Source organism: Megascapheus bottae, chromosome X, assembly GCF_031878675.1.
Source record: "Megascapheus bottae isolate mThoBot1 chromosome X, mThoBot2.hap1, whole genome shotgun sequence".
In the NCBI taxonomy this organism is placed as follows: Eukaryota; Metazoa; Chordata; class Mammalia; order Rodentia; family Geomyidae; genus Megascapheus; species Megascapheus bottae.
The window spans coordinates 50607964-50680052 of NC_143547.1; the positions used below are offsets into that span (position 1 = coordinate 50607964).

Sequence of the window (72089 nt, forward strand, 5' to 3'; positions counted from 1 at the left end):
CTCCCAATCATCTTTATTCCCCCTTCCCTTCTCTATTTCAAATAAACAAATAAGTATATGTACAATATACCTGGTACCACGTTCAGATACAGTAACAACATGACATAAATCATAAGAGGAAAAAAGAGAAAAGAAATAGCTTCACATAATACCTTAAGAACAACCATCACCAAGATAAACTTTTTATTTCCATATCCTGGGGTTCATTTCACTTAGCCTCATCCTTTATGGTCATATGTACATAGCTTTTGAGCTATTATGATCCTCTGCTGGGAGAATCCTAGCCATATACTAATTATTACAAATGAAGGAAACCATGGAGCCTATGATTCTTTGGTTTCCCACAATTTTTTGTGTGCTGAATTCGGCCTTGTAGGGGAGGGAGGGCATTGTCACTGAGATTTTTCTTTTGCTCTAGCACTTTACTATTTCAGCCCTAGCTCCAGTTCTGTTTTTTTTTTTTTTGCTAGTTAATTGGAGATAAGAGTCTCATGGAGTTTCCTGCCAGGGGTTGGCTTTCAACCATGATACTCAGATGTCAGCCTCCTAAGTAGGTAGAATTACAGTGTGAATCACTGTTGCCTGGCATCCACATTTTTCTTTTTGCTCTGAATTCATCTGTTTATTAAATTCTTTTGCCAGTCTTGAGACTTGATCTCAGGGCTGTCTAAGCACTTGATCTAAGCACTGTCCTTGGGCTTTCTTAAGGCTAGAGCTCTACCACTTGAGCCTCAGCACCCACTTCCAGCTTTTTTCTATGTATGTGGTACCGAGGAATCAAACCCGGGTCTTCGTGCATGCTAGGCAAGCACTCTACCATTAGGCCAAACTCCCGGTCCCTGTTTATTGAATGTTTACTGAACTCTTGAACCATTCCTCATGGCAGGAGATGGAGAAGGGAGCCATAGGCTTCACATCTGACAAAACAGGGCAGGGAGGAAGTACGGGGAGTGGAAGAGGGGGAAGGGGGTAGTGTGGTAAATGGGGGCAGGAGGGGGCCTGTGGGCAGAGGTGACCAGGAGTCCTAACAGTCCCACGCCGAGGCAGAGCCCAGGGCCATCGATCTCTGCCCCAACGCAGAGGCCACAAGAACATCAAGGAAGGACCTGGGGTAGTCTGACATTTCAGTCCTTCCTGTCATGAAGCGTGTGGGGAGGGGCAGGCCTGAGGGCCCTGGGCTCTGCCTTCAGGACACTCTAGTCCTGGGCCAGGGCAGCTTTGATGGCGGCCACCAACCTCAGAAATGTCAGCTCAGAGTCCACGTAGCCATCACCTCTCTTTGAATGAACCAACTTCCCGGCTAGCATGATTTCAAATCAGCCAGTGACCTGTGGCGTGCCCTCGCCACAGATGTCCAGGAAAGAAGGGAACTCATCTTCCAGTTCCTTCTTGAGCTGGAGATCCTAGGGCTTGTAGCGCCAAGCGCCACAGTGCGCCACAGTACACGATTCGTACGGCGAGGACCATTGGTGGGGACGGCCGTGACCGGCAGCGACCATGCCCTGGAAGCACGATGCCCACTTTTTTATAGTATTAATTAGTTGTGCAATGACGTTTCATTGTGACATGCTCATTTCTCCACACAATGTAACTCACTCTGACTCCCTTCCTCCTTCACTATCCTTCACTTCCCCTGCTTCCTTTCCCAACCAATCTCAACAAGCTTCATTATTTCCTTTACCTTGAAGGATTTTTAACCGATCTCAAACTTTCAGGGCTGTGCAATTCACACCAAAGCTCTTTTCTTTAAAAGTTTATTTTCTGCAACGACCAAGGCTTGCTTGGAAGTAATGGGGATTTGTTATTATCTGAGCCTGTTTAGTTGTTGAGAAGGCAAGTCCAGTTGTTTGAGAAACAGCTTGGAAGGAAGGTGTTCCATTGAGAAGGATGAAGTAAAAATCTTTCAGCTATTCTGCTTCAAAAATGCTTTTCCAGGGCCGGGAGTTTGTCCTAGTGGTAGAATGTTTGCCTAGCATGCAGGAAGACCCGGGTTCGAGTCCTTGGTACCACATGCATAGAAAAAAAGCCAGAAGTGGTGCTGAGGCTCAACTGGTCGAGCGTTAGGCGCTAGTCTTGAGACAGTCCAAGGACAGTGCTCAGGTCCTGAGATCAAGCCCAGGACTGGCCAAAAAAAAAAAGAAAAAGAAAAATGGTTTTTCGTTCTTTCAGATGTAACGTCCTAAATGAACTGATCAGGAACATAACGTTTTGATCTCTTCTGCTCCTTGAAGCAAAAGAAGACAGAGAAAGAGAAAGAGAAAGAGAGAGAGAGAGAGAGAGAGAGAGAGAGAGAGAGAGAGAGAGAGAGAGAGGCAGACAGAGAGAGAGAGAGGCAGACAGAGAGAGAGAGAGGCAGACAGAGAGAGAGGCAGAGAGAGAGAGGCAGAGAGAGAGAGAGGGGCAGAGAGAGAGAGAGGCAGAGGCTTATAAGATTCTTTGTTTTCTATAAAGCTTCAAGGGATCCTCCAATTAATGCAAACAGTAAATTAGTTGGCTCTCCTTCCCTCCAACAGTGCTCTGGTTTTATATAGGCACTGTGTTTCTTCAGACACTGAAAGTTACCAAAAACTGTTAACTGGATTCTAATCCATAGGCATAGTTAAAATCCTTTGGTTACATTTGTACTGTTTCTAGGGAAACTAGCATAGTGTTGAGCTTCTGGCACTGGGATGAATTCACCCAGTCCTTTGATATTGTTGGCAGAAAGAAAAATTGATTTGGGTTTGGAGTGTGAAGGACGCAAGCATCTGGCTGTTCTTGTTCAAGTGTGTAAATTCCCAGTTGGAAGTTAGTCATATTTCAGTTACTTTCTTTGCAAACAGATAAAAATGAAATGTATACTCCCCCAGATCGTTTTGGATGTGCTTTTGCTAGTTACATATTCCGTCTCCACTCCCAGTGGCACAAACACCAGCAGCTTAATGAAGGCCTTTTTAAAAGGATGTTTTGGATAAGCTGTGTGGCTATAAACTGACTGCTTGGAGAACATCCTGGAAAAGCCTTCATTTTCCTTCTTCCACCTTACAAATATTAGAGCAAGCAGAACTAGAAGGTTTGCAGCAGGCAGGGGAGTGAAAGGAAAAGAGTTGGTAGTGAATAAATTTTAGTGCCCTCTTGTCAATAGGGCTTTTTTTTATTCATTATATGTGTGTACTTGTTGGCTTAAAATAGCACCTTGATGTGGATGTTATTTAACTAGACAAAACAGCACATGATTTTAGCTGAAAAGTACAAGAAAGAAAGAGAAATAAAAGAAAGCCTCTGAACTGCATTGGCTGGGAAGGAGAAAAGGTCAGGAAGAAATTTCTGTTTTGTTTTGTTTTTGTTTTGTTTTGTCAGTTGTGGGGCTTAAATTCTGGGACTGGGTGCTGTGTCTGAACTCTTCAGCTCAAGACTATTACTCACCACTTGAGCCATAACACCACTTCTGGTTTTCTGGTTGTTAATTGAAGATAAGAGTCTCAGTGACTTTTGTGCCCAGGCTGACTTTGAACCCCGATCCTCAGATCTAAGCCTCCTGAGTAGCTAGGATTACAGGTATGAGCCACCAGCACCTGACAGAAGAATTTTTTATGAACACTACTAATATCAAGTTATAATTAAGTAGATAATAGACCCTATCCTCATTGCATTTGTGGATAAGTAGATCAATAGGCAAAGTGTAATCCAAACAAATTACACAATGGCATATAAAATTATGCCTGTGATAAATGCAGTCAAGGAAAGGTCTGCAAGCATTGGCGTGCCTATTATGCTAGCTGCTCTGGAAGCTGAGATCTGAAGATCTATGTTTGAAGCCAGCCTGGGCACAAAAGTCCATGAAACGCTTATTTTCAGTGAACCAGTAAAAAGCCAGAAGTTGAGCTGTGGCTCAATGGTAGACTGAATAAGCTAAGGGACGGGACCCACGCTCTGAGTTAAAAAAGTCTATTTTGTTATAAGTCCTGTTAGTGGATATGCTCTAAATTAAGTGGTTAAGAAGTGTTACTTACCTGGAGACATGATTACTCAGATAGGATCTGAAAGAGTAAGAATTAAATTGCCATAAGGAATATTATGAAGAAGAAGAATATTCCAGGTAGGGGGAAAGAACTGAAATGTCCATATTGTGTGTAAGGAATCGGGTCGAATTCTAGATAAAGAAGGGTGAATGAAGCTGTATTTAGGTACCGAAAGAGTGAGAGTAGAATGACATATGACCCAATGGCATGCTGCTAAATAATTCGTTTAGGAGATTGATTAGAAATAGTTTTATATTCCTTTGTGACAAATGGAGTCAGATGAATTAGGAGGTTGATGGATATCAATCCCAAAAGGGGAAGGATAGTGAGCTTTTCATATGGACTGGCAGTATGGATAGCTATATATGAACTCTTCGGTCACTCAGTGTGCAGAGTTCCAACAACAGAACACCCCCACAAAGGCACCTTCTTACCTTTTCCATTCTCTTCACAACCCAGACACTTTTATCTTTCTTTTCCTTTCCATTTCTTCTTTTCTTTCCCTTCCTTCCTTCCTTCTCTTCTTTTCTTTCTTTTTCTCTTGTTTTTCCATCCTTCTATCTTTCTCTCTCTTTCCTATGGCCAGTCCTGAGTCAGGACCTGGACACTGTCCCTGAGCTTCTTTTTGCTCAAAGCTAGCACTCTACCCCTTGAGCGACAGCACCACTTCTGGCTCTTTCTGTTTATGTGGTACTGAGGAATCAAACCCAGGACTTCATGCATACTAGGCAAACAATCTACCACTAGGCCACATTTCTAGCTTTCTTTCTTCTCTCTCTCCATCCAGCCTCCCTCTTTCTTTTATTCTCTCTCCTTTTCTTCCTTTTTTCTTTCTCTCTGATTCTCTTTCCTTTCCTTCCTTCTTTCTCTATTTCCTTTCTTTTATCTCTTTCTCTTTCCTTCTTTTTTTGCCAGTCTCAAGACTTGAACTCAGGGCCTGAGCACTGTCCTTAGGCTTTCTCAAAACTAGAGCTCTACTACCACTTGAGCCACAGCACCAATTCTAGCTTTTTTGAAGCTTTTAGAAAGTGTATTTTTGATAGTGTAAATATGAACCATTCTTATGTAAGTGTCTTCTGACTTTTTCTATGCAGGTGGTACCGAGAAATTGAACCCAGGTCTTTGTACATGCTAGGCAAGTACTCTACCACTAGTCCAAACTCCTGGCCCCTCTATTTCCTTCCTTCCTTCCTTCCTTCCTTCCTTCCTTCCTTCCTTCCTTCCTTCCTTCCTTCCTTCCTTCCTTCCTTCCCTCCTTTCTTCCTTCTTTCCATGTGATCAGTTATTTCTAGCCTCTGTACATCTGAAAAGCTATCCACTTTCATTCTTGGGTTATTATTTATTTATTTATTTATTTAGTGCTGCTACTGAAGCTTGAACTCAGGACCTGAGCTCTTAAGATTTTTTCATTCAAGGCTGACACTCTACTACTTGAACCACAACCCCACTTCTGGCTTTTTGATGGCTAAATGGGGATAAGAGTCTTAGAGGCTTTTCTGTCTGGGCTATCTTTGAACTGTGATAATTAGATCTCAGCTTCCTGAGTAGCCACTCATGTCCAGCTTATTCTTGGGTTACTTAAAATCTTATTTATGATCCAGAAGATCCACCTCAAGTCCCCTTTCTTTGAGAAGCTCTCCTAGCCTCAACCATGGGGCTTCCTTTCCATCTTCCAATTCATTACAGAATTCACTCTTCATATAACTGCTAAAGTGTGTCTTTTTGTCTCTAGTTTGAATAGGAAATTCTGTAGCACAGGGAACTGTATCTTTTTCTTTGTGGACCAATGAGTGCATCAGGGACTGGTCAAGTCCCAGAGTAGGTGAAAAGATCACTTGGGAAAACATAGCCAATGCAATGTGACTGACAGAAGTAGACATACCTGAGATAAGCAGAGAGGGGAAAAAGGGCAGAGAAGCAGGGAGGGGTAGCAAAGTGATGTTTTACTTAGTGACAAGTAATAAGGCTAGTAGTGTTAGCTTCACACTGACTTCTTCACTGCTTTAGTCTGTTAGTGAGAAACAGCCGCAATGGAGCTGAAGAGAGAGGAGAATAAATAAACATGCAATATATTTGATTTGGGAGGCCGCTTAATTACATGGACTAAAGTTGTGAAGCAGACAGAGGCTCCCCTGGTTCTCTAGGGACATGGCTTTGCCCAGGAAAAGCAAGCACCTTATCCTTGCCCAGAGGTTTCATTGGCAGGAGGGTGGTAGTGCTACCAATGTGTGGAAATAAAGAAAAGGATGGGAGGGGGTTTCTGGTGTGTAGGGAAAAAAAATGAGTGTTTAAGCGAATTCAGTTGAGGGAGAGGGAGGGAAAGAGGAAGAAAACCTGGAAGCAAAAATAGCCATGTGGGCAACTATGGCAGGCAGTCATCTTATGGCAAACAAACTTGCCCAGGGTAGAGTAGGCATATAGCTGAAGATAACTGATCACTAGAAACAGATTGCATCCCTACTATTTATTTTACTCTTTAGTAAATCTCTGAAAATTTCATGGTAATTAGACTTCCTGCCAGGCATTTATTTAAGAGAAGTGTAGACTCTCCTTCTTTCACTGAACACTCCTTGGTCCTCAGAAGGTGGGGGTTACAGCTGTGGGACCCTAATACATCTCCATCTGAGGGCATTTGAGTGACTTAAGTGAGTATGCTACTGATTTTCTTTTCTTATTCTTTTGTGGTAGTGGGAGGTTTGATTTTGCAGTGTGTGGTAAGAATGAATTACTTCTCACTTTTGCCTTCCCCCACCCCTATTGGTTTTGTTTTGTTTTGCTTTGTTTTTTTGTTTTTGAACCAACATTGTGGGTCAAATTGTTTTACCCAAGTAGGAGAAATAGGGGCTGCTTACAGTTAAAACATGCCTCTCAGGAATTCTGTCTCCTTCCTTGTTAGAATTATAAGGGAGTAGTGGTCTTGTAGCAAAGACAGGCACACAGGCTTTCTCCGTGAATTAATTGGTCAGGCAGGACACTTTTTATATTGTCAAGTGGCACTTAAGCCACTAATTCTTGACTGTGAAACTGCTTTTCCTGGGCAATGCTCTTTAAGGAAAAACTTCTTCAGTCCAGTGATTGGTGACTAAGGGAACGATGGAGCACAGGGGATTGGGCGGGATCTCGGCTCCTAATAATGCCTCCTTATCCAATGAAAAGCATTTCCTATTGAGACCCCCAAGAGTTTCCCCGGCCCTCGGCTCCAGAACGGACTTTGGGCCTTTTCTTGTGTCCTGTTTGTTAAAGGCATGCCGGTTACAGCCTTCAAGAGAGCCAATTCTTAACAAAGGGAAAGAGATCAATGTAAATAAGCTCACATTTTCAGAATGAGCGGTTTGCTGTAAGAAGCTGCGGCAGCCCGGAGTCTGCTCCTTTGGGCTTGGCTAACCTTTCCCTGTTTTTTTTTTTTAAGTAGATAGAAATATGCACTACCAAAGTGCGAGTTGCCCGTTTACATGTTTATTAGCTAATTGTCTGCAGGCATGCGCACACTCTCTCATCTAACACATTCTTACTTGGGGTAAGTCTCTTTTGAGAAAGATTTGATTTGGGTATTTGGGGGTGGGGGGATGGCGTAACAAACTTCACGGGGAAACACTGATGCTTTGAATGTTTGGGAAAGAAGCTAGATTTCAGCTCTGAAGTGATGAACAAGGATCATTGTGTTGAATGGTAAAAAGAAAAAAGAAAACAAAAAGAAAAGAAAAAGAAGGAAGAGGATAAAGTAACCAAAACAAGAATTTCTATTGTGTTAGCGATAATATTGTTTCTTTGAAAGAGCTACAGGATTCTTAGGTTGTTGTTTCATGTAAACACAGTTATTCTAACGAGCTGGTTTTAAAATTACAGAGTAGAACAATTTAGAAATTCTTTTGGCTAGCTAAATTTATTATTCTTTTGGTTTACAATTGATTGTGAGCTAATGTGGCTTCTATTATGTTGTGGTTTCTTGTAGTAAAACTGTACACAACATGACTTTGATTGTTAATTGATTTATGGAAAATGTGACATTTGCTATATTGAATAATTCATAAACTTACCTATAAAGGAAGGATCAAGTTTGAACGAAAAATGAATTCTGGTATAAATAGAATTTGCTGTTATATGTGAAATTAATTGCTATTTGTCATACTGATGTCAACTATGTGACATGCTTAAGATTTTCTTCCTCATATCCGGAATATTTTTAAGATTTTTCAGAATATGTTAAAGATTTCAGTAATTGATATGTGTGAATTAAAAACAAAGTGTCTTTTAGGGAGTTGAAAAATATCAGTGTATTTATTATGATTTCTGTGTGGTAAAAGACCAGACAAATCCTAAGTTTCAAGAATTTCAAAGCTTGTTGGTATTCATTTTGTCACTTTACCAAAATATACAATGTTTCTTTTTCTTTGAATAACATGAAGATAAAAGTAATGATTTACAATCCAAATTATCTCCGTAGCTTTGCAACATGTTTATTTCACAGAACAAAATTCCAAACATATACCCCATCTAAACAGATTGTAAATCCCTTTGCCTTGTAGTAGATAAAAGTTGCACTCTTTCAAAGAATGATGAGTTCAGCTGAGAAACTTGATGGCATCTACATTGTAAAGCACCTCCTGCCAATCAAAGACAGAAATGAAAGCCCCATTGGAACAATCAGGCCAGCCTTTTATAATGCATACTCTCTTTAACATAAAAAGCTTGAGGAAGATGCCTCCCAGTATCACTTAGGCAAAGATTAGCCAAAGCTGATGTATTCAATTTTCATTGAATTAAATAGGGTGAAGGCATTGAGACTATTTGCCTTTGCTATGATTTGATCTGGGCCTAATTGTGTTGTCATTGTCTTTTTTGCTGTGTGACATCATATACAGTATGTTATTGGCTTCCTGAAGCAGGAGAGAAAAAAAAACCTATAATATATTTGTGAGTATTACTATTGAAAATTGGCTTCATAGAAGGTTGCATCACTAGTAAGCTAGACTCCCATTTTAGTAGATAAGCAGTTGGTTTGTTATTAGCGTATTGATTCCGTAGACTGATGATCTGATGTATGCTGTTAACTTCTTATTTTGAGGTTCCAGGTTATTGATCGTGGAAGAGGGCTGAAGAGTTGAGAAACAGACAATTATATTTGATATGACTGCTGAATTGACAGAACAGAGGGTGGAGAAAATGAGGGCATTGCGAAGATTTCTTGACATAAATTACATCTTGCTTTAGGATGTTTTAACCTCTGGCTTCAGTTAATTTGTGATAGCCAATCATTTCTTTGAGTCCAATAAAAATGAATGACTCTCATTATTGACTTTGAGCAATTGAAATGATTTTTGTAGTGACAGATGGAAGCAGTTAAAAATAACTGATGGGAGGCAACAGCCAGTGAGGAGAGTACTGTGTCAAGTTGAAGAATGTCTTGTCAATTAAGGCCAAAGATGGAAGAAGGGAAACTGAGACCCAGAAAGGGGCTGTGATTTTCTTTTGCACAGTTTAGTGATAGGAATAGGTGTGGCTACATTGAATTTTTATCAGATATAAAAATTTCTGAATATTTGAAATTCCTACTTTTCTTAGACTCTAATCATTTTGGGGTTTGTACTCTTTGATATTATTAATTATTATTATTATTATTATTATTTTATAAGTAATATAATTGGACCTGAAGGCCTCATGCTTGCTAGCAGGCACTGTACCAAAGCCACACCTCCAGTTCAAAGAGGACAGAGGGAAAGATATTAATGGAGGATGAAAAATATCAAAATACTTTATATATGAGACAAAAATTTCTTTGCAAGGTTCAAAATTTTTCTGTATAATCAATATCAATTATGAAAGCCATAGGAGAAATGTATTTTCCTTTAACAAACCAATGAAATAAGATTCCTTTCATTACAGAAATATTGCTTTCTGGAGGAGTGTGAAAATCAATTCTCTTTAATATTAAGGTGAGACCAATGTATTTTATATGGATGGTTTTGTTTAATTTCTTATTACATGATAGATCAGTTCAGAAGAATTAAAGTACTATTTAGCAATCTGCTCAGTTTTAGGCTACCTTTGCTCAAAAGAAGGGTGAGCTGGGTACCAGCACTAAATGAACAAGGTGGAATTAGTAAGACTTTTGTTGCAGTGTCTTTCTCACCTTATATGAGTATTTGGTGCAGAATTGTGATTTGAAGATATTTCAGACATGCTATATTGGGTTGCTTAGCATACATTGCTAAAGGCACAATGGTTGTCAATAAATATAGGAATATCCACTAATAGAGGGCTCTCTCATGTCACTGTAGTTGAGGGGAGGGGAAATAGGGTGGGAGTGCAGGCTAGAAACAAGGCAATGGCATTCCCACCTGTTGTCCCAATCTTCTGTTTCCTCTGCCCAATCATAGCAGTTGTTGCCAAGGAAAAAGAAAAGAAGCACTGTAATTCAAGGCCCCCAAAGAGATCCTTGTTCATTGATTTTTTAATGTATGGAAGCATTTTTGTGCCTTTTGTTACTGGGGGGGGGCGCGCGCGCGCGTGTGTGTGTGTGTGTGTGTGTGTATGTGTGTGTGTGTGTGTGTGTGTGTGTGTGTGTGTGTGTGTGTGTGTGTGTGTGTGTGTGTCTACTGGTTCTGGGGCCAGAAATCAGGGCCTGAGTACTGTCTCTGAGCTTTTTTGCTCAAGGTTGATGTTGTACCATTTGAGCTACAGCTTTGCTTCTGGTTTGTGGGTGGTTAATGGGAGATAAGAGTCTCATGGACTTCTTACCCTGGCTGGCTTTCAACTACAACACTCAGATCTCAGCCTCCTGAGTAACTACTATTTCTAGAATTGAGCCATTGACACCTGACTGTTAATAGTTATTTAAAATAATTAGAAGTTACAGAGACTCATGGATTTTATGCTTCAGTTAATACTTCTTGTATAGGTTGGGAATATAATTGCTACCTATAATTTTGTTTCAATGAAATCCAAAATATTTAAATTCAATTTATTCTTTCATTTATTCTGAATCATATCATGAAGTAATTTGTTTTTTTTTCATATAATCTATATATCCATTTTAGTGAAAAGGACTCTTTATGGAACACTACTATAACCGATTCCATTAATTAATTAATTTATTTATTTATTTATTTCGAGTCCTGGGCTTGAGCTCAGGGCCTGAGCACTGTCCTTGGACTTTCTCAAGGTTAGAGCTCCACCACTTGAGCTTCAGCATCACTTCTAGCTTTTTTTCTATGTATGTGGTACCAAAGAATCGAACCCAGGTCTTTGTGCATGCTAGGCAACACTCTACCACTAGGCCAAACTCCCGACCCCCTCGATTCCTTAAAAAAACATTACAATTGGAGATAATCTGTAATCTGTAATGACAGTTCCTCCAAAAAGTTCATTGATTACTTAACCTCAGCTAAAATCTGTTCCAAAATTGGGCTTGAACTAATGTGGTGAACACCACTATCCTTATAATAACTTCTCCCCGAAATTCTTGTTTTCTTATTCTCCAATATTTTTTCTAACTGTTACTTCAAAATTACTACTGATCATGTGATCCAAAGATTCAGAATCAATCAAGGAGGTGTTGTTTGTTTTTATTCAGACAAAGTTGCTGTAGATGAATATGAACTCTTTGGCCCACTCACCTTTTCACACACACACACACACACACACACACACACACACATTTATATGTATTTACTCACAGACATACATATTTAAGGATACAAGACATGCTTTTGTTCATGTTACCAAGTTCAGTGCCTAAGTACATAGATGAGTTGGTTTCCTGATTGCTGAAATGTTTATGTGTTTAGATAAATGGAATAAGGCCGAATCCTAGTTGGCATGTAGGAGCCTTGCAGAATTTGGAAATGAGCTGTTTTAGGAACACCCAAAAAATATTCCCCAAAGGGCTGAAGCTTCTGCTGAGATGTGATATTGAGTCTCAAGATTCTAGACAATTTCATAATATTAGATTGAGCAATTTCTTTGCAGTTGTCTTACTCTGTAACTAGGTATTAGGGAAAAATTCTACTTTAGTAATCTGATGCAATCATTGGCTCCATCATATTGAGGACTAGATAATATTATTCCCTAAAGTTTGGATTGCATCATCAGGTAAAGGGTTAGTAGCACATTGGAGTACTTTTTGGTGAAAATAAAAATTCAAATTAGATACTAATGATAGAATCTGGCCTAATCTGATTGAGATCTCTGACAATTTCTTGCTTTCCTCAAATAAAAATGAAGGAGGAGAAAACAGCTATAAGAAAGATTCAATACAGAAATGATATCTTAAAAAATGATGTTTCAAGCCGAGTGTGGTGGCTCATGCTATAATCCTAGATACTCACGAGAATGAGCTCTGAGGATTGCGGTTCAAAGCCAGCCCTGGCATTAAGTCTGTGAGACTCTTATCTCCAATTAACCACTAGAAAACTGGAAGTGGGGCTGTGCCTCAAGGGCTAGGGCAGTAACCTTGAACTGAAGAGCTTAGGGACAGCAACCAGGCCCAGAGTTCAAGCCCCATGATTGACCACCCCTAAAATAAAGGATGTTTCTAGCACCCAAGTGGAGAGGTGGCATATGTCTGTAATCCTAGCTACTCAGGAGGTTGAAAGCCAACCCAGGCAGGCAAATCCATGAGACAATTAGCTACAATTAACAAGCCAAAAGCCAGAAGGAAAGAAGAGGTAGAGTCCTGAGTTCAAGCCCCAGTAATGGCAACACACACACACACACACACACACACACACACACACACACAGCCAATGAATACCAATTTCCTAGTGCCATTCTGCCGTGAAAGTTTTACTTATCTTTCCCTTCATATAGATTAGATTGTGTTTCAAAAATCCTTTGGAAACATCAACTACACTTCACAGGCTCATCAATTGGAACTACAAGCATAAGTGTGACCTGTGCCTATGACTTGGCCTACATTTCCTTTAGGGAACTTATCTGTGAGCAACTCCTCATTCAAAGAGCATAATTCTGGACTTACTTCCCTTGGCTGTGTTTGTTACATTAGTGTACTTCTTAAGTTTATTTTACTGCTAGGTATCTATAGCCAAGGACAAGTTCTTGCTAAGTAACCCAGGCTGGCATGGAACTGGTGATCTTGCCCCTTCCTCCTGAGAGAAGGCTGTGTCACCTTTCCTAATTTTCAATCTTAAGTTCTGAAGTACTCTGACTTGTTGCAACTTCTTTAATAATGGAGCAAAGCAGGAAAACTTGAGTATATTCTGTTTTCATGGCTTTGTCTTCCATGAATTCTGGAGTGCTTTCTGTGAAGACCAAAAGTAATCTAGTCTTCTGGAGTATTGTACACATGCCAGGAGTCATATCTTGTTTTCATTGTGTCATTTGAAATTTTACCATTGTGTGTAGTGAAATCAATATTTGTTCATCATTATTGGGCCAAAAGGTGAACTCCATTTCCTTCAGGAGCCCCAAAGACACCAAACATGGTGTATTTCATTATCATGAAAAATCAGCAAAAGGGCAGGGTGTCGATGGCTCACTTGTGTAATCCTACTCACTCAGAAAGCTGAGATTTAAGGATTGGTGTTTGAAGCCAGCCTGGGCAGGAAATTCTCTGAGACTCTTATCTGCAATTAAACACTTAAAAAAAACTGGAAGTGGGGCTTGGAAGCATGTCATAGTGGTAGAGTTGTTGCCTTGCATGCACACCTCCCCCCACACAAAACCAAACCGAGTTTGGCCTAGTAATAGAGTGCTTGTCTAGCATGCACGAAGACTCAAGTTCGATTCCTCGGTACCACACACAGAGAAAAAGCCAGAAATGGTGCTGTGGCTCAAGTGGTAGCACTCTAGCTTTGGGAAAGCCCAAGGACAGTGCTCGGGCCCTGAGTTCAAGCCATGGACTGGCAAAACAAAAGCCCCCCCAAAACTGGAAGTGGAGTTGTAGCTCAAGTGTGTGACACTATGCTTAAGCAAAAATGCTCAGGTACAGCACCTAGGCTCCGTGTTCAAGCCTAAGTTCTGGCACCAAAAAATCAGCAAAAAAGTGGACACCATTGTAAAACTTTCTGAATTAGTTCCATATATGTTGCTCAGTTAAAAAAATCAGAGGGTCATATTCCTTTTTCTGTCATTTTGATTTTTCTTGTAAAATATTTTATTAGTATATACAAATTGTACACACATTTGATTTTTATTGTTTCACAGCGTGGTGGTGTATGCTTATACTTCCATTATTCAGGAGGCTGAGGCAGGAAAATGTTTAATTCATGGCCAATCTTAAGGAGACTACTTAAAAAAGAACAGCTTAGATTTCACTGTGACATTTTCATTCATGTATATAATATACTTAGGGTCTAATCGTCAGCTTCTTACCTTCTCTCATTTTTTCATCTCTTTCCCTCCAACCCCTTTCTTGGTTTCCTTTATAAATCCACCTCTAAGTGACCTGCTTTCTTGTCCTAGTCAATGAGCATACTCAGCCCAACTCTGAAACCCCTTCCCTCATGATTAATTAAATAATGGCTGCAGATTTCTTCACAAATTTCTTCACTTTCTTCATCTCATTGGAAGTTCATGTGTTGGCCTTTTGCCTCCATATTCTGCATAACCACGATCTAGTGGTGTTTCTAACCATGTCTCAGTCTAAAGAAACAATCTGAAAAAAGTTTGTTTTTTTCAATAGCTTTGGTTCTCTTTCAGAATTAGCTTAACAGTTAAATACTGGTCTGCTTTTTTAAAATTAGAACTATGTGGGAAATACCCCATTGGGCCCCCCCTCCTATAGTGTTCTGTTCTCAGTAAATTGTGTTTGTAAGATTGAAATGAAAGACATGTTGAGGTAGAAAGCATTAACAGAAGAAAAAATCGCGAATATGAATTTCAGAGTATCCAGAAAGATAGATATGAATTTCTAGTTGTGTCAGACTTGAGAGAAAGAAAAACTTCTATAATGTTTCTCTGTGGTTAGGAAGGGTCGAATATTGGCAAACTCATAAAACTACTCAGAAGCCTGTTGAATCTTCCTAGCCTCAGTTGTGAGGCTCAGAGGTAATGTTTATACAGGGAAGAGAAGCAATATAGCCAAGTTACAGAGTGCACCAGTGTCTGAGTCAGAAATAGAACTCCTTGCTTGCAATGCCGTGTTAAGTCCTAGCACCACACCCTCCCTGCTAGACAGCAAAGGTGGTTTGTGTTCAAGCAAGGGAGAGCTATGAATAGGGCCTTAGTGGCCATTTCCCATGCCCTCTCTTGAGGAGGGAGACAGTACTGCTTTCTTGTCTGTGATACTTTTTCTCCCACAGGATTTGATTACTCAAAGCAGCCAGAATAGAGGTACTGGGGCATATTATACCGACTGCCTGCCTGTGGTCCAGAGGATATAAAATGGAAGTGAGGTGAAGATTACATCCATCAACTTATTCAATCACTCTGCATTGTGTGTATTTCTAATATACTAGATATGAAATGTATGACATATTTAGTATAACATATAATGTACTAGGTAGGAAATATATAGAATATATATAGAAATACATAGCATATAATATATTACATAGAGTACCTTATGAAGTACATTAAGTGTATGACATATATTATGAAAGGCATTAAAATGTACTATATATTTCATAAATGTAGTTAGCTTATGCACTGTCAATTTCCAATAATATAAATTAAGAAACAATAGCACTGTGATCATGGAAATAAACTCAATGGAAAATGGGAGACAACTCACCTATTTGGAATGCATCAACTGAGCTAGCTGTATGCGTGGATGGTGGACTGAAGGGATTCTGGGCAAAGGTAGAGTATCCTTTATTATGAAAGTGTTCTCTTAACTAATTGTTAGTACATATTATATAAGGCAGATATGAGCAGTGCTGTACCACTTGACTGATGTCTTCAGTCTAATATTTCGCTGATGAATTGGAGGCTGAATCTTGTAGATTTTTCTACCTGTGCTGAATCTAGGTCTTCTAGATCTTGGCCTGGTGAGACACTGGTGCTGAATAGTGACATTCTCCTTGAATGTGAATGGTAGTCTTAGTGTAAAATTGGCATCCATGATAATGAATAGCTAATAGGGTGTTCAAAATAGTTAAATGACAATTGAGAAGTCTGGCATTAATTTTTTTGTTTACCACTCCATTGATGATAAGAAAAAAGAAAACAATAACAACAACAACAAAAAACCCTTTGGTCTACAGTTCCCAAAATGAAGAATGAATATCATTAACTGAGATTTTCCAAGCTCTTCTTGTTTTTGCTGATGGGTTTCAGTGCCCCTAAATAAACAGTGATTGCAAACTATGTTTGATATAGGAAACTTGGACTTTATAGTGAGAAATATGGAGGGAATAGGATAAAGCAAGTTAGTGAGGCTGGGATTGGAGGAACTGTGAGCTGGGATTCTCTCCAAATGCCTGGATGCAAATCAGATGATGCATCGTGTCTTTAGGTCCTCTTCCCTTATTTTTCTTCATTCTCCTGTTCTTAATCTCTTTACTGCTTTCCCTTTGCTATTTTTATCTTTCTTAACTCTTCTTCGACTTACTTGGTCAGGGATTCTACTATGGTTTGCTGGACAAGTCAGAGTTGTTTCAGCTAAAACTAAGCTGGTCCTAGAGATGAAATAACCAGGAAGAAATGTGATACCCACCCCCCTATTCTCTCGCTCTCTTATGCTGGCATTGGGATGTGAACTCTGAACCACTAGAGCCATACCTCTGTTTCTGGCCTTTTGCTAGTTAATTAGAAGAGTCTAATCAACTCTAGTTAATTAACAAGACTCTCTAGGATCTGTTTTCCCAGGCTAGCTGTGAACCAAGATCCACAGATCTCAGCCTCCTGAGTAGCTAGAATTATAGGCATGGGCTATCAGCATCAAGGAGTACCAAATTTTCTTTATCCAATAATCGATTTTAGGCAACTTTTTTATTGCAAGTAGTGTGGCTATAAACTTGGCTATGCAGGTGTCTCTTATATATTGATTTATATGTCCAAGAGTCATATAGCAGGATCATATGGCGATTTTGTGTATAGTTTTTTTTTTGCCAGTCCTGGGCTTGGGCTCAGGGCTTGAGCACTGTCCTTGGACGACTTTCTCAAGGCCAGCACTCTACCACTTGAGCCTCAGCACCACTTCCAGCTTTTTGCTATGTATGTGGGGTACCGAGGAATCGAACCCAGGCCTTCGTGCATGCTAGGCAAGCACTCTACCACTAGGCCAAACTCCCGGCCCTGTGTATAGTTTCTTAAGGAATCTCCATACCATTCTGGTTTTTACAATAGTTGTACTAATTTACATTCCTATTGTTGCCTTTATCCTCATCATATTTGTTGTCGTTTTCTTGATGATTGTCATTGTGATTGGGATAAGATGGAATTGCTGTGTTCTTTTGATTTGCATTTCTTTTTATGACTAAGGATGTTGAACATTCCTTCATGTACTTATTTGCCATTTGTACTTCTTTTGAGAATCATCTGTACAATCTATTTAGGTCATTTGTTAATTGGACTTTTTGGTGTTCAACTTGTGAACTCTTAATACAATGTGATTATTAATTCTTTGGAGTGAAGGTATATTTCTCAAACCAAGTAGCTTTTGTTTCTAACCAGAGGTTGAGGTGATTTCAGGCCTTTATATCTCTTGCAGTTTTCCTTAACTCCCTTCTCTATTATCTATAGTATCCCATTGACCTGTTTCCTAGGGGTTTTGAAGGAAAGGAATGAAGAAAGAATCACTTCAGAAAACTGCCTTTCACATATTACAATATAATCATACAAAACTCTGCATATGTTAGGGAACAAAGACCACTTTGATTCCATATCCTCCTCATTGAAAAGAATCATTCAGCAACACTTGCCCATAATGTATTGCAGAACATATCTGAAAGGCAGTCACTGTCCTATAGCAGCCAGTGACCTAGAAAAAAGTTTGGAAGACTTCTACATGTGCCTTCACACCATGTTGGCCTAGATACTCAGTTAAGCAGTAGTAGGCAGAGGACGTGCAAATGACTAGATCAGGTGTGCACAACAGGGCAGGGTCATTCATGTCACATAAATTTCTCATGTCTCATTGGTGTCTAATGAGAAATACTTTCGTGATCAGGACCATGCTGGAGGCATAGAAATATATGATGGGATAAGCAGTAGGAAAGGAAAAATGAAACCATCAAATCCTATGCTTAGAGTCCAGCATGAGAAAGTTAGCAAGAGAACCATAATCTATAGGAGGGAAATACTTGCTATAAATATAAAAGTTGGTTGTTTGAGTTGTTTCTCAAGAAAATACTGTGATATACTGTGAGTTAAGAACCAAACAATCTGAATTCTAGCTTTTTTGTGTGTAGTGGGGCTTGAACTCAACATGGGCACTGTCCCTGAGCTCTTCAGCTCAAGGCTATCACCCTACCCCAGGGCCTAGGTGTTGTCCCTGAGCTCTTCAGTTCAAGGCTACCACGCTACCCTTGAGCCAATCCCCACTTCTGTTTTCTAGAGGTTATCTGGAGATAAGAGTCTCAGATCCTCTTGTGCCTGGGCTGGCTTTGAACATTGATCCTCAGATCTCAGCATCCTGAGTAGAGAGGATTACAGGCAGGAGCCACTGCACCTGGCTTGAATTCTAGTTTTGACTATACTATTTATAATCTTTTCCAATTCTGATATTCTTTAACTCTGTAACTTTAGCTTAGCTTCTCCTGCCATAAAATGGTCATAATTTTGTCCTGCTGACTTTGTAATATTTTTGTGGGAATCAAATAAATCCTGACTTTTGAAAGAATTTTAATTTATGAATGTGACATACAAATTCGAAAGCATTAACATTATGCTACTTGTCAGGTGCACTTTTATTTAATCCTAGACTCTTAAGTAACCTACATCTTGTTCCTGTGCATTGCTATGCTACAATCTCTTTGATTCTTAATGCATGTCTGGCGGAAGTGTATTTTTTAAAGCCTATAGCACCTAGTAGTCCCAGACAAACTCCCATCTAAGTACTAATCAGGCCCAGCCCTGTTTAACTTCAGAGATCAAACGAGATTAAGTGTTAAAAGGAACTGTCTGCTACTCAGGAGGTTGAGAGCTGAGGATTGCAGTTCAAAACCACCTCTGGCAGGAAAAGTCCATGAGACTTTTATCCCCAACTAACCAGTAAAAAGCCAGAAGTAGAGCTGTGGCTCAAGTAGGACAGCACTAGAAGAAGAAGAAGAAGAAGAAAAAAAAAGCTCAAGGGTAATGCCCTGGTCCCGAAGTTCAAGCCCCAGGTCCAGCACATATACACACACAGGAACTGCCTGAAGTACCTAGTTTCAGATCTTGATTTGAGGCCAAGTCCAGTAGGAACCTCTGAGATTCTTTTCTTCAATTAGCCAGCAAAAAGCCAGAAAGGGGCTCTGGCTTAAGTGGTAGATTGCTAGTCTTGAGCAAGAAAGCTCAGGGACAGCACCCAGGTTTTGAGTTCAAGCCCTAATATCAACAGGTAAAAGAAAAAGACATTGGAAAACAGTTCTGGGTCTGGGAATGTGGCTTATTGGTAGAGTGCTTGCCTAGCATGTATGAAGCCCTGGGTCACAGAACTCATAGATGGAAAATAAATTTGACTCATTCCATCTTATCTTCTACAGGAGGAAAATATTTCTTGTCAGTCCCTAATCTGAGAGTGGCCTGCCCCTGCAGCTAGCAGGCCTTCTGAAAACAAAATCCATGGGTGACAGAAGATTCATTGACTTCCAGTTCCAAGATTTAAATTCAAGTCTCAGACCCAGGTTGGGCAATGCGACTGCCAATAATACTTGTATTGTTGATGATTCCTTCAAGTATAATCTGAATGGTGCTGTCTACAGTGTTGTATTCATCCTGGGTCTAATCACCAACAGTGCGTCTCTGTTTGTCTTCTGCTTCCGCATGAAAATGAGAAGCGAGACGGCTATTTTCATTACCAATCTGGCCCTCTCTGATTTGCTTTTTGTGTGTACCCTACCTTTCAAAATATTTTACAATTTCAATCGCCACTGGCCTTTCGGTGACACCCTCTGCAAGATCTCGGGGACTGCATTCCTTACCAACATCTATGGGAGTATGCTTTTCCTAACCTGTATCAGTGTGGACCGTTTCCTGGCTATTGTTTATCCCTTTAGATCTCGTACCATTAGGACCCGGAGGAACTCTGCCATTGTGTGTGCTGGAGTCTGGATTCTAGTCCTCAGTGGTGGGATCTCAGCCTCTTTGTTCTCCACTACTAATGTCAACAATGCAACCACCACCTGCTTTGAGGGCTTCTCCAAACGTGTCTGGAAGACCTATCTGTCCAAGATCACGATATTTATTGAAGTTGTTGGGTTCATTATCCCTCTCATATTGAATGTTTCCTGCTCCTCCGTAGTGCTGAGGACCCTTCGCAAGCCGGCGACCCTGTCACAAATTGGGACCAATAAGAAAAAAGTGCTGAAGATGATCACAGTACATATGGCAGTGTTTGTGGTATGCTTTGTACCCTACAACTCTGTTCTCTTCCTCTATGCCTTAGTGCGCTCCCAAGCCATTACTAATTGCTTGTTGGAAAGATTTGCAAAGATTATGTACCCAATTACCTTGTGCCTTGCAACTCTGAATTGTTGCTTTGACCCTTTCATCTATTACTTTACCCTTGAGTCTTTTCAGAAGTCCTTCTACATTAACACCCATATCAGAATGGAGTCTCTGTTTAAGACTGAAACACCTCTCACCACAAAACCTTCCCTTCCAGCTATTCAAGAAGAAGTTAGTGATCAAACAACAAATAATGGTGGTGAATTAATGCTAGAATCCACTTTCTAGGTACGAGAATTGTCTTCGGGTCCACATATAGTTTCTCCTATGATTTTTCTTATGCTACAAATAAGAAAAAAATGATTGAAGCTAATGATGCTGAGAACACATTAATGTACCAAATACAGCCAGATCCATTTGTTTGGACATTTATTGTACATATGCTGTTTTGTTCAGTAATTATAGGTCAAGTCTAATTACAGCAACCCACATAGAGAACCAGACTCATTTTCTGAGTTGGCATTTCATTGTATCACACTATATATAAGTGTTGTAGAGATTACTGTAAAACTTTTTGAAATATATTCCCATTCCTGTGATTTTGGTAATTGGATTTGGCCTATAAGTATAGAACAAATTCAGGGATTTATTTAAAAAAATATTTGTGTTACTACTGATACATGATAGCTTTCATGAATTACCATGGAATTTATTTTAGGATATGAGCATATTTTAATCTAGCATTATTCATAAGGAATGTGTCAGATTTAAAAAAATTGCCAAAACGTGAATTTTGACAACAGAAAAATGTTGCATAAATGTGGGTTAGAAGAAATGAAAAGTTAACAGGATTTATGGATTCATCACCACCAATGTTGGTGGTTTTTAATATTTTTCTTTTTTAAACTACAATGTTTTTCATTCTAAACTTCTAAGCTAAAAAGCTGCTACCTGTGTGCTTGGGGGTATGAAATGAAAAATCATGTAAAAATACAAGATGTCAATTAACAAATGGTAAACAATACCACATTCTTTAAAATAAAAAAAAACTCCAATTTTCTTTTTTGGGGGAGGGACTGGATTGTATAAAATATTTATCTCCATATTAAATTTTGGGGTACAATGCAGCCAAAACGCTGCAACATTTGTGCCTAGGTCAGGAGCGAATTGAAAAAAAACATGTAAATAAAGTAATTATAGCAAAACACTTAAAATTAATAATGCAAAAAGTTAAACTTGCATTAATAATTGTGTGTATGTATAGAATACTTATATTTCCTATCTTCTATTACACTTTGGAACACAATGTAGCTAACAGCTGCTGAATTAGTGTCCAGGTCGGGAGTAAATTGAAAAAAATATATATATATACATAATTCAAAACAAAGAAAATAAAAAAAACTACAAAATGGAAAAGACCAAAAAAAGAGAAACAAAACTAGTTCCTAAGACTTGCATTACTATTTTATGTTTTATAGCTCTGTGAATTAAAAAACATACCATGTCATAGGAAAATTTCAATCACAGTTCAACTAGAAATCTGCTAAAATTGTACCTAGGTTGAACAAGAATTACAACCCTCCCACCAAACCCATAACCTCCCAAACAAAACCTTATTAAAAAACACTCCTAATATTTAGAGCTTACACTTTGAAACATCTGTAAAATTTTAGTAGACACTATTATTTTCATATGATAACTTAGATCAAAATGCATAAAAGCTACTAAACTGGCACCCAGTTCAGTAGATATAAAAGCAGTGTTAAAATACTACAAAAGAATAACTCACTTGAAAAATGAAACCCAAAACAAATTCTTATAATTTGGGAATGAAAAGAAGGTCTAAAAATATTGAGGCTTGTAAGTAAAACTTTTGAATATGCTGCACCTGAAAAGATAGCTATGTTTGTCCTTATGTTAAAGATAACATATAAAATTTCCTCACATACATACCCATGCACACATATGCACACACACACACATACACACACAAGAATAACAATAGTAAGAAACAAAACAATTTCTAAGTCCTGTAAATCAACTAAATATTTTTAATATGCATTAATCGCTTTTCAAAAATGTAGATGATGATATAGCAATTGAAAAATGTTAAGAATTTTTAAGTAAAACTTTCAGAAACAATGCATCTTGTATGCTGAACTTGTGCCAAGGAGCAGTAAAAAAAATTAAAGCCATAAAACAATGATGAAAAAGTAAAGATTCTAAAACAATAAGCAAATTCTTGAAATTCCTTCAGCTTTGTTTTCCTTTCTGATGATATGTTGCTTCAAAAATTCTGAGGTTTTAAAGCTAAAATCTGTGAGTATAATGCGACTTTAAACACTGCTGTGTGTCTGTGCTTGTGTTAGGAACTAACTTTAAAAAAACTTAAAACAATAGAACAATAGTAAGAATGGATTCATGATCTAAAGTCCTAAAAATAATCATGCATTACATTATTTTGTGAAGAAAGGTTATAGTTGGAATATGTAATGTATTAGGTTAAGTTAGATTAGGTTCACTTGTTAGGTCATTCTTACAGAACAGTTTTGTAATCAAAGTATGAATAATCTTTTAATTTCCTTCATTATTCTTCATTTTCTGTTTTATTGTAAGCTTAAACTATATAAGAACTCTTAATTTTTGTCTGTAACATTTAAAATTAAGTAATTTTAGGATGATGACATTAAACTATTTAATTGGAGATATTAACAAAATTGATATAAATATAAATCAGTTTTCTTTGATATAGTTTTCAAGTTTTTATATAATGTTCATATTTCATTTCCTTTTAATTTCCATTTTGTAAGTTACTATTACTTGTTAATATTAGACAATGTCTTATGAACAATATAACCAAAATGATGTATAACTAAATGTAAGATCAATTTTATTTTACATTTTTAAAAGCAAAGGTAATCTCTTAGATGTTATTCAACTTTTAAATATCTATTACATATAATAAAAAATATATTTGGATTATCTAGCTATTATGCCTTTGTCAGTTATTTATTCACTCAAATTCTGCATTTTTGAACATTTGAAAATATCTCTGTTATTTATTTTACCTCCATTCTTTGAGGAAGGACTTGAAGTATATTTTCTCTCAAATGATTTCCAATACTTCATTTTGTGAGGCTCTCTGAAGTCTAGTGCACCATTAGCAAACAACACAATCACTGAGTGACATTTTTGGAATCATAGGAAAAATTTTACTACCTGCTTCCCTGAGTTTTCCAATGTGGCTTTGACTGACAATTGAACTGCTATCCATGATTTCTATACCCGTGGATGCAACCAATTTCAAATAAAAATACTTGTAAACAATTGTATCCATACTGATACTCACACATTTTTCTTTCTTTGCCAGTCCAGGGCTTGAGCTCAGGGCCTGAGCACTGTCCTTGGGCTTTCTCAAGGATACAGCTCTACCACTTGAGCCTCAGCACCACTCTGGCTTTTTTTTGTATGTGTGTGGTACCAAGGAATCAAACCTGGGCCTTTGTGCATGCTAGGCAAGTACTCTACCACTAGGCCAAACTCTTGGCCCTCACACATTTTTCTTATTCCCTAAACAATACAGCATAACTATGTAGCATTTACTAAGTAATGTAGAGGTGATTTATTAAAGACTTTGAGATGTCCATGCATCATATGCAAATATTAAGCTGCGTCATATAAAAGACTTGAAAGAGACTTGAGCATCGGGCCAGGAGTTTGGCCTGGTGGTTGAGTGCTTGCCTAGCATGCACAAAGGCCTAGGTTTGATTACTCGGTACCACATACATACACAAAAAAAAAAAGGCGAAGTGGTGCTGAGGCTCAAGTGGTAGAGCTCTAGCCTTGAGAAAGTCCAAGGACAGTGCTCAGGCCCTGAGCTCAAGCCCAGGACTGGCAAAAAAAAAGACTTGAGCATCTAGATTTTGGAATCCATATATTTTTCCGTAGCCAACCCTCAATTCATAACAAGGGATTGTACTTGGGATTTGTAGTCATGCTAAATTTGAGTGTGATTTTCTTAGGATTTGGTAGAATATCTCAACACATCCTCTGTCAGCATGGAGCAGGTGGAGATAAACAACAATATGTGAGTAGTAATTAGGAGGCTGATACATCAGTAAATACAGTAACTAAAGTAAAACTAAGGTAACAGCAACCCAGGGAATTCCTGGGTGATTGTGCACAGGCATCTAATTCTTCAGGAAAGCAACAGCAAGATCTCAACTTTATATGCATTGATTCTCCATGAGATGACAGCAAACAGTACCTTTTCTGACATAGCCATCAAGGTCAGCCCTAAGTACAACTAATATTAGAGGAACCTTTCTGTTAATGACCTTCCAAGCCAGGTCCTCAGAAACTATGTGGCAAGTGGCATTACGGTCTGTTTTCTATAACCTTTTGCTCTGCACTGCAAACTCCTGCAATTTTGTATGGTTTTGCAAGATTCATGTCCCTTACCTGATTTTTTTCCCTTGGGATGTCTATTACCATCCCCCCCAGCCTCATGGCATCGACCCTACACAAAGACTGCTTCCACCTGGCAAAACATAATACATAAGCCTTTGTCAATACAGTGACAAGTTGAATAGACACACACTAAGTGGTAAATGATCAATCCCTCCCCTCTTCTCATCACTTTTATTCCTTCTGTTGGCGTTGCATCCTAGAAACCTATGAATTCAAATGTCTATATGAAGAAAGGAGACCTGACTATCCCAAGAAATAGTCGATCATCTTTTGAGCCTCCCTAGCCTCATCATATGGCAGGGACTCCGCACTGTAAACTTCCTTATTTCTCCATCTCTCCATCTCTCTGTCTCTGCTTCTGTCTGTCTTTCTTATGAACCAAGATGCTTTATGAATATAAACATAAACTATACAACACTGGGAAATTTAATTATGTTGTAACAAATGGGGGAGTGGCGGGCAATTCAATATCCGGGATCAACAAAATGTTTGGTGATTGCAACGTATTATATCCCCATTGGTGGACAAGGTATCTTCATGGGCAAAGGGAGACTCAACTGGAGCAAGCTTTTCAAGTTTTTTTCTCCTCACTGAGGATCATGAGAGGCACTGCATTCAAGAAAATGTGTGCAATCTGGTGTAAATTCTTAGCTGTTTCCCGCCCCCCCCATCTTTTCTCTGCACTCCAAACTCTTCGCTTTCTTGTATGGTTTCACAAAACTCATGCTCTCTACCTGATTTCCCCCACCCCTGGGACCTTTATACCTTCCAACATCTCCTGTACACAAACACTGTTTCTGCCTGCAAAACGTAATACATAAACCGTTGTAATATATAATACATAAATATATAATACCTAGAACTTCAGGGAGGTCAAAACAAAACAAATCTAGGGGACTGAATTTATGCACTACTTCATAGATATTATTAGAGCTTTTTATTTTTACATATGGTGCTCTTGTTCATCTTTGTGACAAAGAAGTGTGGTTAAACCTCACACACCAGGAAATCCAAACCATGCATTGTCTTTTTCTAGACATACTTCTTTATGAAAACTCTCCTCAGTGACTAGGCAGAGGTATTCTCATTTCATAGATGTTTGGATTTTTTTTTTAGCCAAATGTCCTGAGTCTGATGGTTGGTCTTGGGGAAATGATTGCTAAAATGTCAAGCAGTTTGTTTCAATAAGGAAGTTAAAGTATAGGTGAGTGAGACGAAAACTCAGCAGTCTTCAGATTTGATTAACTCTCTGAAGGTGGGTAAAGGAAGCTCTTCTGCTCAAGTATCTACTATACTAGTGAGATCAGGAACTGATAGAAGTGGGTCCAGTAGGATGTAGAAAGTGTGGCAGTGAGAGGAGGTCGGTCGGCTCTCAGATTGGAGAGATTTCTGTGACTCTGGGAACCGGCTTTCTGTCCGATTTATAATGTAGTAATTCTACCCTTATACATTGAAAGCTGATTGCAAAGAGCCCTCAAATAATCCAATGCAAGCCCAGCATAAGCTTTCTTCTCTTCACGTTCTCTGTATCTCAAAAAACAATTCAAATGATAATACTTTCTTTGTAGAAGTTGATGTTCATAAGGCTTAATCTATAGAGTATTTTTCTCAATTGAGATTCTGAGAGGTTCCACAGAGACAGGTTGGCTATGGAAATTTTGGGACACATGCAATTCATTTACTTATTTAGTTTCTTAAATAATAACCATGTGCTACATACTTTTCTAGGTATTGAAGATACAGTTGTGACATCAGATTAAAAAAAAAACTTTGGTGTTTTAAGTATATATTTTGAGGTAAACAAAAAAAGTTCAACAATGAATTTTTAAAATAAGGTGACTAGGGGCTGGGTGTTTGGCCTAGTGGTTAAAGTGCTTGCCTAGCATGCATAAAGACCTGGGTTTGATTCCTCAGTACCACACACATAGAAAAAAGCTGGAAGTGGTGCTGAGGCTCAAGTGGTAGAGCTCTAGCCTTGAGAAAGTCCAAGGACAGTGCTCAGGCCCTGAGCTCAAGTCCAGGACTGACACCAAAAAAAAAAAAAAGAAAGAAAAGAAAAAAAGAAAAGAAAAAAGGTGGCTAGAAACTGGGCGCGGTGGCTCTAGCCTGTAATCCTAGCTACCTACTCAGGAGGCTGAGATCTGAGGACTGAGGTTCAAAGCCAGCCCCTGCACAAAAGGACCTGAGACTCCAATTAACCTCTAGAAAACCGGAAGTGGTGCTGTAGCTCAAGGGGTAGGGTGGTAGCCTTGAGCTGAAGAGCTCAGGGACAGTACCCAGACTCAGAATTCAAGTCCCATGACCGACAGAAAAAAAAAAAAGGTGATAAGAAATATTCCAGAATAAAACCAGAAACATGAATGAAAATATGTGTGAAACCAAATTTCACAGCTACAACAAGAGTGGGTTAAGGTTAAAATGTCATAAATAGCTAGAGGGGCACTGGTGGCTCTTGCCTGCAATCTTGACTACTGAGGAGGCTGAGATCTGAGGATTGTAGTGGAAAGCCAGCCTGGTCAGACAAACCTAGGAGAGACTATTATCACCAATTAATCAGCAAAGAACTGGAAGTATAGCCGTGCCTCAAGTGACAGAGCATCAGTCTTGAGCTAAAAAACTAAGAGACAGCACCCAGGCCTTGAGTTTATGTCCTAGTACTGGTGCACCTGTGTGTGCGTGCCCGAACATGTGCACACAGTTGTGCCTGCACACACACACACACACACACACACAACAGAGTAATAAACATTGAAAAGAGAAACTCTCATGCCTTAATAATTATTGAAAATGATAATGAAGGCTAACTTTATTCATGCATGTAACAAAGTACAAGAAAGTTCTTATTTTTCAATATTATATAATCTAAAGCTTGTTTTACAATATGTCCCAAAGCCCTGATTTTCTATTGCCCAAAAATCCATGCTTAGTCTCTACCATTGTCTATAATCCATTTGTGTTTAAGCCACAGAGACCTCAAAGGATAATGAAAACCCAGGCTAGCTGAACAGATCCTTTCCCCGGCTTCCTCTTTCTTCAGCTTCCTCTTTCTCACAGCATAGCACAGCACAGCACAGCATTTTCTCTTGAAACAGGCATCTCCTTTCTTCATGCCACCTCTCTCAATCTCCATATCTGTTTGCCTCTTTTATCTCTCTCCCATCCCTTGTCCTTCTCCCTCCCTCTCTTTCTCTTTCTTTTTACCTGTTCCTTCTCCCTTCTTCCTACCTCTGCCTTTCTCTTCTCACTCTCCTTTTCCCAACACTTTTTCTTTCAGTATTATATGCTCCCAGAGGAAGACCTGAATGCTAACTCTGCTGTATAGAGGTGTAGGCTGTCCAATTTTTTTGTATTTTTCCTCTTCTTTCCTTCCTTCCTTCCTTTTCTCTCTCTCTCTCTCTCTTTCTCCTTTTCCCCCCCTCTCTCTTTTGCCTCCCTTCATTCTTCCCATGTCCTTACTGGGGCTTGAATTCAGGGCCTAGGCTTTCTCTAGCTTTCTCTGTTCTAGGCTGGTACTGTACCACCTGAATCATATCTCCACTTCTGACTTTTTGGTAATTAAATTGAGATAAGACTCTCATGGACTATCTTGTCCAGGTTGGATTTATTTTATTTTATTTGTATTTTTCTAGTTGAATTTAGACTGCAATTCTCAGCTATCAGCCTCCTTCCATAGCTTGGATTACCATGTGTGAACCATCAGCACCTATCTCAAATCTGGTTTTCACAGTCACTTCTCCTACTCACTGTATTAGCTGTGATAAATCCTCCCATTCTACTTTTTTGTGGTACTTGTTAGGCAGACACTTGACCACTTTCATCATTTCACTAGCTGTTATTCTGTTGATTATTTACAGGATCCAGTTTTCTTTATGCCCTGGCCATCCTGTACTATGATCCACCTATTTATTTTTTCCCACATAACTGGTATGACAGGTATTCTCTATCAACACCCAGTCCCCTCTACATTTTGTGCCTGAGTTCCTGTAGTAGTGAAATGAACAATTTGTATTCAGTGATATCTAAGAGCCTGCTAGCTCTGACACTGGCACTACAACTTCATTCCTACTGAGAACAGTATTTTTTCTTATATGTACCTTTCCTGGAGCCTGAACTCAAAGCCTGGATCCTGTTCCTGAGCTTTTGCTGCTTACAGCAGATGCTGTACTACTCTAGCTACATCTTCAGTTCTGGCATTTTGATGGTTAAGTAGAAATAAGAGTCTCATAGTTTTGTCCATCAGATCTCACCCTCCAGAGTATCTAGGATCACAGGCATTAGCTACCAGTGCCAAGCTATAACAGTACTTTTGGGGCAGGGCATGTAACTCAAGGCCTAGGAATTATCGATGAAATTTTTTGCTCTAGGTCAGTTCTGTACCACTTGAGTCATAACTCCACTTTTGCCCACTTTTGGTGGTTAACTGGAGGTAACAGTCTCATGGATTTCCCTGCCTGGGAATGCTTTGAACTGTGATTCTTTGATCTCAGCCTCCTGAAAACAGAACTATGGGTATGAGCCACTGGCACCAGGGTAACAGTAATTTTAAATACTGGTGTTTACAGATGGAGTACTCACTGTCAGCTATTATAGAAATCATTTCATTGCTTTCCAACAAAGAAAAAGAAAGATTTATTACTGGCTACTGTCTATACATGAGAAAATTGAGGCTCACATGCTGAAATATTTCAGAATAGTCTTAGGTTAGTAAGGGGTAGTCTGTAACAAATGCTATGTTTATTATTATTATTATTATTATTATTATTAGTAGTAGTAGTAGTAGTAGTAGTATTTTGGTGCAGGTATTGGGCTTGAACTCAGGGCCTGAATGCTAGCTCTGAGCTTTTTTGCTCCGGGCTACTCTGCGACTTAAGTCAGAAATCCATTTCTGGCATTTTGGTGGTTAATTGGAGATGAGGGTCTCACAGGCTCCTGCCCAGGATAAATTTGAACTACAATCCTCAAATCTCAGCACCTGAGTAACTAGGATTATAAGTGTGAGACATCAAAAATATGTTTTTTTGCTGTTATCTTTAAGTAGTTTTATAAAGGAGTTAATATTCAACATAGCAATTGAGCTTACGTTCTCAAGTAGTTCCACTGTATCTTTCCCTGACTATTAAGTCTTAAGAAACTGATGTTTTTGAGACAAGGTGTTACTCTGTAAGCCAGGCTGAACTTTAGGTTGTGGTCCTACTGCCTCCATTTCTTTAGTCATGGGATTACATGGGAGAAACACCACATCCAGAAGGAACACATTTTAGTGGTGGGCTGTAAGTCATCGGTGTGAAAAAGAGGACTATAGGAGCCTTTCAATTTCCTTCTGAAAATGTTTTCCAAAATGGTTACCTACTAGCTCTTCTATATGAGGACAGGAAGAGTTTCAATAATAATAATAATAATAATAATAATAATATACCTTTTCAAATAATCAATATGAGTTAATAGTGAGGTATGTGTGTGTGTGTGTGTGTTGTGTGGGTGTGTGTGCACGTGCGCGTGCATGTGCTGCTAGTGAGGGGCTGAGTGCTGTCTTCGAGCATTTCTTTTCATTTTTGCTGTTTTGCACAAAGCTAGTCCTTTACTACCTGGTCCACAGTTCCACTTTTGGCTCTGTGCTGATTTCCTGTAGGTAAGTGTCTTACAGATTTTTTCCCCCCGGACTAGAACTTAACCATAATCCTCAGATCTCAGCCTCCTGAATAGCTAGGATGAAGACAGTTATAGGCACCCAGTGAACATCGTGCTGTATACGCTACTGTTATCTCTCAGTACACCTCTGATCCTTCTCTTTCCTTCAAGGTGAAACATATTTTCTCCTTGTTCTATGCTGATGATTTTCATGCAAACCTAAATTAAAAGAGGAATTATACGTTTTCATTTTAGAATAAAGTTGGCAAAATAATTTCTTAGAAAGCCCATTTTGCTTATATTATCTTAGTTTTCCCATGTTTTTCTTTTTCTAAAAAGCTTTATTAGTATATATTCCTAGTACAAAGGCATTTCACTGAGATGCTGAAAACAGAGAGGGTAAGGCTAACAAGGAAAGGCAGAGCAATAGTGAGGGCTAAGCTGATTAAACTGTAATATGTGTATTGCTATGTGCGTGTGTGTGTGTGTGTGTGTGTGTTTGAGTGTGTGTGTGTGTGTGTGTGTGTATAAAATATCCTACCTTTTTTGGAATAAAAAGGTTCCTATGTAGTCAAACATTGCAAGAAGAACTCAAAGTAAGAATATAAATGCTGAGTATACTTAAAACTTTTCGAGAATGCCTAGTTCGCAAAGAAATAACTTCACTTTTCCATTTGCAGTTTCCCCTCGCTTAATTTGTCCTCTCAGGCACTTGCTGGCACTTTGAGTCACACAGTACACTGGAGCTTTCAGTCCATAAGGCATGTCACATAACACATAAAGTTCACTACAAAGAACTATCTTGTTACTAGTGATTCTGAAAGCCCTCCCATTCGTTTCAGCATACATTCCCTTGGTTGATTTGCAGGCTATTTCTTTACTAGAAACCACTGTCTAGCCATTGAGAGAACATGTTTTTACTAAAGAAGAAGGAAGAAAAAAGTCCAAGTGAGCAAGAAGGGAGGGAAAAGCGCTATGTGATTGGAGGCCATCCAGGAGGTGCATACATAGCTTGAACTGTAATGGAGCATAATGGTAGCCTTTTTCTAGGAGGATCTGGGGCCAATGTTCACAGTGTTCTGTTTGCAGTTTTACTGGGAGAAGTCTGTGCTGGCTTCTCAAATAAAATGTACTGCTATCATCATCTGCCAAGATGCTAACTGAAAAGATCCATTATTTTTGATATTTAATACCTTATAAATTATATGGAGATTGTGTTGACCGACATGGACATCTGGGATGATGGTCAGAGACTTTTCCCCCCGCTAGGTCAGGTAGACTGAGTGAGTGCCTGTTTGTTCATCAATGCCCAATTATGCATTCATAGAGAAAATGTCTCGTCTCGGCTGCTGGTCAGCTAACCTCAGAGGTACTAGGATGGCTGGATTTGAAGGATGGAATGGAAATGAGCAGTGGCTACTTGAAATTTATATGGAAAATGTATAGTTGCTTGTTTCATAACAAAGGTGAGTTGTGAGCTGGCCAGAGCTTGAGGGACAGATGAAACAGGGTTGGATGTGTTTGGGGAATTTTCTCTTCTGCATTGGCTGTCTCTGCAGACTGGTGATGGTGCCTGGACCTTCAATACTGGCCATGAATTATGTATTTTCTGACCTGTCTCCCAATTTTGCTTCTAGAGTCATTTCAAAAGCAAAAAGATGAAGAGTCATGATTCTGGTTATTTTGAAGATTTTTTTTTTACTCCACTGTTAATTCAACCATTTATTCTTAAACAATTGCAGATATTTCTGACTACAGCTTTGCTGTTTTTTTTTCAGTTTTCTGGGTTTTATTTTTGGCTTTATGTTTAAGCTTTAATATAAGGAGTGCTTGACGTGCCTCCCCCTAAAGCAGAGCATGCCTTAGGATTAGCTGTTCTCCCAAACTGAGATGGATTTCAATGAACTGTTCATTCTGTCTTTCCTGCTCCCCTCCTGTGACAAATGGCATGCTTTTGCTAGACAGCAAGTTGGGTCTGAGGCTGTAGTGGAAAAAGTGGGTAAATGAAAAAGAAATCCTCTCACTAAGTTGAAAAACAGGGCACAATTAAGACTAAATAAAAATGGCCATCTTTATTGAATTAGCAAATTGTGAGTTAAAAAGCAATGAAATTAATACTTTTGTGAAGTTATTGAGTTCAAAAGCACAAAACCTGTTTTTATGGATGTAGCTGTTTCTGTTTTTGATTGATTAAAAAAAATCTCTAGCCAGTATTTAACAACTAACTTTCTAAGCCCCAAATCAAGAATTCTGTTAAGTCTTTACTGTTAATTTTGTTTCTCTACATGACTTTATTTGCAAATTTGTGTATCTATATGAACTTATGTGTGTCTGCAAGTGTTTTTGTATAGTACATGGATATGCTTATTTAGTTACACATGATATATTATAGCTGTATATAAGTCTTTGTGTGGGTACATGTATACTTTTTAAAGTATACGTGTATGAGCAAGTAGTAATGTTAGAAGATGGTGGTTACAAGTAGTAGTACAGCTTTAGCCACTGGATGAACACAAACAATAGGTGTTATAACTTCCTGTTTTATGAAAGAATGGGGTGAGGGTTGAGTTATTATAATGTGAACTGTGGCTTTCTAGATAAACTGACATAACACTGAATGAAGTTGTGTAGGAACTGTTAGGTGGAAATCAAGAATAGAATGGAACCTCTCCTGTTCTGATCTGTGGTTGTCAATGTCTTGTGCACTGGAGACTTTGTCCTCAGTGTGGCAGTGTTGAGGTGGTGGAATCTTTAAAAGGAAGAACCTAGTAGGAGGTCATCAGGAATGCTCCCTTGGAAAGGATTAAAGTCACTTTCCTGAGATCCTGAACTATTTCTCATTAGACAGTTATTAATTTGGGGAAACTGGCCCCTTCCTCTTTATTGAGTTGTTTATCTCAACAAGAAATTGTGCCCTGACATGACACAAGGAGATGTTCCTCAGAGCTAGTTATCTTGTATGCACTTTCAGCCCCCCCCAAATTGTGAGTTAAATAATTCTTTTTCTTTTTCATGAGTTCGTACTAATTGTACAAGGAGGTTTCATTGTGATATGTTCATACATGCATATAATAATATGCTTTGATCAAATTCAATCCCTCATTGCTTCCTTATCCCCTCTTTTGTTTTTACAAGTTTGATGGATTTCCTTGTTTTGTTTTTATAAATGCATATAAAATACTTTCCCTCATCACTCTCTCTCCTTTTGCCCTAACCCCTCCCATGAGTTCTCATTGCAAATAGTACCCTGTTTACATTAATTTCCTTTTCTTTTCTTTTCTTTTCTTTTCTTTTCTTTCTTTCTTTCTTTCTCTTTCTTTTCCTTCCTCCCTCCCTCCCTCCCTCCCTCCCTCCCTCCCTCCCTCCCTCCCTTCCTTCCTTCCTTCCTTCCTTCCTTCCTTCCTTCCTTCCTTCCTTCCTTCCTTCCTTCCTTCCTTCCCTGTCTTTCTCTCTCTTTCTTTTTAATTCCTTCTTCCTTCCTTTCTTGTCTTTCTTTCTCTTTTTTTCTTTTGCTTCCTTCTTTCCTCCTCTCTCCCTCCCTCTCCCTCCCTCTCCCTCCCTCCCTCCCTCCCTCCCTCTCCCTCCCTCCCTCCCTCCCTCCCTCCCTCTCCCTCCCTCCCTCCCTCCCTCTCCCTCCCTCCCTCCCTCCCTCCCTCCCTCCCTCCCTCCCTCCCTCCCTCTCTCTCTCTCTCTCTCTCTCTCTCTCTCTCTCTCCCTCCCTCCCTCCCTCCCTCCCTTTCTTTTTGTAGGGCTTGAAATCTGAGTCTGGGTGCTACTCCCTGAGCTCTTTAGCTCAAGGTTACCGCTCTATCATGTGGAGCCACAGCGCCACTTCTGATTTTCTGGTGGTTAATTGGAGATGAGAGTCTCATGGACTTTCGTGCCCAGGCTGGCTTTGACCTGCCATCCTAAGATCTCAGCTTCCTGAGTAGCTAGGATAATAGGCATGAGCCACCAGCGCCTGGCCATTCATGTCCTTTCTTTTAGGTTGGGATCCTTATGCGAGAGGAAACATGTGATACTTGATACATTCTGATTCGTGACACTTTTTCAGCCTGGCAAGTATTCAGCTTTAGGTATTTTATTATAGTAACAGAAAACAGACTCCCCAGCTTGGTTTTTCAAAAGTATCCTTTCAGTAAAATGCTAACTATATATCAGTTATTTGGTATTTATAATTATCATTTAAATCAAAGTTCTTATGCCCCTTTCTCTTAATCTTTCTTATTGACCTATGTGTTTCTCTTCTTACTCTTTGCTGAGTAAGTAGCACCTTGAATATAGCTTAATATTCTATTTGTCACATTGTGTTGGTTTGTATTTCTTCTGCCTGTCCTATAGAACATATTTACTTCTGTGCCATCATTCATGTAGCAAATAGCGAATGCTCATTGTATACTTGTTGTATGAAAGAATGAATGGGAAAGTTCATGTTGTGAACCACAAACTATAAAGAACTCTCCTTTTTTTTGTCCTAGGACTTGGGCGGTTTTGGCAGTGTCCTAGAATAGGCCAACTAGTAAAGCTGTCATTCAGATGGCAGGCAAAGCCCATGAAATATGAACTTGCCCTCCCTCTGACCTTGGGGCTATTGGAAAGCATCTTTCACAAAGGAAAGAATACTTCTAGGTTCCTCCAGCTTGAGATAGGACTACTAGTTCAGCAATCCAAATTGTCAGTGACAATTAACTTTAAGTGACTACTGACAATCCAAATTGTCAGTGAATGTATATGCTTGGATGGGAGTTGGCTGTAGTTTCTTAACACCACGGTGCAGATGGAGTGTGAAGGAGGAAAGAATGGGGAGAATACTCAGGACTGGGTCTCCATGAGTTAAGCATTTTCCTAAAGCAAATTTATGAACCATGCATTCTGGCCTTCATAAACTACCACAATGCTTATAAAAAAACAACAATTGCCTCACTCTGTCCAAAGTTGGTTCCTGAATTCCACCTCCCCCTTTGTCAATAGCTCATGTTTGTCTTGTTTTTACCCATTGTTTGCCTCAAGGAGAAACAAATAAAAAGAACTGCAAATTTGTGCTTCATGAGAAGCACGTATCTCTACAGTTGTAATTGTGGTGCTATACTCCTTCCTCCCATTCAAGTGGACAAAGTTAGTTTAGTCTCACATAGGTACAAGAACGGGAGAAACAAACTGTGAAAGGAAAGAAAAGCGTGCATATTCTCTCAACTCCTCTGTCATCCTCTTGCCTTGTCTCCACAAATAAAATAACTAAGAAGTATTTCCAAAGTCCCCTGAAAATGTTGTCTTTAGCTTGTGGAATTTGTATCACAAACTGTCAGTAGTGTATGCGCTTTCTTGTTGGACAAGTTATAGGCACTGCTCACCTATATAACAGATCCTTCCATAAGGAATGCTGTTGTAGTGAGAAATATATTCTCTGAAAAGCATTTCCCAGGCCCAGGCAATAGCTTATGAGAGGGGGCTTTATTGATCTGGTGAAAGGAAGCATTCAGCACAAAGGGTGTTTTTGCTGGGTTGCAGATGGGGACAATCACTTTCCTTCTTGGTGAAACAACAGCCAGAGTAGATTCCTTGGTTTGCAAAAGTACTGTTTGCTAAGCAGTTTCACTGCGTAATTCACTCCATGGTGAGAGGCAGCCAAGCACAGTAGGAAGAGAAAGCGTATTGGAATCAGAATGATGTGAGTTCAAACCTCAACTTTTTCACTTAGTAGTTTTGTAGGTATTGGCAAATCACCCACATTTTCTGCAGTACAGCTAGAAAGTAAAAACATACAATAATATCTATTTCATAAGAAGATTTAATGGTCAGAGGTAAGCTGGCTTCACCCCAAACATGGTAATTATACAAAAATGGATATGTAGAACATTGAATTCCACTACAAATCTTGGCCTTAAATAGTATAATTTCATTCATTTCTTTCTTTCTGTGTCTCCTTTTCTTTTTTCATATGCGCGTGTGTGTCAGTAATTGGGCTTGAACTCAGTGCCCTAGCCTTACACTCATGAAATTTTCAAAAATTATTTTTAGGTATTAGTATAAATGGGTTTCAATTCAACATGCCACTTTATGAGTACATTACATCTTGATCCATGTCACCACTTTTGTCATTCTTATCCATTCTTCTTTATCTTTTCAGCTCATGTCTGCCTCTTTACCTCTTGACCCACACCTTCATGTCCAGCCTTTTGCTAGTTAATTGAAAATAAGAGTCTCTTGGGCTTGTGTACTGCAAACCTCAGATCTCAGCTAGGATTGTAGGTATAATACAGTAATCCACAAGTCCCTTTTTCCAGGGATTCAAATTTCCCTATGTTCATTGTCAAGATTCTTTTCAGGCTGAAAGTGTGGTTCACACTTTCGCACAAGACCCAATACTGTCAAATTCAGAAGGACTATATGAAATCATCCCTGTTAATATATATGGTGGCTTGGGCTTGCAGTGCTAGCCACTGGTAAAATTTGAACTGGGAAGATGTGGGATTGAAGCAAAGTGGAGGGAAAAGTTGCTATTCCTTCTCATCTGAACCTGGGCCAGGTGATCTACACTTGTCCTTCACAGCAGGATGTGGGCCAGGGGCAATATGTCAGCTCATAACTCAAAATCAATCAGCATAAAAAGAAGCTGGAGATGCAGTTCGTGCACCTATGAAGCATGAGGCCCTTAGTTCAAATGCCAGCATTGCCAAATCAGCAAGACCAACAAAATCCTTTCTAGAAAGAACTTACTCTACGTTAGAGGTTTTTCTGTCAACGGAGTATACTTTAGACATTTGAAATGTGATACTGGGGTCTTGTAGCAAGGGGAATGTAAGGAGACACTGCATTTACTCCCCCATGTTTTTTTTCTTTTTCTTTTAGGAACTCTTAAAGAAGCTATCAATTAGCATCTGAATTTGAGAAGGGACTTTGTAAGGAGAATTTCACTCTACTGGAAAGCACCCATGGGGTGGTGGCTCAATGGCAAGATGAGTAGAAGGCAGTAATGAAGTGTTGATTATCTTTCCTCATACTGGCTCCCCAGAGGGCTAAAGGGTTTTGTCAGAGCATCTACCTAGTGAACACTTAAACTTGTTAAAATCAAAGTCAAATTCAGGATATACTTTCTGAAATAAGATAAATCTGGATCTGAAACATAATATGGACACTGAACTAGCTGTGTGATCTAAACAAAATGCTTCACTTCTTTGTGCTCCATTTCCTTCCTTCCTTCCTTCCTTCCTTCCTTCCTTCCTTCCTTCCTTCCTTCCTTCCTTCTTTCCTCCCTTCCTTCCTTCTTTCTTTGAAAAAATAGTCTATAAGTGGTTGTCCTGAGTCAGTAATGACATCAATGTAAAGTATACAATGCCTTATTGAGTACACAATAGATACTTAGTAAATAATAGTAAATATTATGCTTGAGGTGAACTGAGACAATTGGTATTGAATGCAATAATTGTAAGCCATTCTTCAGATAAGATAGAGTTATTGGGTAGACATATACCTTCATTTCACTTTTGCTACAGGATCTGGTTGTTAAATATGAGTGATGAACCCAATGATTCATGCACCAATAGATGCCTGATTGCATCATCCACTGAGGAGGAAATGATCATGAATTCAATTTGGGATATGGTGAAATTGATATGCACATGAGACTTCCAAATGAATGTGTGAGACTTCTTCTCATCTGACCTCTGAATTGGATGGCACTTACATCTCACCCTGGCTTTTTGGGGAACCTAAAACAGGTTGCATCCAAGGCACATCCCCAAACTGTTGTATTATACCCATTGAATCTCTGGAAATAGATATGGATTCAGGAAATGGGAATCAAACATAGTGAAATCTTGAGACTGGATGAGGCCATTCAGAGATAGTACATAGACTAATCCCAATCCTATCTACGTTGAAGGCTGAAACCTGCAGGATTTCCGTTTGAAGCTAGCTCAGGTAGAAATGTCCATAAGACTTCATTTCCAAAATAACAGCCAGAAGTCTGAATTGAAGGCCTTGCTAAAATGGTAGAGCGCAAGTCATGAGTAATCAAGCCAAAAGAGAGCAAATTCCATTACTAGCAACAACAATAACACCAAATTCTGCCAAATATGAATGAGGAGTGTACTTCAAATTTAGTAACAAGAAGATTCTAATATTAATATGACATTCTAAACGATCGCTGAAAGATATCCTGAAAAAAAAATGACAAAGTTGAAATCATTCTCTAAAACTACTACAAAACCAGCCAAGAGTTTGGCCTAGTGGTAGAGTGCTTGCTTAGCAAGCACATATTCCTCAGTACCACATACATAGAAAAAGCTGGAAGTGGTGCTGTTGCTCAAGAGGTAGAGCTCTGGCTTTGAGAAAACCCAAGGACAGTGCTCAGGCCCTGAATTCAAGCCCCAGGACTGGAAAAAACTACTACAAAAGACTAATCTTCAGTGAGGTATTTTTCTTCTCATATATAGGTACTTACTGAATCTTATTAGAGATTAGGGAGATTAGGGACTAACCTGTTTCTGTAATGTATTCATTTCACAAACAACCAACTCTTGAGTGATCAGGATAAAAGTGGATTAAGAGGACTGGAGCATAACAGAGTAGTAGGGTGGTAGAGTGCTCACTTACCATGCACGAAGCCCTGAATTCTATTCCTTGGTACCACATACATAGCAAAAGCCACCATTGGTGCTGTGGCTCAAGTAGTAGAGCACTAGCCTTGAGAAAGCTCAAGGACAGTGCCCAGGCCCTCAGTTCAAGCCCCAGCACTGGAAAAAATAAATAAGTAAAATGGATTGAATCATAGTCTTTACTGTTTAAAAATTCATTCAAATCCTAGTAATATATACAATGCATGATTATTAAATCCATACCATATGCTGAGTCCTGTGCTAATCACAGGATGGGTAGTGTTCCTACGTGCATAATGTTCATGACTTTTTCCCCAAATGTTGGTACTTTAATGTTTTGGGCAATCCTCACATTTCAATAAGTTCAAATTTCATTTTTTGTTTTCATATCTAAGAGCTTCCAAATCACATTTACTTAAATAAACAATAATATAATAATTCTATTCCACTCTGCTTTTTATCATAAAGCACTGATAATACTTGGTATGGTAAAAACAAAGCATACATACAAGTAATAAAAGTCCTAAGAGTAGCAAGGGTTTTATTTTTAATATTTTCAACACAGAGAAGTGGCAGATGATTGAGGTGATCTATATAGTAATTGGTCTGAATATGATTGTTACAATTATATACACATATTGGGATTTTGCATTGCATCCCATAAATAGGTACAACTATTATGAAGCAATTAAATACAAAGACATACTTTTGAAGAATAATAAGAAATGGAAACAAGACTCTTTTCCAGCTATTGTGTTTTGTTTAGGTAGTATTCACCTAACAATTACCCTTTGACTTTTCTTACCACTATTGGTCTTCAACATTTTTCTGTCTCCATAGCGGGGAAAAATCAAGTTTATCTTCCCAACCACTGACTGGAGCAGACCAAGATCAAACAGATACAGTTCCTCAACTATATAACATTCGTGGCCATGAGCTAAAGCCTAAAGGGAGAAATGTGTGGACATTAGTATAAATGAATAATTTAAACTACATAAGGATACTTGGTTCGAGTGATTTCTTCCCTTTCTGTCTACCATCACAGTGATGTCTTTTATTTGCTGGTTTTCTGCTTAATTCCTTGGTATAATATATACTGGCTAGGGAGGTTAATGGATGTGAATGGAGGTTGATGGACATCAATCTGTTTCATCCAGCGATTGACATCTAGAAAGGTGATTTTTTTACTACTGTGTTTAGAAAAAAATTAAACCACATATCATAGTGGTTACTCAGGTTTTACTGAAGTAGTGTTTTATCTGTATGCACATAGGATGATAACTGATTATATTCCTATGAAGCCAATAACTGTATGAATCTTTTTTCCTAGAAAATAGATATATAGAGGAAGATTACCAGTAAAGTTTATATATTTGTTGGGTTAGGAAAAAAACAAGCTGGTTCATGCCCGTTGTCGTAGCTACCCAGGAGTTTGGAATCTGAGGACTGTGGTTCAAAGCCAGCTAGGGCAGGAAAGTTCATGACACTCATATCTCCAATGAACTACCAAAAAAAAAATCTCTGCTAAAAGTGTAAAAATGGAACTGTGTGTGGGGGGGGAAATGGGGACAAAAATGACAAGGGGTATCTATGTGTGTAAAATAATGTACCTTCTATCTGGCGAATATAACTGTAACCCCTCTATTAAATATAATAAAAATGTGAAAAAAATAGAACTGTGGTTCAAGTGGCAGAGTGTCAGCCTTGAGCAAAAGAAGCTTAGGAACAGTACACAGGCCCTGAGTTCCAGCCCCAGAACTGGTATACATATAAAAAAATAATGAGACAACAGCATCAATAATTTAATATGAAATATTTCATAGAGGGTCAGCCTTCCTGAGATCAGTCATGAGAATGAGCCTATTGTTTTCCTGGTACACTCTAAGAATTCTTAGACTTGATTTGAAGTCATTTTTTTTCTATTTGGACCCTTTGGAAAGATGTTTATAGACTATAGGCATAGGACGAGAAATGGAATTTTAGTCATCCATTAGAAAGAATAATATTGTACCATTTTTAAGGAAATGGATAGATTTGGGGGAAAAAGTATGTTAAGTGAAGTAAGTCAGCCCCAGAAAGACAAACGATCCATGTTTTCCCTTATATATGGAACCTAGATTTAGCATACAAACTCATAATCAAATAAGTTTGGTGGTATTCAATTATATACGGATGCGTTTACTGAAATACGGTGGAGTCAATGGAGACGTCAATGTAATTCCTTAGAAAACCAAAAATCAAAATTCAGCAAAATAAATATCAGGAAGCAGGTACTGGAAAGGGGTGAGGTCAAAGAGAAAGGGGTAGACAAATGAGGAGAAGAGGAAGAAAATACAGACAAGAATCCAATGTATATCCTAAAAAATTAAGAGCAAGGAAAGAATTGGGTAGGGGAGAGATGGGTAATAATGTTTCAAGAGGTAACTTTTGATGAAGATGTATTTATCAGCTTCTTTGTTAAATAGCAACTCCTTTGTATAATTACTTAAACATAATAATAATCATTATTATGCAAAAGAGTGTTTTCAGCAATACAAAAATAACTTCATTTACTTCCTTTAATTTTCCATTTCATGCTTTGTGGAAACCAAGGTTTATATACTGCTTCCACTGTCCAGCAAAGTTAATCTGACAAGCTGAGCTTCTGTACAAAGCTCATCTTGCAGAACTAACTTATAGAATGCTATGCTGGATCTAAGGGCCATCTGTCACCTTGGTGATCATCAGAGTTGATTCCGGTGACCCACTGATCTTCAGTCTTGATTTTGCTAATCTGGCTAGCTAGGCAGGTGTTGTCTTCCTCCTCACTGCTCCCTGTGAATCCTTCCTGAAGCTGTGTGCTTGCTTGAAGAAGACTATCATCCCTGATAGAGGAAGACCGGTCTTCAGTCAAGGATATGAGAGTGGCTTCGTTCCCCTGCTAGCACTTCCCAAAAAGCTCTCAAGTTTAGACTCCTACACCTAAAAGACTTTGGTTTGTACAGAAATATAGATAATATAGATATATAGATGTAGATACAAATGTATCTTGAAGGCACTGTGGTTTGAACTGAGAGCTTCATGCATCCTGGGCATGTGCTCAATCACTTGAACCACACCCTCAGTCTTTTTCCTTTACTCCTTTTTTCAGGTGGGGTCTTGCATTTCTTGTGTTCAAGACTAGCCTCACATTACATTCCTCCTACTTGTGCTTTTCTAGTAGCTGAGATTACAGTTATATGTCACCATGTGTAGCCTCAGAGCATATTTCCCTTCATACATTTCCCCTTTATGAATTTCACTGTCATCTCATTAGAATTTGCCCCCCCTCATCTTTTAATGATGTTCATTTATGTTCACCCTAATGGTGAGCACTGATTAAGGTAAAATTTAGAAAGACAAAGAAAATCTTTTGCTTTTGTGTCATGCTCACAATCATTATCTTCAATGGCAGCAGAACTGGAGAGAGGAAGAATCAGAAGTAGCATAGTTTGTGCTTTAAAGGCAAGGTATGTGGGAAGATTTCAAGGCAGGTAATGGACAAAAACTAGGTACTAGAAACCTAATCAGAATTAAGAGCTACTAATGAGGGTTTAGGGGGTCATTTCTGAAATGAATAAGAATATGTATGAATAAGATGAGTGAGAATATATGAAGTTATCTAATTAGTTTGCTTCATTAATTCTTGGTATGTCTTTAGTGTTAACTAAAGCATACTTAAGGCTATGCTAGGGCAAAGTGATATTTTATTTATTTATTTAGGTACTACCAAGGGCCTCTGAGCAAGACTCACATAATTCTTTTGGTTAATACAGCCAAAAGGTGACAGAGTAAAGGACAGTATAGCTGTCCCTTGCCGTACAAGATGGTGTCTTCTATTCTTAATGTCCTGGCAGTCCGGATCTAATCACACTGACGCTCAGGAGCTTTATGTGCCCAGTGAATCTTATACAGTCCTATCATCCCTTCTTTATTATTAGGCTACTTTTGTTATTCTTCCTTTATGTTTCTAGTAGTAATTCTAGAATCAAGGTTTACTTAACAAAAATAAATAAAAAAATTAAAGAAATCTTGAAGAAGAATGTTTTGTGATATTTCCAGAGGCTTCACTGTACAGACCTTGTGAGCATAAATAAATATGTCACATACTAGCATCCAAAGGCAGAATAAAGTCTATGGTAGGCTACCATATGTGGTACAAGCAGATGGAAAAGGACTATTTATACATATATACTCTTTTGTGCATAAATATCTCTCATAACTTTAGGAAATTTGTGGCTGTGATATAAGAAATAGGAAATAAACTTTCTTTTGTGGGTGATGGGGCTTGAACTCAGTCTTGGTGCAATCTCTGAGCTCTTCAGCTCAAAGCTACCACCCCACCCTTGAACCAAACCCCACTTCCCGTTTTCTAGAGGTTAATTGGAGATGAGTCTTGGGTCCTTTTGTGCCCCGTCTGGTTTTGAACCTTGATCCTCAGATCTCAGCCTCCTGAGTAGCTAGGATTATAGATGTGAGCCACCGCGCCTGGAAATCAACTTTTGGTTATAGAAAAAGAATATATGGGCGGGGCCTGGGGTCTGTGCTCCCTACAGCTGAGTATCCCCTGGCCTTCGCTGTCTCTTTGGATTGATGCTGTTTTTCTGCCCTGGCTGTGGGAACAGGCTGATAGTGGAGGAGGGACAGTGTTGCCACCGCTTCGGCTGCAACACTTGTCCCTACGTACACAACATTACCCGTAAGGTATCCAAAGTTGAAAGAAGTAGATGATGTCCTTGGGGGAGCAGCCGCCTGGGAGAATGTTGACTCTACTGCAGAGCCGTGTCTCAAGTGTGAACATCCTCATGCTTACTTTATGCAGCTTCAGACCGCTCTGCAGACGAGCTAATGACTACCTTCTACAAGTGCGGCGATGCTCAGGGTGGACACCGCTGGAGGGATTAGGGCCAGCATGGCCCAGCTGCTTCAAGGTCTCCTTACCTCCTTCCCAGTGGTGACTCCCAGCTTCAAGAGTAGATGGAGTGTCCTGACAATCTTTGTAGTGGGAAGCTAAACATTCTGAAAGCAGAGGGCCAGCGAGCCAGGAAACATAGTCCACCTACCAGACAGTAAACGAAGTCATTAATGTCCAGAAAAAAAAGAATATATGAAGTAAGATATGGACCTTGCAATGGCACAGTACAACATATTCTGCCTGCTGATAATCTAACCATCTGTGGCTGTTTTATTAGGGTACTCAACTCTTCTCTGCTTGTCTTCCTTGACTTTGACATAAAAAGAATGTGTAAGAGTCTTCAAATATACTAAACCCCGAGTTTTCTCCCTTAGATTAAAAAAAATGTCTCTGTTAAATTTACATCAAGTTTATACTGTTTAGTTCTTTCAATGAAATCTGATGTCCTTTCCCTTTTTATATCCTTATTCTACATTTCTTCTAAAACTTTTATTCAGGTTGTTGGTGATAGAAATAAAGTTTACGATAATATAGCAGTGAAGGTATGGACAAAATTTTGGATTTCTACAGTATGCCAGCTAGTTCCTTATACACTTATGTGTGTGTGTGTGTGTGTGTGTGTGTGTGTGTTTAATCATCCTAATAATTTTGTAATGAAAGTAGTGTATTTATGTCTTCATTTTGCAGATGATTTAAGTTCAGAGAGGTTAAATAATTTGCCTTAGGCTATCCAGCAAGCACACAGCTGCCAAGATTCAAACACAGGTGTGTGTACTGTGTGGGTGTGTGATTGTAATGCTTGTTCTATTTTATTCTATTTCCAGAAAAAAAGAATGTCATTCATCGTCACTGATTTCCACATTCACTGCATTCCAAATGGTCTATTGTTTCTTGAGGTACTTACATGAAACCTACGATAAGCTTGCAAATGCTAACCTTCATAGCTCTAAAAGAAGAAAATGTGCCAGATATTTCACTATGATATCATTGCAAGCATCTCCAAGGACAGCCAATGCCAGAAGCATGGCTTGCATTTCATCTCCATCCCAAGCTTTAAAAAATCTGGAGCTTGGGCCAAGAGTTTGGCCTAGTGTTAGAGTGCTTGCCTAGCATGCATGAAGACCTGGGTTTGATTCCTTGGTATCACATGCATAGAAAAAAGCCGGAAGTGGTGCTATGGCTCAAGTGGTAGAGCTCTAGCCTTGAGAAAGCCTAAGGACAGTGCTCAGGCCCTGAGTTGAAGGCCTAGGACTGGCAAAAAAATCTGGAGCTTAGTATTTTGGTTCTGTTCATTTGCTTACTAAGAAATTTCAGATGACTTTGGAATCCATGAATTATGTGAAATGAATCACATGCTGTCCCATAAAAGCATCTTCACACTACTGATGTCCTTTGGAAGGAATATACTTGGTGTAACGACCGTGATTTCCTTTACAAATACAATTCAGATGGAATGTTTCTGAGTGCCTGTAAATGGCTATACATTATGGGAGATAAGGAAGGCAAGTTCACAAACTTTAAATTCTGTTTTGAACTAATTTGAAGTTATTCTGCATTTAACCCACAGGCACTGAAATATTTGGAGGAGTTAAATAAAATTATAACCTTGGAAGTTTAGGGAGATTATTCTGAATGCCCTTTAGGGGGCTTTTGTTAATCCAGGTGACAGATATTGAGGACTTGACTTAATAATGAGGGGAGTGAAAAAGAGGGAGTTAATTCTGATTATAACCAATTGGAAGGAAAAGAAAACTTGATCTGGATAATACTGAGATTTTAACCTAGGTGATTGGATGTTTGTACTAATATAATAACAGGAAGAAAAAATGACTAAAAGAAAAGAAAGTTCCATTTCAATCTAGAGGTAGGGAGAAATAATGTGCTTCAAAATTTTGAGGTTGGAGGTAATTGTTGTCCGTGCAAGAGTTCATGTCCCTGGATCTGTAACTTAGACAGCCTGGTGCTAGTGGCTTTACACCTATAATCTTTGGTATTCAGACAAATGAGATCTGAGGATTGCAGTTCAAGCCAGCCTGGGTAGACAAATCTGACAGAGTCTTATATCCACGGAACCATCCAAAAGCCAGAAGCTATGCCTCAGGTGGTATAGTGTTTGTCCTTAGCAAAACAAGCTCATTTACAGTGCCCAGACAGACCACAGACAGACAGACAGACAGACAGACAGACAGACAGACACACACACACACACACACACACACACACACACACTTCAAAGAAAAATCCCAAATCCTTTGGATAGGATACACATCATTCAAGAATACATTGAAAGAAAAAAATGACTAAAGTATGAAGCCATAGAATGCAACATAGATAGAATGGCAGGACAGAGTTTCATACAGAAGAGGAAATATTTTACTTAGTTGTAAATAACCAGATAGGTTAAGTAGGTTTCTGATTGAAACGGTCCAGTCACATTAAAAACTTTAGAAGCCAACAGTAGTTTTCGTGTGTATACTGTTTGCAATGAAAACCAAGTCACAGTCCATTAAACAATGTACTGTTATGAGGATGTGGACAGAACCTAATCCTTTTTATCCACTTGTCTGTGAAGAAGAGCTCAGATAGAATAAATTAGAGGGAAAAGTAGGGTCCAGGGAGTCATTGCTGTTATTGTGGAGGATTTCAGGATGAAGATATTTAAATCCGATGTTAAAGGGAGATGGTGGAAAGAAGGTTGCAAGGTTGTCAAGAAAATGAGAGAATGTGATGAACACTATAAAAGATGAGGAAAGATTTTTCTGTCAGGAGGGAATGGTATCAGGACAACTACAGATGTGATTACATTTATAGAGTGTGAGGCAGGAAGTCACAAAACTTTCTGTCTGATGATCTTATCAAAGTTTGTGCTGAGAAGAGATCTTACATCTACTCAGAAGGAGGAAGTTTGGGGTTAGCTTTCTTGTTTTTCATCCAGATAGGTTTCACTATGAAGAATTGGCATCTGATGACGTTTTTCCTCCCTCAGGTAAGAACCTATTACTTTCAAGCATAAACTAATCTCCCTGTGTCCTTACCAAAGAAGAGAAAGGAAGGTACTTTATTTAATTTGACTGAAATTGGGATTCTGTAGGTCTAATACCTTCTGAGGTCTTCAAAGAACTCCCAGAAATTCCAGAGAGGAGAAATCCTTGTTTCACGAGAAAACAAACTTCTTCCAATCTGAGTGTGTGGAAGCTCCCAGATTTTTCCAGCATTGGCTTGTGATCTGAGCTAGTCACTCAGTGAGACAAGGTGGGACTCTAAGAGGAAATCTTTAAAGTCTGTGTATGTTTACCTTTCATTTTGGAGCCTTTGATGCTTGGTGTATGTTCAATTGACGAAGGGTTTAGTAACCTCATTAGTCCTACTTCTCAGAGCTGATCTCTCATAGAAACCAAGATCTGTATAGCCTCATTTTTTCCTGGAATGGGCAAGAACTTCAACAGGTGTGGAGATGAATGTTTATTTCCATTGCACACCTCCCCAGACACTTGCTAATTAAAAGGAGTTATTTTGAATTAGTCCCAAAGTGTTAAGGAGGGGTCCCATGAAGCAAGAAGTCACTCTTAGGAGAATGAAGAGAAGGGGTATAGAGAGAATGCAGGAAGGGATTCAATGCATAGTCTACATTAAGAAAAGTGAAGGAAGGGTAGTGTTGGAAGAGATAGGTGAGAATGTTCAAATAAACGATATTGATTAAAATGCTTTGCTAATGGTAACTCTTTTATACAACTATTTACAGATAATAAAATACATGAATAAAAATAATAAATTAAGGCTGGGCACGTTGGCTCACATTTGTAATTCTAGCTACTCAGGAGGCTGAAATCTGATGATCAAGGTTCAAAGCCAGCCCGGGCACAAAAGGACCTGAGACTCTTATCTCCAGTTAACCTCTAGAAAACAGGAAATAGGGTTTGACTCAAGGGTAGGGTGGTTGCCTTGAGCTGAAGAGCTCAGGGACAGCGCCAACGCCGAGTTTAAGCCCCATCACCCACAAAATAATAATAATAATAATAATAATAAGAAGAAGAAGAAGAAGAAGAAGAAGTCCTTCTTCAGCCTGCCTCATTGATTCTCTGATTTCTACTGCTGCCTTTTAGAACTCATCTTAGATTTAGACTGTATTGAAGGATGATATTATGGTTTGGATATGAAGTGTCTCCCCAAACAAGTACTGAAGGCACTATTGAGGAGTGTTTGGCTCATGTGGGAACTAACTTCACCAGTGGATGAATCCATTGATGACTTCATAACTGACTGAACTATTAGGAAGTGAGTCCTGGTAGGGGAAAGTGGTCATTGAGGGCATTTGTTTTCTGACAGATTTATTTAGTTTCTGGATGCTTCCTAGCAGTCTCTCAGCTTTTATGCCATCATAAAGTTAGTAGCTTTGCTCACCACATACTCCCCCAGCCAGATAATCTGCCTAAAGACAATGGAACTTACTGGTTTGTGCTGAAATGGTTACCAGTGTGAACCAAAATTAATCCTTTCTCCTAAAATTGTATATCGCAGACATTCACAGCAAGAAAAATTGAATAATGGATAGGAACCATTAACCTTTAGTGACTGGCATCCACCATAACTATGTTTCCTTATCTGGTTGCAATGGAAATTGGACCTAGAAAACTATTTTGTTTTTTTGTTTTATTGCCAAGCTTTAACTAGATTAGGAACTACTTCAGTCAGATTAAATCAATTTTCTCCTCACCAGCTCAACATTGTCTTATGGTATGGGATGAAAGACAATCTTGGTCCCATTCTTATAATCAGACTGGGAAAAATGAGAGATAACATGCAGACTATTGAAGCAATGCAGTAATTAATTAAGAGTTCTAAGAAGTGTTGATCACAATAAACAGTGCAGCTGAACAAAAGAGAGAAATCATCAGAAAGTAATGGAAACCTCATGGAGGAAAATGATTCTACCTGTGGTAGAAGTTGGATCAATGTAATAGTTATAAAACTAAGTGTGGTTTTCTCTCATCTCCTTTGCTGTCCCTTGGTTATCTCATATTGGTATAGTATCTCACTTTGTTATCTGATATATTGAATTTATTTGTATTTGGATATTTGAAATTTGATAGGGAAGGGGGGAAAACCAAGACGGGTGGGGGTGTGGGGGGGGAGGGAAACGGGTACCAAGACATGTGAAAGGTTATCAATGTATGTGAGTTAATGCACCTTCTATCTGGCAAATATCATGTAACCCTTTTACTAATTACAATAAAAAAAAGAAAAAAAACTAAGTGTGGTTTTTGGGAGGTGATAAACATGGGCAAATATATCTGAAGTTATAGGCAAAAATGATAGGTATTATTCTATGAGGAGATCACCTTGGTGGAAAAAATGTACAAAGTTAAAAGTCTTACTTCAGTCACAGACATTCTCCATTAACTGAAATGAGATGAATGCAATGTCTACAAGACTTGTGAGAACATAAAAATTAAGGCCACATTTTTTAGAGTTTCCAATTTAGTACTAGGTCTTAGTGGGGCCAGAAGAGGTTCATTTATAACAAGCTGCTGTATAATTCTTATTCTGTTATATTGGGGTTACATGTTGAGAACTACCAATTTAACCCAGAGAACTTTAAAACAAAAAAGCTATATTATCATTTTTCTTTGATCATGTCGAAAATCTGATAGACTAAGGAAGGTTGCCTAGGACACGGACAAAGCTCTGAGGAGCTAAACTTTTACATGCTATCAATTCTCCAGATTAAGGTTTTGAAGGCTGAGATGAAAATGTATGTGCCGTGAAATTTATGAGCAGTGAAAATGAATGAGATACAATGTGACTCAGCAGGTTAGTTAGTCCTCAATCCTAATTTTTCCAAATTTCTTCAAATAAATGAGTAAGAAACAGATACTTGTTATTCCTTTCCTGATAACTGTTGCAAGCAATAGTGGAATTTCTTCAGTAGATTTCAGTCTAACACTCCATAATTTAAGTTGCAGTGATTCTACTTGGGACATCACAGCTTTGGTGGAATCAACAACACTCATTAAAACTAGATCATAAATATGCAGTCACTTAGCTCAGGAGAAGAACTTCTACAGGGAAACTTCTGGAAGAGAATTGGTAGAGAACCAGCATTTCTGTTGATCCATTGAAAGGACTTATTAAATGGTGTCCATTTTGTATAAATGCCAACACAGTCGCTCTTTTGCGTATAAAAATAGTCCTTAATGGTAAGCCTAGCCCTGAAATGAACCAAGATAAACATTTATTCTGGAAACTTCTTGAAGATGCTTGTTTTTCTAAATCTGAATCAGTGGGAGAATGAAGGTGAGCACTCAGAAATTTTGACTCCATGCTGTATTCAGTATATTAGTTTCTCAGTGCCTATTTTTTCCTCTTTTTGGAAAAAAATAATTCTATGTATTTCCTGAAAGAAAAGGAGGATAAATCAGAACTTTTGAGATTTGTTGACTGATGAGCAGATTTGTGCCAAAGGGTGTGACAAACAAACACTGAACTTAGGATAAATAGACAGGCATAAACTAAACTACATAGCAAGATCAAGGTATAGACCACAGAGATTTTCCTGGAGCTACACCATGTAGTTTTCTACAGCTTCCTGTCATCTGACATAAGGAACTCTGAGGGAGAACAAAAATCACCATACTCAGCCAATGATCACCTTATATTTTTAAATTATATTTTTTGTTGTCTTTAATTACTAGTACAAAGGAATTACCATTCAACAAGTCAGTTTCCAAGTAAAATTCATCTTTGTCCATGTCATCTCTTTCATCATTTGCCTCTATCCTTCTCAATCTAGACCCTCCTCTCAATTTTCATAGTTTCATTTCGATAGACATTCAATATTACGGCTGAATTCTCCCCACCTTTCTCTTTTCATTTATCTACCCTTTCCTTTTAACCTTTCTCCACACCCTTCAAGTGCTAGTTTCCTGGTATGTGCAAGATCATGCATGCACATGTGTGTGAGTCTGCCTGTCATGGAGCTTGAACTCACATCCTGGGTGCTGTCCTTGATCTTTTGTGCTCAAGGCTAGCTCTGCCATTTAAGCCACAGCTCCACCTCAGGGTTTTTTCTGATTGATTGGAGACAGCCTCATTGACTTTTTTGCTCAGGCACAGTTCTTCTCAACCTCCTGGGTAGTTAAGATTATAGGCGTGAGCCACCAGCACCAAGCTGTTTATTCTTTTATGATTTTTTTCAAACCAGTGCTAGGGCTTGAACTATGTGCCTGGGCAATTTCCTTGAGCTACTTCTGCTTGAGCTAGCACTGTACCACTTGAACCACAGTGCCACTTCTGGCTTTTTTGAGTAGTTTATTAGAGATAAGAATCTAAAGGACTTCCAACCTGGGCCGGCTTTGAAATAGAACCTCAGATCTCAGCCTCCTGATTAGTTAGGATTACAGACATAAGAAACCGGCTCCTGGCTTCTTATGCCTACTTTAACAGATATATAAAACCTTATTTCTGTATTTATATCAAAAATATATTGTTTTACACATGGGTACATTGTACATTGTATAAATCATGTTAATCATATTCACTTTATACATTTACCAATCTATGTTAGTCAAACTTTCATCACTGTGACAAAATGCCTGACAACATAAAAGGAGATCCAGGTTGAGCAAATCATAGTGAGGAGAATGCAGAGCAAACAGGTTATTATAACATGTCAGCCAAGGAGGAGAGAAGAGAGGAGAGGAGAGGAGAGGGAGAAGGGGGGAGAGATAGGGAGGGGGAAGGAAGGAGGAGAGACAACAGAGAGAGAGAGAGAGAGAGAGAGAGAGAGAGAGAGAGAGAGAGAGAGAGAGAGAGAGAGAGAGAGAGAGAGAGAGAGAGAGAGAGAGAGTGATTTTTTATCTATCCTATGTGATGGGGCCACCCATGTGTGTGGAAGACTTTCCTCTCTGTTAAGCTTCTTCTGAAACTTTATAGATACACCCAGAGGTATGATTTACTATCCTACTAGATACTTTTTGATCCAATCAATTTGGCAATAGTATTTAATGAAACTAATATGTTTCTGCACAACGAAGGCAAGTGTCACTAGATTGAAGAGGCAGTCTACAGAATGGGATGAAAATCTTTGTTATATATCTGACAGGGACTAATCACTACAAAATATAGAGAGCTTAACAAATGAAACTCCTGAAGAATCAATTACTCCATAAATCATTCAAAATATTACTCAACAAAGGAGCTGAACAGACACTCCTTAAAGAAGAAATAAAAATTGCCAATAGATAAATGAAGAAATGTTCGCCATCCTTGTCCATAAATGAAATGCAAATCAAAGCAACACTGAAATTCCATCACACTCCATTCAGAATGACCCTCATAAGGAACATGAACAAGCTGAATGCTGATGATTCACGATTGTAATCTTAGTCAGTTGGGAAGCTGCAACCTGGAGGAACACAGTTAAAAGCTATCCCAGGCAGAAAATGTCTATGACATTCTATTTCCAACTAAACATTAAAATGCTAGATTGGAGACATATCTCATGGGGTAGAGCACCGGTCATGAGTACAAGAAGCGGAGCAATAAATAACATGAAGCACTGTGTTCAAGGCTGAGTACTGGAGGAAAATCAATACAAATTACAAGAAGTGATGGCAAGGATTCAGGGAAAGAAGGTGACCTTGTACACTGTTGCTGGAAATGTCAATGAACCCATTTGTTATGGAAATCCTCAATCACTAAAATAAGAACTATTATAAATCCAGCAATATGACACTTAGGTATATATCTAAAGGTGTGTAAGTCAGACATTTGCACCCCCAGGCATTTGCACCCCCGTGTTTCTTGCTGCACTATTCACAATAGCCTAATGATATTTATCAGTCAATATAATGTTAGCTATTGGCTTATTAAAATAGGCTTTATTATGTGGAGTCAACGTGTATTTCTTTCATGCCTAATTTGTTAAACATTTTTTTTTGCTGGTCCGGGGGTTTGAACTCAGAGTCTGGGCACTGAAACTGAGCCTCTTTGTGCCCAAGACTAACACTTTACCACTTGAACCACAGCACCAGTTCAGGCTTTTCCTGAGTAGTTTATTGGAGATAACAGTCTCATGGATCCCTGACTGGGCTGGCTTTGAGCTAAGATCCTCAGATTTTAGCCTTATGAGAGGTTAGTATTACAGGTCTAAGTCACTGGTGCCTTTTTTGTTCAGCATTTTTATTGTGAAAGAATGTTTGAAGCTTATTGACTGTCCTTTCTGCATCAATTCATATGACCATATTATATTAAATTCTTTACTCACATTTATTCATTTAAATATATGAAATAAATCTTATATACTTGGGATAAATTCTACTTGATGTTAATAATTTCATGTTTATTGAATTTGATTTACTAGTACTTTGTGCCGATTTTTGCATTTATGTCCTTTACATATATTGGCTTGTGGTTTCTTTTTAGGTTTTATTCTTACATAGTATGGGTATGAAAGTAATGTTGGACTTACAGAATGTATTTGGAAAAATTCCTTATTCTCTATTTTTTGATTAATTTAGGAGAAATAGCCTTATATGTTCCTAAATGTTTGGTGAAATTCTGAGCCATCTGGCTCTGGCTTTTCTTTTATTGTTTATTCAATTGCATTACTTGCCATTTGTCCAGATGTTCTATTTCTTCAAGACTGAGTCTGGCTAAGATGTATGACATTTATTTTAGGCTACTAAATGTGTTTGGTACATATTCATACATAATAATCTGCAATTATTCATTTATATTTCTGTGGTGCCAGTTTTATTATCACACCTTCAGCATTACAGCGTCTTCTCTTTATCTTGATTAGTTTAACTAAGGGCTGCCTATTTTCTTTATCTTTTTGAAGAGGCAGCTGTTTCGTTAGTGTTTTGCATTTTTAAGTCCCTATTCCATTTACTCTTGCTTTGATTTTATTATTTTAGTCCTTTTACTGATTTTGGAATTAGGTTATTCTTGTATTTCTAATTTTTGCTGTGTCCCATAGCATTTGTATTTTTGTTCCCATTTGTTTCAAGAAATTTTGTAATTTCTTTCTTGATTTCTTTTCCCAAATCTTTAATTTCTTTTGCAAAAAGATGACGAGTTGCATATGAAGGTATAAAAAACCAAATGAATAGCCAAAAAAATTAGAATATGAAAAATAAAGTTGAATGAGTATCACTATATGATTTCAACAGCTATTACAGAGCTGTAATTATTCAGGTATGTGATCTTGTTATAAAGAGTTTATTATTCAGTGGAATAGAATAATTCCAAGAGAGACCAACACATGAAGAGACAACTGATTTTCTTTAAAGTTGAAAAAGCAATTTAGTGAAGAAAGATAGTCTTTTCAACAAATAGCTCTGAAACAATTGAATGTTAACTCAAATAAAAAGGAGGTTAGCCATGTGCAGTGGCTCACGCTTGTAATCCTACCTATTCAGGAGGCTGAGATCTGAGGATCAAGGTTCAAAGCCAGCCCGGGCAAAAAAGGACCTGAGACTCTTATCGCCAATTAACCTACAGAAAATGGGAAGTGGGGCTTGGCTCAAGGGTAGCCCCATGACTTACACACAAAAAACATGAGCTTAGACCTGTTCATTACATCCATACACAATTACCTCAATGTGTACCATAAAGTTAATTGAAAAATCTTGAAACAGAAAAACTTTCAGAAGTAAATAGGAGAAAATATTTGTAACTTCGGTTTAGACAATTGTTTTCTAGATACGACATCAAAAGCATGACTTTTACTCATTCAACCACTAGAAATAGTGCTCTAGCTCAAGTGGTAGAGCTCTAGCCTAGAGAAAAACCCAAGGACAGTGCTCAGGCCCTGAGTTCAAACCCTAGGATTGGCAAAAAAATAAGTAAAATTATTTTTAAAAACACAATATACTTCTTAAGTATTCTGATAACAAACACATTAGAGATAGAAAGTTTAAATGAGTAGCACATGGCAGGTACCATGTTCAACTCTATTTGAATTATTGGTTCTCATAATAGAGCAAAATAGTTTTATCCATACTTTATATATGACATTTCAAACATTGTCCAACCTAATAAAGCTAAGGAATGTGAAAACTAATAATTCATTTTAAGCAATTAACTTAGCCTCTGGCAAGAGTATAGTTGCTGTTAGTTTAAGCCAAGAGAAAAAAAGTATGGGATATGGATATAGGTTTGTGGGTGAAATAGTTTTGGTTATATACAGAGACATCACTTCAGCTGTATATGTAGCTTTCAGAGTCTGGAAAACTATTGATATTTTGCAGTCTTATGGGCTCATCTTAATGGGTTTCTTAGAATCAGGCACAAAAGCCAATTGTGCTGTTATGAGTCTGCACATTTCTTTTTTTCATATATTTTATTGTAATTAATAGAAGGATTACATTATACTCACCAGACAGAAAGTACATTACTTCACAAACATTGATAACCTTTCTCATGTCTTGGTCCCCATTTCCCTCCCCAACCCCCATCCCTCATCTTGTTTTCCCCCCTTCCCTGGGAGTCTACACATTTCTGTGGAGTACATGTTGATAAAATCATGACAAGACAAAGCAGAAAGATTTTTTGCATTTGTTCTTACTCCATCACTAGACTATTGGAAGCTTCTCACAGTTCAAATTTATATAAAGCTATTCAAATTTATATAAAGCTTCTTGTCTGAGAGACAACTTGCTTTATTTTTAAAAATCAATTTTATTATACTACCTATAGATTTAATATTTGATTCTATGAGTCTTAAAATTTAATTATCACGAGAGTAAAAAAACAAAAAACCAACTCATGGAGACAAAGCTGTGGGTTATCCTGTCCTAGCAGCAGAGATGGAATTGTAACCCAAACTAAAATCTGTATTAGGAGGGATTGTGAACTGAAAGACCCTCCACTGAAGATACATCAGCAAAAAGAATTATTAATCCATCCCAACAGATACACAAATTGCAGTGAGAAATACAATAAATATGAAAATCAAGGCAATATCCTCCCCCCTCCACTAACTGAATCAAGAAATACAGAAATGGCTGAAACGCCAGATAAAGAATTCAAAAGCATAATTAAAAAACTGATCACTGAGAAAAAAAAGAAAAAAAACTGATCACTGAATTTATAGGTGCAAGCAACTTTTTTTTTCTGAATAGGACTCTACTTACATAGAGAATGAGAGCAAGGTTTGACAAATGGGACTATATCAGATTAAAGAATATCTTTACAGTAAAAAGAAGCCATCACCAGAACCCATTGAAACTCATCTGTTTCCAGAAAAATTCTAGGAAGATGACAAACCTTCACATAGATTAAACAGAGAACTACATCTTTTTTTTTCTTTTTGTTATTTTTTTTTAAATTGGTCATGGGGCTTGGACTCTGGGCCTGGGTGTTGTCTGAGCTCTTCAGCTCAAGCCTACTGTCCTACCCTTTGAGCCACAGTGCCACTTCTGGTTTTCTGGTGGTTAATTGAAGAGTCTCATGGACTTTAGTGCCTGGGCTGGCTTTGAACTGGGATCCTCAGACCTCAGCCTCTTGTGTAGCTAGGATTACAGGCATAGCCACCAGCTCCCAGCCGAATTCCGCTTTTCTCTGCCAAGGTCAATTGGCTAGTAGTCCACCCAGTGGACTTGTCATCTGTCGTAGGTTTATGAAGCTTGCCAAACCATTTGAAAATGTTCCAATAGATTTAAATCACCTTTACGGTATCCTTTCATTTTTCTAAGGTATCTTGTATTACTGCTTAAATCTCACTGTTCATTTACCTGTAAATTATATCCTCTTGGTTCAGTTTTGGTTGGTCTTACGTTTCTAGAAGTTTATTCATTTCTTCTGGATTTCCCAATTCCATGGAATCTAATTGTTCAAAAATTTTCTCCACTAATTCTCTGAATTCCATTGACTCCTGTTGTGCATTCTTCATCTTTAATTTTGTTAATTTTGGTGTTCTCTTATTTGCTTTTCATTTATTTGACTCAGGACTTAAAGATATTGTTTATCTTTTCAAAGAACCTGCTCTTTTTAATCAACTTTTCTGTACTGCACTTTTAATCCTTATTTTGTTGGTTTCTGCCCTGGTCCTTATTCTCTCCATATGCTAATCTTGAGATTTGCTAATTCTTCCTTTTCTAAAACTTTGAGGTGCATCATTAGATTATTTACTTCAAATATCTCTGATTTCAATGCAAACATTTATGGCTATAATTTCTTCCTTATGAATATTTTGCTGTGTCTTATAGATTCTGGTATATTGTGATTGTATTTTCATTGAGTCCTAAGATTTAAATAATTTCCTTTCTAATTTTTAATGACTCACAAATAATTTGTAAGTATAGTTTTGTGTTTATATGCCTGAGTAGCACTTTTGTTATTGATATCTGAGTTTATTGAATTATAATCTGATAGGATAGAAAAAATTATTTCAGATATCTTATTTTATAAAAATGGCTTTTAGGACTTAAAATGTGATCTGTTTGTTTCTCCAAAACAGATCCTATGTACCATGAAAACAAAGCCTTTCCCATGATGTGAATTGCCTTAGTTTTATCATGGAAGGTTTAGATTTCTTTAAATTATGAAGGAATAGCTTTCTTAGTGATAATTTAGATTGTAGTGTTTTTTTTCCTTTATGGGCTTCAAATATATCATTCTATGCTTTCCTTGCTATTAAAGTTTCTGGTGAGATTTCTGCTCCTGTTCTTGCAAATTTGTCTTTACATGTGATTTGGTTGATTTCTATCACATTTTTTTTGCCAGTCCTCGGCCTTGTACTCAGGGTCTGAGCACTGTCCTTGGGTTTTACTCAAGGCTAGACCTCTACCACTTGAGCCACAGCACCACTTCCAGCTTTTTTATGTATGTGGTATCTAGGAATCGAACCCAGATCTTCGTGCATGCTAGGCAGGCACTCTACCACTAAGCTAAACTCCTGGCCTCTCTCAAATATTTTAAGATTCTTTTCTTGTTCTGTATGCTTACTATTGTAACTATAATATTGTTTGTTGATTTGTGAGGTTTTTCCATATATATATATATATATATATAAATTTTAGGCTTTTAGCTTGCATTAATTTTTGTTTCATTTTTTTAAATATAAGCTTTTTCTTGTTAGTATTAAGGTGCTGTACAGAGGCACCATTTCACTGTTCAGGTAACGTATGCATTTCTTTATTGGACAATTTCACCTATTCCTTCACTTTTTCCCCATTTCCCCACCCCATAGCTCATTTTCCACAGTGCCCCCTTTTTCTCCTTCAAGAAGGAAAAAAAGAAAAATAATCCTCCATACAAACACACAAACACTATGCCGCCACCACAGAAGCATCAACAGCATAAATAACCCATGTTTCTATTTCCTGGAATTCATTTCAATAAATAGCATTTTACATGTTCAGAAGAGTTCTATCATTGGGTTCTTTCCATACTAGTGTCCTTTTTTGGTCTGACTGTTTGCGTGAGAGTGCCTGGAGTCCTGTATAGATTATTGTGTCCAGTTATATTTTGGATTTAGCTCCCACATATGAGAGAAAACATGTGCCATTTTTTTTCTCTCTGAGCTTGGCTTACCTTACTTAACATGATTTGCTTCTAGGTTCTCATTTATTTCCCTGCTAATGACATAATGGTGTTCTTTGTAAAGGTTGAGTAAAATTATAGTATGTATGTATATGCACCATATTTGCACTACGTTTATAGCTATGATTTATAGGTTTGCTCTTTAGTGGTATTCCAGAGCAAGTTTAGTTCCTACTTGTTTATTCCCTTCCCCTATGTTCATCTGCACATTTTAACAACATATCTAAATTACCTTCATCCCTAATATGCTGTCTTCACTTTGATCCACTGTACTGGAAATACATTCTAGTAATATTTTTATTTGTCTTAATGAGCTTGTCATTTCCAGAACTTCAATTTGATTTTTTCCCAATTTCTATATTTTTATTGAATTTCTCCATTACAGTCTCTATGGTCTTCTTTATTTCATTCAGCTCTTCCTTAAGCACACAAACTTTAGATTTTATTCACTTCACTATCAGAGGTTGTTTTTTACTGAGTTCTTGAGTTTGGGAGAAGTTGAATTGTGCTGTTTTGTTTTCTTCATATTTATTTGTTGCTGTATTGTGATTTGCACAACTTAAGTCAAATTATTAGATGGAAAATGTAGTCACTTGTAGTCTATCTACCAGAGCTAATTGGCTCACCTTTTGATGTTGTGTTCAGCTTTCTTTCTACGTACTGTGGAACTGGGGCCCAGATTGCAATTGTTTGCGCTTTGTTCATTGCCTTAATTTCTCCACATTTTCTGTTGTTATGTTGTCTTTTGTGATTCTGAGTATGATTCTTCTCCCTTTGTTTAGAATATAGTTCTTCTTGTATTAATAAGTAGTTTCAGGTAGAAAAATAATGTGCTATAGAAAGGGAAAAATGACCATTTTGTTTGAGGCCCATTTTAGTAAAAATAATATCAAAGTAAGTATAAATCATCACTTTTATTTGCATTCAGGTTGCTTTATTTTAAGATTTTCACCATGAACCTATAGTATTATTGGCTCATATCTATAGCATTTTATTGCTTTTATTTATAGAATTATTTACTTATTTTAAATTATTTCATTAGCATGCATTAATTGTAGAAACTCCAAAGTTTCATTATGACATTCACAGAAAGTGGTTTTAAAGATCCAACACGAAATGTTTATAGAAAGAAAAGACTTCACATAGGGGGCCGGGAGTTTGGCCTAGTGGTTAAAGTGCTTGCCTAGCATGCGCGAAGACCTGGGTTCGATTCCTTGGTACCACATACATACAAAAACGCTGGAAGTGGTGCTGAGGCTCAAGTGGTAGAGCTCTAGCCTTGAGAAAGTTCAAGGACAGTGCTGAGGCCCTGAGCTCAAGTCCAGGACTGGCAAAAAAAAAAAGATATAGAAAAGACTTCACATAATGTTTCTATCATTTAGCATAATCAGAATATAAATCTCAATTGCAAAATTTTCAATAGCCTGGTTTTTTTTCACCTATTTTAGGAAATTACATGATTGTAAAATATAATTAAATATTACATTTAATATTAACTAAGAATTAAATGTTATATTTAATAATATTGATTACATTAGAAAAATTTAATTGGTACTTGATTTTCATACTGCTCATTGTCAGTCTTGCAGGCACTTTGATTTTCTTGCTTTTTGACTATATTTAATATCTGTTTCCTAACATACAAATTAATCTATAAAGCATTTTATGATTTCTTAATCCAATTCATTAATTAGGGAAAATGTTTAATATGCATCAATAGTGCACTATTACCCATTTCAATTTTTAGAATCAGATAATTTTTGAGGCATCAAAAGATGTAGTAAACTTCCTATAATAAACAAATATTGGACTAAGATTTATATTCATTGCACTTGAGTCTAAACTCCAGTAGCATACCATTATACCAGGGTGTATTTTTTCATATCCATAGAGAATATGAAATAAAATTGCCAGCATAAGATTTTTGTTCCCAATTATTTCCTTTACTAGTTCTTTGTGGTTTCTTAAACCTCAATAACCCATGGTAATATATTTGTGTTTGTAGGTAAGTATATGTGAAGTTATTTTCAGTTACTAGACTGAGTAGGTCATTGAATCCTCAATAGAGAACAGAACTTTGAGTGTGTAAAACAGAGGGCAAGTATTTTTAATTTACTTCTTATTGCTTTAGAAAAAGGGGACTAGACAGGAAAAATGCAGTTCATTAAGGAAACCAGAGTAATGGCGTTTGGGTACATAAAGCTTCACGTAGGAAGGAGGAATATGGTAAATATCTCTGGGAATCCATTCCTTCAATAATTGAGAAATACACTCTGCTAAGTATTGTGCTTAGCATTTAGTTATAACACACAAGAAAAAACTCACTCTGCATTTTTGAAGATGTTCTTACATGGGATGATACACAAAAGATGGTTGAAATAATAAATGGCTAGATTTTTTGATATTTAGGTAGTAATAAAAACAGTGGAGAATGTTGGTGTGATTTTGATGGATATTGCATTGAACTTGTAAATAGCTTAGGGAACTATTGCTATTTTCATGATTTTAATCCTTCCAATCCAGAAGCATGGAATAGTTTTACATTTACTTAAATTTGCTTTAACTTTTTTTTTCAGATTTTTAAAGTTTTCATGCTAGGGGCACTTCACATCTTTGGTTAAGTTAATTGCCAGGTTTTTTTAATTTTATTTTTTGATGCTATTGTAAATGGAGTTGCGTTCCTAATTTTAGTCTTGATCTTCTCATTGTTGGCATACAGAGAAGCTATTGAGTTTTGTGTTTTAACTTGTCAAAGTTTGGATCAGCTTGAGTTGCTTAGGAGTGGAGTGGTTCTTTCAATACAGGATCATGTCATCTGAAAAGAGGGATAGTTTTACTTCCTCTTTCCCTATTTGGATCCCTTTTATGCTTTCTTCTTGCCTTATTGCTCTTGATAGGAATTGTAGTACTATATTGAAGAGGAGTAGAAAGAGTGGACATTCTTGTGTCGTTTCTGGTTTTAGAGGTAATTTTTTTTTTACCTATCCTGGGCCGTGAGCACTATCCTTGGGTTTTCTCAAGGCTAGAGCTCTACCACTTGAGCCACAGCACCATTTTAATTTTCACTATTAAATATAATGCTGACTGTAGATTTGTCTTTTACAGCCTTTATTTGAGGAATGTTCCATAGATTCCTAGCTTCTCCAGAACTTTTATTATAAAGGGGTATTGAATCTTGTCAAATGCTTTTTCTGTATCTAATGAGATGATTATGAAAATTATACCACTATTAGAGGTCAAGACCAGTAGTATTGCATTTGTTAAAGTGGTCCTGGAGACTTATTGCTGGTTCACTAGTAGGGATATTCTAATTATATCTCCTTCTGTGGGATGTCATGAAGTAATCAATCACACTTCACCTACTGTCAAATGAGATATAAAACACTAGGCCAAAGATTAGTACTGATCAACTGTGACTAATCAGCTATTTTCTCTTGGAAAAAAATGTAAAAATGATTTTTAAAACGTTTTTTTCATTATGGTGTCTAGCCAATGCCTTTAGACAATATACAAAGGAAGACAGAATGTTGCTATGGATGAGAAAGAATGACTTCCAAAGGGAAGACAAATTTGTTCTTCCTTCCTTTGGACATGAATAATGTCTCCCAATCACTTATTTCAATTGACATCTAGACAGGAATCTCTCATCTCTTTTGCTGTCCCTTGGTTATCTCATATTGTTACGGTATCTCACTTTGATATCTGATATATTGTATATATTTGTATTTGTTATTTGAAATTGGATAGGGAAGGGGGGAAAACAAGATGAAGGATGGGGGTGAGGGGAGGGAAATGGGGACCAAGACATGAGAAAGGGTATCAATGTTTGTGAATTAATGCACATTCTATCTGGCAAATATAATGTAACCCTTTTATTAATTGCAATAAAAATATATGAAAAAAAGAAATTTCATTAAAATGTGATTCCTTACTGTATTTCTAGATGACTTTGTCATCATGAAAATAGTACTGCTATGTGACCTAATCATATGTTTAATATTTATTTGTTTGGTTGTTTGTTTACTTGCTTATTGGAAATATTAGAGTTGGAACTCAGGGCATTGTGTTTGCTAAGAAGACACTCAACTGTTGAGCCATGATGCAAGTGCTGCTTCTCTGCTGTTAATTTTTGGGATAGAGTCTCACTGTCTGTTTACGCATATACAATAATAATTTTCCACCAGCTTCTCTTAGTTGCTGTGATAAGAGTGTAAAACTGCATTGAGCTTCTCTTTGTTTAGAAGGAGTTATCTGGACTCCACATGCTGGCTTCTGGAAGTATGATCCTCTAGATTTCAGCCTCCCATGTAGGTTAGGATTATATAATGTGAAACTGTAACCAACCAACAGTGGATTGAGACAGGGTCTTGCAAGTTTTTCTACCTATGCTGCCTTTTAACTATAATTCTCACATTATTAGCCTTTAAGGGGGCTGTGATTATAGGCACGAGTGATCAGTGCCCACATTTTAGGAGAAATAACACATTAAAGAGTTAGATCAAGGTTAGATTTGACAGTAGACTGAGACTGTTAGTAATCTCTATAACTTCAAGAAATTAGTTGACCAGAGGAGAATACTTATGTTTTTTCATAATTTAGTGCTGTATCTGTTTTGAGGAGGGTAAAAGGGAGCACAGAAATGATGGGACAAAGTGTGAACTAATTTAGCAGTGATACTCCCTAGACACTATGTTGAAAATGAATTATAGAACCTGTGGGGGATGTGGATCATGCGGGAAAAACTTGGAGAAAATGAGGGAAGAGGTGACATTGTCCAAAAAGAAATGCACTCTACCTGACATATGTAACTTTCACCTCTTTTTATGTCACTTTTATAATAATAAATCTAAAACAAAAAAGAAAAGGAATTGTGGGCTCGTAAGCTAAGTTTAGATATACAACACAATTCATTGTTTCTGAAGGTATAGCCAATATGTTCCATAGTTAACAGATGCAGAGAGAAAATAATGTTGCTTTGTTGGTGTTATTATGGTTGAGATTTCACTCGTCAGCCTTCATGAATATAAAGAACTAAAAAGTGCCAGAGTTTGGACCTACTTCCTAGGACAACCATTTAAAAAATTACATTATTCTGGAAGGAATTGTTCAAATAGGTGGATACTATTTTAGCCACTTACAAATCATTTTGTTGTGGAAGTTTGCATATACATATAAAAGTAGAGAAAAATTAGTTTTATCCTATCCCTTGTCCAAGACCAAACAATGATAAGCATATTTCCAATTTTGTTTAATCAATAAACTCAATAGTATATTGCTCAAATAGATTTTCATCTATTAATTTTTTAAAATTTTATCTCTTAATGATACTTCAAATATCCCTGATTCTGTCACATACATAGTATATTGCATAGAATAAATAATACTATAGTATATTACATATATATATGCATATGTGTATATGTATATAGAATATATATAATATGTGTATATAATCTATATAAATATGTAAACAAATATAAAATGTATGTGAATATGTATTATATGTACTATAAAAATTATGTTATTGTCATTAAGGAGGTTTTACATTTACATGAGTCAGGTAATGAGTACACTTCCATCCATACAGTGTCATTTGTTCCCAGTCCCTCCCTTTCATCTTCACCCATAAGTTGAATAGTTCACTTTCATTGATGACTAAGGCAAACTTTTAAGAATACTTTCTTGTTTAGTTCTCATTTTTTATGCCATAGAATTCTTGTCCATTTTTCCCCTGGGTCATAGGGCTTGAACTCGCCCTGGGCGCTGTCCCTGAGTTCTTCAGCTCAAGGCTACTGCCCTACCCTTGAGCCAAGCCCTACTTCTCATTTTCTAGAGGCTTCTCATTTTCTAAGAGCCTTGGTCCTTTTGTGCCTGGGGTTGGCTTTGAACCTTGATCCTCAGATCTCAGCCTCCTGAAAGGCTAGGATTATAGGTGTGAGCCACCATGCCCGGTTTCTTCTCCATTCTTTAGGTTATAGAACATCTTTCAGGAGAGTTATAAATTCTAGCAAAGATTCCATCATTCCAGCTTTGAGACATGAGTATGTCTACCCATTTGTATCTCAGTTTTCATCTGCAATGGGTACTCATATAAGTAAAAGATTATTTGTAAATAAGGATGGCTTAGTCTTCCCTGAAAATAGAGCACATCATGTATACCCTCCAGGAAGGAACTGAAATCTGATTCCTGTCGTACTTCAGTGCTTTAAGTCCCTGTGAAAAAGAAAGAAAGTACCAGGCACTTTCAACACTATACCACTGACTTAACCACTTTAGGTGTGCATGTATATTTCTGAAGCCTTTGTCTTGCGTGTCAATCAAACAAAAATCTTGTCTATTGAAACTCCCAAATCATGTTAAAAGAAGCTACAAAGAAAAGAGTAGGTCTAATGGTGTGTTTAAAAACTAGCAATATATATATATATGTATATATGGAAATGATTTCCTCTAGGAATACTGATGGTATCATTGCCTTTTTGTTATCTTGGCTCTCACCACTGAATGTCACTCTTGGCCTGTGATGTAACAGCACTTCATTTGTAGATTCCTGGAAGGTAGGTCCTAAGGCTAATGAGTACCAATTATAGAAACAGACATTTGACCTAAATATTTAAACAAATAAGCAAGAAAATGAGCAAACAAACAAGTTTGCTAGAAAAGAAACAAGTCGTTTCTAACAATTGGACTCATAGGAAGCACTAAGTACACTAGTCTTGAAGACATTTAGGAGAAACTTGGCAGTTACCTACTTACTGTAGAGAGGACTTATTACCCGATAGGGGTTCAGCGTCTTTAGCTCCCTGTCTTTTCCATCTTCATAAAATGTATACTGTATGAATCTGATCTGTGAAACACATTTGTTTATCTTTGGTAAGCCCTTATGGAGAAGAAAAGTTATTTGCAAGACTGTTTCAGTTGCCAACTTTTACTAAACAAACAAGATCAGTTCAGAAATCCCTTACTGAGTATGTTATGCTACACTCTCAGGATCATGGTATAGGAGAGATAGACATGTAAGAAATACTTATCCCCACCAGCCACAAACTGTCAGTTTAGTAAGGAGCCTGCAGGTTCCTTCAAGCCTCATGTGAGTCCCAGAGATTAAAGATAAAGAGAAAATGAATTAATGAATATGTTCACCAAGTTCTGTCTCTAATTATGCTAAGCTCTATTGCTGTAATTTTACCTGTTCAGATTTAGAGTTCTAGGACCACTACCTACAGAAAGATTTCTAATATTCCTGTCTTGGACTGAAGGGCTGAATCAGATCCTACACTAAAGTCAGGTTGAAGTCCGAAGTCCAACAATTTGTGAATGTAAGTGTAACCCCTCTATGCATCACCTTGACCATAATATATATATATATATTTATATATATAATAACTTGTGAATAAAAAGTTACTTGAAATCTTTGCAGTTGTAATCATGGGAAAATGAAGTGATAATGGGAGAGTATGGGCCATGGATCTAGAGGAAAGTGGGGCTAGGAGTTTTGCCTAGTGGTAGAGTGCTCGCCTAGCATGCACAAAGTCCTGAGTTCGATTCCTGGGTACCAATTCATAGAAAAAGCCGGGATTGGTGCAATTGTTCAAGTGGTAGCGCTCTAGCCATGATAAAACTCAAGGACAGTGTTCAGGCCCTGAGTTCAAGTCCCAGGACTCGCAAAACAAACAAAAAAGAAAGATGAAAGTATGAATTTCAAAGACCTGAACAGAGAAGATGGAGGTAAATGTTGGAGTGATAAGTGTGTAAGCCAAGTTACAACAAGGCTATTTGGCAACCACCATCCCTTAGGAGACCAACCAAGAAAAGATTCTATTTTGGAGTATCCCAGAGAAAATAGTATCAATTTCACAATTCTAACTTCCAGAACTATGAGAACAAATTTCGGTTGTTGTTTTTTTGTTTTTGTTTTTGCCAGTCCTGGGCTTGAGCTCAGGGCCTGAGCACTGTCCTTGGACTTTCTCAAGGCTAGAGCTCTACCACTTGAGCCTCAGCACCACTTCCGGCTTTTTTCTATGTATGTGGTACCAAGGAATCGAACCCGGGTCTTCATGCATGCTAGGCAAGCACTTTAACCACTAGGCCAAACTCCCGGCCCTCGGTTGGTTTTAAGATACCAACTTTTGTGCCAGTACTGGGGTTGGAACTCAAAGCCTTTGTTCTGCCTCCAAGCCTTTTCACTGCAAGCTGGTGATTTACCACTTGAACCATGCTCCTCTTTGGGATTTTTGGTGATTAACTGGAGATAAGTTTCTTACAGATTTTTCTGTCCATGCTGTCTTCAAACTGAAATCCTCATGTCTGAGCCTCCTGAGTAGGCAGGATTATGATTATAAGCCACCAGTGCTCAGCACATTTTTGACACTGGGAATGGAAAATAAGTCATTGAACTTGGTAGGCAAGCACTTACACCACTGTGCTACATCCCTGCACCTGTTTCACCTCTGGATATCACAATGATTTTAAAAAATGCCTAAAAGTTAGAGAATGTCTATTTGTCTTTTTGCTGTTTTATATTTTGACACTTTTAAGAAAATAATGCTCAAATCTTTCTATATAATACTAATAATATGCCTTTTCTGTTTAAGACTGGTATTTTAAGCACACCATAATTTTAGCTCTCTACTGGTTAACATGAGATAAGAGTCTCTCAGAGGGCCGGGAGTTTGGCCTAGTGGTTAAAGTGCTTGCCTAGCATGCACAAAGACCCGGGTTCGATTCCTTGGTACCACATACATAGAAAAAAGCCGGAAGTGGTGCTGCTGAGGCTCAAGTGGTAGAGCTCTAGCCTTGAGAAAGTCCAAGAACAGTGCTCAGGCCCTGAGCTCAAGCCCAGGACTGGCAAAAAAAAAAAAGAGTCTCTCAGATTTGTCTTTCTCTGCTGGCCTCAAATCTTGATCCTCACATATCAGCCTCCTGAATAGCTACACTACAGGTGTGAGTCATTGGCACCTCTTCATAACTAGATGTATTGTCTTCCTTTGCTCCTGAAATTTACCAACTTGTAATCTATTTGCTATAATTTTATCATTCCAAGGGTTATATATATGTAATTATATAGTATGCAAATTTTTGAGATTGTCAGTTTTTTTTCTCAATTGGAAGATTTATTTAAGTTCTTGCACATACCAACAGCTTATACTTCCAGGTGCTGGTGGCTCATATCTATAATCCTGGCTATACTTGATGCTGAGATGTGAAGATTGTGGTTAGAAGCCAGGCTGGACAGGAGAGTCTATGAGATCCTTTTCTCCAATTAACCATCCCCAAAACTGGCTCACAGTGGTAGAACACTAGCCTTGACAGAAAAGCTCAGGGACAGGGCCCAGGAGTTCAAACCCAGTGATGAAAAAAAACAAAAAAAACAGAAAAAGAAAGAAAGAAAAATAGTTCATGATTTTCTTAATGTTTTAAAAGTATTCCATGGTATGGGTATACCATTTACCCAAGATGCACCTTGCTTATTTAATCAGTCACCTGATTAAAGGATTTCCCAGCTGTATGCATTGTTTTGTTATTATAAATAAATCTACCATGAATATTCAGGTACAGATATTCTTTCTTTGAACATGTCTTGATTGCGCTAGGACAAGTGCCTTAGAGCATAATTGCATAATATAGTAATTGCATGCTTGTGCTTAGAAGAATCTGCCAAACTCTTTTGCAGACTGACTGTGCAATTTTACATTCCCATAAGCAATGTCTGAACAATTCAGTTCATCTTCACTCTTGCCAGCATTTGATTTTGCAATTTTGATTTTTAAATTTTAGTCCTCCTCAAAGATATGCAGGGAAATACCGCTGGGGTTTAATTTGCATTTCTGTGATTGTTAGGTACTTTAGGCAACTTTAACATATATATATATATATATATACAAACATATATATATATAGAGAGAGAAGTTCAAAATACCTAACAATCAAAGAAATGCAAACTATGTATGTATATATATGTTGATATATATATGTTGAAGAAAACAGAGGAGAAAACACCAGATTCCAAGATGACTTTTGAGCTACTTGAGTTCTGAGTCAGAACTAGAAAGATGTGCAGAATTTGGAAGTGAAACCAATGGACAGAGTGGATATCAATATTCTGGCTAAAGTTGTAACTATAAATTGAAAATGAAAAAGATGTACATGAAAGGACAAATAACATCCATATTTAAATCAGCAAACTGTAACTCAATTGTCCTGTTGTATCGTATAACATTGTTTTGACTGAAGTTATGTGGTTTGTTAGGATTTTTAAAATTACAGAAAGGTATAACAGAAACAAAGAAAAAAAGATGACTTGGCAGTACTAGAGAAGAATCCAGTGGCTTGCACTTGATAGGCCCATTTGCGATATATCTATATCTATATCTGTATCTATATCTATATCTGTATCTATATCAATGATTCTATCTATCTTTCAATATATGCCCAAACTTCCCCAAAACTCAATGTCCTTATGTCTTTGCCTCCCAAGTAGCTATAATTACAGGTATATGACACCATACCTGGATCACTTGTAATTTATTCACAGTTAACTATTTAAAATATTTATTTCCTTATAGTCATTAATTGTTTTGTATACAATTTTATAGTATTTCAAATATGCTTTATATATTCATTAAATATCTAATTATCTGATTCACATGTTTATATACCCACATCCATACAAACACAGAGACAATGTGGAATTGAAAACTAGGAAATTACTGAGTGCTATTTTGATCATCTTATTAATTTTCACATTGTACATATTCTCTAACTTAAATATTACTTAAAATTCATTTAAAAAGTTTTCAAGGTAGTCTATTAAAAGAATAAATCATGATTTATTTAATCATTTTCTCAGTTCTTTAGGTTTCCTGTCCTATATTATAAACGATGAGGAAATGAATGGGTTTAAAAGAAGCTGTTCAATTGTGAAAATGGCAATCTTGCCAAGGGCTATCTACAAATTCAATGTAATACCCATCAATATCCCAATGTCATTCTTTAAAAACATACAAGAGGCAATCCAAAATTTTATATGGAATAATAAAACACCACATATAGCAAAAACAATTCTCAGCAGAAAGAACAGCGCAGGAGGAATTTCAATTCCAAACTTTAGACTCTATTACAGAACTATAGTGACCAAAACAGCTTGGTACTGGCACAAGAACAGGCCTAAAGACCAATGGGATAGAACTGAGGACCCAGATATTAAACCACAGATCTATGGCCACCTAATCTTTGATAAGGGAGCCAAAAAATAGAATGGAAGAAAGACAGCCTCTTCAACAAGTGGTGCTGGCAGAACTGGTTAAGCACCTGCAGAAAATAAATTTGGATCCTTCTTTTTCACCCTGCAAGAGGATTAACTCCAAATGGATCAAAGACCTCGAGGTAAAAGCTGACACATTGAAAATTTTACAAGAAGGAATAGGAGATACACTAGGCCTCCTTGGCACAGGTCAAAACGTTCTTTTTTTAATTTTTTTATTAATACAAGGGTTACATTATATTCACCAGAGAGAAGGTGCATAACTTCACAGACACTGATACCCTTTCTCATGACATTGTCCCCATTTCCCTCCCACATTTCCCCTGCTTATCTTGATTTCCCCCTTCCCTATCCAATTTCAAATAACCAATTAAGCACATATAAAATATATCAGATAACAAGGTGAAAAATTGTAACAATATGAGATAACCAAGGGATGGCAAAGGAGATGAGTGATAACGTAATACATTAAGGACAACAGTCACTCATTACATGGCTTTAGTTTCCTTATCCCGGAGGTCCTTACATTTAGTGTTGTACTATTTGGCCTAATGTCTCTATCTAGATTTTGTTTTTTGTTCTATTGTAAATCTCTGCTAGGAGAGCCCAAAGTTTCTACTGATTATGAGAAATGAGGGGGAATATTGGGCCTATGTTCCTTTGAGTCTGGCTTACTTCACTTAATAGGATTTTTTTCTAAGTCTTTCCATTTCCTTACCAATGGGGCGATGTCGTTCTTTCTGACAGCATAGAATTTCATTGTGTATAAATACCACATCTTGTTGATCCACTCATCAACTGAGGGACATCTAGGTTGGTTCCATATCTTTGCTATGGTAAATAGTGCTGTAATGAACATTGTTGTGCTAGTGGATTTAGTATGTCCTTGTTTCTGGATGGTTGGGTAAATGCCAAGTAGTGGAATTGCTGGGTGATAGGGGAGTTCTATGTTTAGCCTTTTGAGGCACTGCCATACTGCTTTCCATAGTGGTTGAATGAGTTTGCACTCCCACCAACAGTGTAGTAGTGATCCCTCCTGGCCACATCCCCTCCAGCATCTGTTGTTATTAGTTTTCTTGATCCTGGCCATTCTAACTGGAGTGAGGTGGAATCTTAGAGTTGTTTTGATTGGCATTTCTTTTATGACCAGAGATATCGAGCATTTCTTCATGTGTCTATAGGCCATTTTGTTTCTTCTTCAGAGAAGACTCTCTTTAAGTCTTTTCCTGAATGAGGCAACAATCAGGAAAGCAACTCCTTTTGCAATAGCCTCAAAGAAAATAAAGTACCTAGGAATTATCTTAACTAAGAATGTAAACGACCTTTTCGATGAAAACTTTAAAACCCTGAAAAAGGAACTTAAAGCAGAACTGAGGAAATGGAAAACCCTCCCATGCTCCTGGATTGGAAGAATCAACATCGTGAAAATCACAATCTTGCCAAGGGCTATCTACAAATTCAACGCAATACCCATCAATATCCCAATGTCATTCTTTAAAAACATACAAGAGGCAATCCAAAATTCTATATGGAATAATAAAAGACCCTGTACAGCAAAAGCACTTCTTAGCAGAAAGAACAGCGTAGGAGGAAATTCAATACCAAACTTTAGACTCTATTATGGAGCTATAATAATCAAAACAGCTTGGTACTGGCACAAGAACAGGCCTGAAGACCAATGGGATAGAACTGAGGACCCAGATATTAAACCACAGACCTATGGCCACCTAATCTTTGACAAGGGAACCAAAAAAATAGAATAGAAGAAAGACAGCCTCTTCAACAAGTGGTGCTGGCAGAACTGGTTAAGCACCTGCAGAAAACTAAAGTTGGAACCTTCTTTTTCACCCTGCAACAGGATTAACTTCAAATGGATCAAAGACCTCGAGGTAAAAGGCGACAAACTGAAAACTTCACAAGAAGGAATAGGAGCCAAACTAGGCCTCCTTGGCACAGGTCGAAACTTTCTCAATAAGGACCAAGAAACACAAAAAATCAGAGAAAGGCTGGATAAGTGGGACTGCATTAAACTGCAGAGCTTCTGTAAGGCAAAGGACATAGCTAGCAAACTAACACGAAATCCTACAGAGTGGGAGAAGATCTTCACTAACCATACTACAGACAAATGCATCATATCTAAAATAGATCAACAGCTCAGAAAA

General features: G+C 37.8%; 1 protein-coding gene and 2 pseudogenes across 3 annotated transcripts; 2 read left to right on the plus strand and 1 right to left on the minus strand.

Annotated features, from left to right (window-relative positions):
- Window positions 1-1196: 1196 nt before the first annotated feature.
- On the minus strand, window positions 1197-1470 carry LOC150041070 (selenoprotein W pseudogene; annotated as a pseudogene).
- Window positions 1471-7237: 5767 nt separating this feature from the next.
- Lpar4 (lysophosphatidic acid receptor 4) lies at window positions 7238-23169 on the plus strand. 3 transcript variants are annotated; one of them, XM_090326213.1, is made up of 3 exons: window positions 7238-7518; window positions 9885-9934; window positions 19589-23169. In XM_090326213.1, exon 3 carries the CDS (start codon window positions 19668-19670, stop codon window positions 20778-20780), a length of 1113 nt encoding a protein of 370 aa, XP_090182339.1. In that variant the 5' UTR covers window positions 7238-7518; window positions 9885-9934; window positions 19589-19667; the 3' UTR covers window positions 20781-23169. The 3 variants fall into 3 exon arrangements, with proteins under 3 accessions (XP_090182339.1, XP_090182341.1, XP_090182340.1); XM_090326214.1 differs by lacking the exon at window positions 7238-7518 and adding an exon at window positions 8875-8915; XM_090326215.1 differs by lacking the exon at window positions 9885-9934.
- A 20629-nt stretch (window positions 23170-43798) lies between these two features.
- On the plus strand, window positions 43799-44110 carry LOC150041072 (DNA-directed RNA polymerase III subunit RPC10 pseudogene; annotated as a pseudogene).
- Window positions 44111-72089: the final 27979 nt, after the last annotated feature.

Excerpts from the sequence above, each read along its gene's own strand:
- Lpar4 (XM_090326213.1), top strand. The coding sequence starts at position 19,668 with ATGGGTGACAGAAGATTCATTGACTTCCAGTTCCAAGATTTAAATTCA.